General features: G+C 39.5%; 1 protein-coding gene and 2 non-coding genes across 3 annotated transcripts; 1 reads left to right on the top strand and 2 right to left on the bottom strand.

Annotated features, from left to right (window-relative positions):
- Window positions 1–29,346: 29,346 nt before the first annotated feature.
- LOC148545011 (uncharacterized) lies at window positions 29,347–43,027 on the bottom strand. The gene is made up of 4 exons (XM_088499027.1): window positions 41,947–43,027; window positions 30,748–30,956; window positions 30,448–30,499; window positions 29,347–30,077 (listed from the first exon to the last, which is right to left on the bottom strand). The coding sequence occupies exons 1-4, from the start codon at window positions 43,025–43,027 to the stop codon at window positions 29,347–29,349; spliced, it is 2,073 nt and encodes a 690-aa protein (XP_088355153.1).
- A 5,194-nt stretch (window positions 43,028–48,221) lies between these two features.
- On the top strand, window positions 48,222–48,329 carry LOC148545010 (small nucleolar RNA R71). Its single transcript, XR_015900419.1, has one exon. It is a non-coding gene; the product is annotated as a small nucleolar RNA R71 (small nucleolar RNA).
- Window positions 48,330–69,051: 20,722 nt separating this feature from the next.
- LOC148545009 (small nucleolar RNA R71) lies at window positions 69,052–69,158 on the bottom strand. Its single transcript, XR_015900811.1, has one exon. It is a non-coding gene; the product is annotated as a small nucleolar RNA R71 (small nucleolar RNA).
- Between the last annotated feature and the right edge of the window lie 2,931 nt (window positions 69,159–72,089).

Genomic DNA, 72,089 nt, shown 5'->3' with positions numbered 1-72,089 from the left:
TCCGATCCAACCCCTCAAATACATCCCGCTACACACTACCTTGGGGAAGGGAGTCGGGTCCAGGGTGCTAAGAATAGACCACCTCGTGGTCGATGTGAACTCCGCGTACAACGTACTCATAGGCCGAACAACCCTAAACCAACTCACTGTAGTAGTCTCCACTCCACACTTGTGCATGAAATTCCCTACAACGGAGGGCATAGCTTCCATCAAAGGTGACCAGAAACTCGCGCGACGATACTACAATGAAAGCCTGAACTTAAAGGGCGATCCCAGAGGAAAAGAGGCTAACGCCATCGAACTCGGAGAAGCCCGGGTTCGCGAAGAACTCCGTCCTCAGCCGGAAGGCGAGACCGAATAGGTACAAATCGAGACACCTAAGACAAAACAACAAGTATAGGAGCGAACTTGAAGGAGGACCTAAATGAGCTATTAGTCAGGCTTTGAAAGGAAAACTCTAACCTCTTCGCCAGAAAAGCCGCTAATATGCCTGGCATAGATCCCGGCTTAATGTGTCACAAATTAGCAGTATACCCCGGGTCTCGACCAGTACAACAAAAGCGCATCAAGCTCAGCCCGGAGAGATCGCAAATCATGGAGGAACAAGTGCAAGCATTGCTAGAGGCAGGGTTCATAAGGGAGGTTAAGTATCCACTGTGGCTGGCCGACGTCGTGCTGATAAGAAAGCCAAATGAAAAGTGGCGAATGTGCATATACTACACTGACCTCAATAAAGCCTGCCCAAAAGACCCCTACCCTCTCCCAAACATCGACACCCTGGTAGACGCATACTCGAGATACAAATACCTTTCGTTCATGGATGCATACTCAAGGTATAATCAAATACCAATGAATAAACCAGACCAGGAGAAAACCTCGTTCCTAACCCCGAAAATAAACTACTGCCACGTAGTAATGCTGTTCAGACTCAAGTATGTGGGGGCCACATATCAGAGGTTAATGAACAAGGTATTCGCCGATCACATCGGAAAGCTGATGGAAGTCTACGTGGACGATATGCTAATCAAAACACAAAAAGAAGACACACTGCTATCCGACCTAATCGAAGTGTTTGGCACCATAAGGAAGTACGGGATGAGGCTAAACCCCACGAAATGTACTTTCATAGTAGAGGCCTGCAAGTTCCTAGGGTTCATGCTAACCCAGGGAGGCATTGAAGCAAACCCGGACAAGTGTCGAGCTGTACTCAATATGAGAAGCCCGACCCGCGTAAAGGAGGTACAACAACTGAATGGATGACTAGCGTCCTTGTCCAGATTTTTGGCCGGATCGGCCCTAAGATCTGTCCCCTTCTACACAATACTAAGGAAAGGAATGAAGTTCGAATTGACTCCAGAGTGTGAGAAAGCCTTCCAGGACTTCAAATCATTCCTGGGATGACCACCCATCCTGACCCGACCTAAACCAGGAGAAGAACTGATACTATACCTCGCCGTCAAAGTCGGGCAATAGCCTCAGCATTGGTCAGAGAAGATGACAACGACAACAACCCATCTACTTCGTCAGCAAGGCTTTACAAGGGGCCGAACTAAACTATCAAAAGATAGAAAAATTTGCCTACTTCCTCATACTTACGTCCCGAAGACTCCGACCATATTTTCAAACCTACACCATCAGAGTACGCACTAATCAACCCATGAAAGGCATCCTGCAGAAAACAGACCTGGCCGGTAGAATCCTGCAACGGGCAGTCGGGCTGTCTGAGTTCGACCTCAAGTCTGAAGCTTGAACTGCTCTCAAATCCCAGTACTTGGCCGACTATGTCGCGGAGAACACTGACACACCGGGGACTCCCACAGAATGGAACCTCTATGTCGATGGCTCATCGAACAAAGCCAGGAGTGGAGCAGGCGTCCTCTTAGATAGCGACCAAGGAACCCAACTCAAGCTTTCTCTAAGATTTGAATTCCTCGCCTTAAACAATCAAGCATAGTACAAAGCCCTACTGGCCGGATTGAAGCTGGCTAGAGAAGTTAGAGCACAAAAGCTTACCATCTTCAGCGACTCACAAGTAATCACCTCTCAGATAGATGGAAGCTACTAGGCAAAATATTCCACTATGAAGAAGTATCTGGACAAAACTAAAGAATAGCTCGGTAGCTTCAGCGGATATGAGATCCGACACATACCCCGGGAGCAAAATGCCCGAGCTGACGCACTCTCAAAACTAGCCAGCACCAAGCTAGGGGGCAACAATAGAAGCCTCATCCAAGAAACCTTGCAGCACCTATCAACCTTAAGGGAGGAGAAGGTGTTAAGCATATCAGACCAGGACCAAGGGTGGATGACCTCTATAATCAACTACCTCAAGTCCTAAACACTTTCCATAGAAAAGAAAGACGCAAAAAGGCTCAAACGGGAAGCACAATACTATGCTCTGGTACACAATGTCCTGTACAGAAGATGGGGTTCAACACCCCTCTTGAAGTGCGTTTTGACCTCTGCCGCAAGGGAGGTCCTAGAAGACATTCACAGCGGCATGTGTAGCAATCACCTTGGTGCCCGGGCTCTATCCAAAAAGGTGCTCGGAGCCTGCTTCTACTAGCCGACCCTACAGAAGAAAGCGGCCGAGTTCGTCAAAACATGCCTTCCATGCCAGAAACACGCGAACTTCCACATCGCCCCACCTGAAGAGCTCATTTGCATCACCTCACCCTGGCCATTCGCAAAGTGGGGGCTTGACCTCCTCGGACCATTTCCCCAGGGGTCAGGACAAGTCAAATTTCTCATCATAGGAATAGACTACTTCACAAAGTAGATCGAGGCAGAACCGCTGGCCGCCGTCACCTACCAGAGAAGTCAAAAATTCTTATACAGAAATATTTTCATAAGGTTTGGGGTCCTCCGCTCCATCACCATGGATAATGGGATTCAGTTCACCCATACGGACTTCAGAAATCAAGCAAATCTAAAAATCAAGCACCAGTTCACCTCGGTAGAACACCCACAAGCTAACGGACAGGCGGAGGCCGCAAACAAGGTCATATTTTTCGGTTTAAAACGTTGATTACAGGACACAAAAGAAGCCTGGGCCAAGGAGCTCCCCCAAGTCCTATGGGCGTATCAGACAACACCGCACTCCACTACAGGTGAATCCCTCTTCCGACTTGCTTATAGAATGGAGGCAATGATTCCCGTTGAAGTCGATAAATGGATCCCCTAGGGTGATCTTCAACAATGAAGACATCAACTCCCAAGCACAAAAAAAAGAACTCGACCTACTCCCAAAAGTCCGAGAAAGAGCTCGGATTAGAGAGGAAGCCCTGAAGCGTCGAATGGCATCGATGTACAATGATGAATCCATATTTGATGATACATTTTGGTTTGATTTGAGTGGATTTCATCACATAAACCCATATTTATTCATCTAAATAGCATACTTTTGTGTTTTCTCCCTAAATTGTGCCTAATTGTGAAAACATGATATTTTGTGCTTAATTTAACCAATTTTATTCCACTTTTATCCCATTCGATGCCTTGATATATTGTTGAGTGATTTCAAATTCATAAGGCAAGTATTGGATGGAAGAAATAAAGAGAAAAGCATGCAAAGTGGAGAAGTCATGGAAAAGCAAGGATTTGGAATGCTCAGAGCGACGCGCACGCGTGACAGACGCACACGCGTGAGAGGTGCATCGTCGACGGCATCTCGTACGCGTGACATGACGCGTACGCGTGGAAAGAAAATGCCAGACGACGCGTACGTATGACCCATGCGTACGCGTCACAGACAGCACGTGACCTTATTATTGCAAATCGCTGAGGGCGATTTCTGGGCCTCCAAAGCCCAGTTTTGGGACTCTCTGAAGCAGATTCTTACTATATCAAAGGAGGCCTCATTCCATGTGAAGGGGGGGGGAATTAGGGTTAGTTTAGCATTATGTAGGCTATTTTCTAGAGAGAGAAGCTTCCCCTTCTCTCTAGAATTAGGGTTTCTTAGTTTAATTTCTTTGTAATTACTATTTTTAGTTCTTGTTTTCATCTAGTTTCTTCTACCTTTCTTTGTTCTATTGTCTTAATTTCCTTAGTTTACCTTGTTAATTTCTCATTTTGGTTATTTTGTATGTTGATGAATACTGTTGTTATTTTGATTTACATTTAATGCAATTTATGTTTCATGCCCTTTTATTATTTAATTGAGTTGCTATTCTTACTTTACTTGCTTATTAGTTATAGCATTTATTATTCATTGTTATTTTATCATGCTTTTATTTTATGCCCTCCAAGTGTTTGACAAAATGCTTGGTTAGGTTTTTGCCAAGTTTTTCACACTCTTGGTTGAGAAATTGGGTAATTGGGTGAACATGAGTGGTGGATGTCGATTCCACATTGTGTGAGGATTGTTAATTGATTTGGTTTCCACTAACACTAAGCCTTCCATTAATAGAGTTGGTAAGGACATGTGGATTGGGATCAAATATGCCCTTTTGACTAATTCTCGATGTTAGGATTGACTAATTGGGATTAATTCCACACAAGTACCATGTTTGTGGTCCATAACTAGGATAGGAATCCTTAGTTCCCAATTCCTACCAAGAGCTCTTTTTGTGACTTTTGTTCCCTTTTTATTGCTTTAATTGCTTTTTATTTAATTTCTTGCATGCTTGTTTAATTACTTGCAATTTATATTTCTTGCCTCTTTCAACCAAAACCCCAAAAAATCCCTCATCGCCAATAATATGCACATTTCATTGCAACTCCTAAGGAAGACGACCCGGGAGATAAATACTCTCAGTTTATATATTTGTTTTGAATTGTGACTCATCTTTAGATTAAAATTTGATTGAGGTCAATTGTTGGTTCGGAGCTATACTTGCAATGAAAATCTATTTTGTGAAACTCCTAACCTACAAATCTCTCTTTTTTTCAAATTTTGGCGCCGTTGCCGGGAGTTACAATGGTGCTGTATTCTTGGCTATTGTGCATATTGTGAATAGTGTGAATAACTTATTTTTGGTTGATTGTTCATATGTTGCTTGCTTATTTTTTGCTATTGTGAATATGTTGGTATGTGAATATCTTGATTTTTGTTTGCTATTGTGAATATGTTGATATTGTGAATATATTTTTCTTGTTTGCTTTTGTTTTTTCTTTTTTTTTTGTTCGTAGCTCATAGCTTGTTGGACACTCCATCCAAGCTTAGTGCAATCAATTGGAAATTTTGGAGATTCAAGCATTGTTGGAAGTTCTAAGATGAATGTAAGCACAAGTCTCCATTAGAGCTCTCCATAAGTCCAACTTAAGGACATTAAACCAAAGTGCTAGGTGGGAGACACCTCACCATGGGAACATTGTTCTTACCCTTTCCATGTTTATAATTTTGGTTTATTGCATGTTTGCTTGATTTGGTTAGCTTAGAATTAGTTTAATTTTGAGAATTGTTAGGTTAATTTCTGTATGGATAATGAATTTATTGGTTTTTGAATGTTTTGGGGTTGAGCTTTTCTTGGGTTAAGGCTTATAGCCTTAGATTTTGAAGAAATTTTTTTGGGAAAAATAGGGCATGTGCGTGCGCACACCCTTGTGTGCACGCACACAACAACAGAATTTTGCGTCCTGTGCATACGCACCAACCTGTGCATACGCACACAAGCTTTTATGCCCTCTGCTGAGAGTGCCTGCACGCTTTGTCCGTGCGCATTACCCTGTTTCTAGCACTTTGTGCGTGCGCACGTCTTTGTGTGTACGCACGCAACCATCTTTTTGCGCACTTTATGCGTACGCACACCCCCTTACACCCACTCTGTTGGGAGCGCTAGCACAGCTTGTGCGCATGAACCCCACTCCTTTCTGCTTCTGTGCGCGCGCACGGACTTGTGTGCACACGCACACATGATCCATTCCCAAAAAAAAAAATTTTTGCCTTTCTGTGTGTGGGCACACGTCCATTCAAGGCCTCTGCCCATGGCGATCGTACACATAGTCCGAATGCAGAATCTTTGAAATTTTGCTTTCCACGCGTATGCGTCACCTTGCATTGTCTCTATTTCACGCGTACGCGCCATCTTCCATTTTCTGCCTATCAAGCATACGCGTCCTTCACGCGTACGCGTTGATACCCATTTTTGCAAGCACCACGCGCACGCGTCACCCATGCGTACGCGTGGTCCCTCCCCTGTTTCATACTATTCTCTTCTACCCTTCTCTCTATCTCTTCCTTTCTATTTTCTTCCTCTCTCTTCTTCCCCTTTCACTCTATTTTCTGCTTGTTTTTGTTTATTTTGTTTGCATATCACTTTTATTTTAGAAATTATATTAGTTTTTGTTTAGTTATTTGTTAATTGAATAAGTTGCAAGTGTTTGATCGATGTTGATTGGGTTGCTTCATGCTTAAGTTTTGGTTTAATTTTTGATGAATATGTGCACTGAGTATCAAGTCTTTGTTTAATTGCCTAGATGAATTGTGAGTTTGATTCATATATTGTAGCTACCATATGCATTAAACTTTATCCTTGTTTGGCAACTTAATTATGAATTGTGCAATTTTACTTTAGTGAATTGAGTTGAATTTACTTGTTCATCATGATTTTCATATCAAATTCATCACATTACAAGGCACTTGTTTGTTTTTAATGCTTTGCATTTGTTTGAGTGACTTGACTTGATTCTTATCTAGCTTGTCACTTTTTGCAATAAGTACCTTTATTATGTGACTATTGCATTATGTGTCATGATGAACAAGTAGTTTTCTTTTCATCATTGAATTGGTTATTGTTAATTGTGCCATTTTATATTCATCTTGCGCTTTCGCTTGCACAATTTCAATTTCCAATATCAAATACTCAATTCACTTTAGTTGTGGTTACCTAGGTTTGCTTGTTCTTTAATCTCTTGCTTATTCTTTATTTGCAACCTAGACCACTTAATTGAGGAACACATGTTTTTCTTTTGCTTGTGTGGTTTCTATTTTTACCCGGCTGGTGCACGAAATTGTGATCTCTAACAATGACGCCCAAAACTTGGTACGCATGATCGTAATCTCAACTCTTTTTCACAATTCCGCACAACTAACCAGCAAGTGCACTGGGTCGTCCAAGTAATAAACCTTACGTGAGTAAGGGTCGATCCCACAGAGATTGTCGGCTTGAAGCAAGCTATGGTCATCTTGCAAATCTCAGTCTGGCAGATTCAAATGGTTATGAGGTTTCAATAATTAAAAGATAAATAAAATATAAAATAAGATAGAAATACTTATTTAATTTATTTGTGGGACTTCAGATAAGCGTATGAAGATGCTTTGTTCCTTCTGAACCTCTGCTTTCCTACTGTCTTCATTCAATCATTCGTACTCCTTTCCATGGCAAGCTGTATGTTGGGGGATCACTGTTGTCAATGGCTATCATCCGTCCTCTCAGTGAAAATGGTCCAAGTGCGTTGTCACCGCAAGGCTAATCATCTGTCGGTTCTCACTCATGTTGGAATAGGATCCATTGATCCTTTTGCGTCTGTCACAACGCCCAACACTCGCGAGTTTGAAGCTGGTCACAGCCATCCCATCCCGGATCCTACTTGGAATAACACAGACAAGGTTTAGACTTTACGGATCTCAGGAATGGCCACCAATAATTCTAGCCACGAAGACTTTGATCGTGAATCAGGAATCCAAGAGATATGCATTCAAGCTTGTTTTCATGTAGAACGGAAGTGTTTGTCAGGCACGCGCTCATAAGTGAGAATGGTGATGAGTGTCACTTGATCATCACATTCATCATGTTCTTGTGTGTGAATGAATATCTTAGAATAAGAATAAGCTTGAGTTGAATAGAAAAACAATAGTACTTTGCATTAATTCATGAGGAACAGTAGAGCTCCACACCTTAATCTATGGGGTGTAGAAACTCCACCGTTGAAAATACATAAGTGAAAGGTCTAGGCATGGCCGTGAGGCCAGCCACCAAACATGTACAATGATCTATGATAGCATAAAACTAATCAAGGATATAAAATAAATCACTAAAAGTAGTTTTTATACTAAACTAGTAGCTAGGGTTACAGAAAATAAGTAACTAAGTGCAGATAGTGCAGAAATCCACTTTCGGGGCCCACTTGGTGTGTGCTTGGGCTGAGCATTGAAGCTTTCACGTGTAGAGACTCTTCTTGGAGTTAAACGTCAGTTTTGGTGCCAGTTTGGGCATTTAACTCTAGCTTGTAACTCAGTTCTGCCGTTTAACGCCAGAATAAGGCATGAAGTTAGCGTTTAAATGCCAGTTTGTGTTGTCAAAACTCGAACAAAGTGTGGACTATTATATATTGCTGGAAAGCCCAAGATGTCTACTTTCCAACACAATTTAGAGCACGCCAATTGGGTTTCTGTAGCTATAGAAAATCCATCTCGAGTGCAGGGAGGTCAGAATCCAAGAGCATCTGCAGTCCTTTCAGCCTCTGAATCAGATTTTTGCTCAGGTCCCTCAATTTCAGCCAGAAAATACCTGAAATCACAGAAAAATACACAAACTCATATTAAAGTCCAGAAATATGAATTTTTCTTGAAAACTAATAAAAATATACTAAAAAGTAGCTAGATCCTACTAAAAACTACGTAAAAACAATGCCAAAAAGCGTATAAATTATCCGCGCATCACCGGCCAATGTCTGTGTTCTAAACCGTGCACACTTAGAATACACACATTGGCTTTTATCATACCACACGCAACTTACTTTTCCTCATTTCTTGTTTATTTTTTTATACAGCAACGCGGAGCCCCAGTGCCCACCAGCTAAAGGTGGAGCCTCACATCTCTTTTCACCCCCGGATTGAGTGTATGCACAGAGGACCGTGCAACATTTAAGTGTGGGGGAGGATCCGCAATTTTCAGGGCATAAATTCTCTTTTTCTCAACATTTTGCATTAATTTCTAGTTTTAGTAGTTATATTTGTGTGAATATTTGTTTAGTATTTGTTTAGTATTTCACTTTGCTTAGTTGCTTGTATATATCTTACTTGCTTATAGTTTTATTGTTGTAAATATTTGCATTTGCATGTTTCTTAGTATAGGAAATAAGTTTGGGTAAAACAACAAAGAATTTTCAAGAAATCTCTTTTAGGGCGTTCCATTGATTAGATTTTAAAACTTGTTTTTAAACTTGCTTGAAGTATTCTTTTTATAGAACATAGAAAGGAGCTTGAACAAAAGACCTAGTGAGATTTAAGCTTTAATGGATGGTTGCACATCTTCAACGACAAAATTTTGTTCTTGTGTGTTATACTCCTGTTATGATTGTGATCTTAGATTTGCTTGAATCTTTATGTCCTATATTTGTTGTTTTGAATGCATTTAGTATGATTGAGGCCATTTTTGATGTTGAACTCACCTAATCTATATGGCCAACCCTTACATCTACCTTTGTAACCACTTTTGAGCCTTTTAATTCCCCTTTTGTTCTAATATTAAGCACATCTTTTGCCCTAAGTGAAAAACCATTAAATGTCCATGTATTGTATCTTTGATTAGCTTGGGTTGAGGAGTGTGTGTTATTCAAGTGTGGGGGAATTTGTGGGAAACATTGGTAGAAAGTTAGTTTGTGTTTTCATTGTGAAATTTTGGGAAATGGGTAAACACTTATGCATTCATTAATTAAGACATATGCATCTCTTGTAGATGACAGAAGAAAAATTTTGGTGTACATACTTTGTTTATAAAAAAAAAGAAAGAAAGAAAGAAAAGAAAAGAAAAGAAATGACAATAAGAATGTAAATAAAGGAAACATATGTGTGTGAATTGGAAAAACTATGCATGAGTGAATGTGTGAAAGAGGATAAATGGGTAGTTAGGTTGTTTTGTTATGTATATAGGATGATATAGGATTAGGTGGGATATTTGAGCTAATCAAAGATCCAATCTATTAGCCCACTTAACCATATTAATCTTACCCTTACCCTAGCCCCATTACAACCCACAAAAGACCTCATTATATTTGCATTCATACATCAAATGTTAGTTGATTGTTAGATGACTTGCAAATCTTTGAAAAATATGATTAAATGAGAATTAAGTGGTTATGCCCTAAACACCGAGTAACTAGAGTGTAAACACATCCGGTGAGGGATTCGATTGCTCAATTCTATGATTCCATCACTTATCTTGTATCTTCTTGCATGTTGTTTGACGCGTGGCAGGAGTTAACTAATTTAGAAATTTCAATTAAGAGACAACGTTGCACGTATAGCTCTTAACCGGCTAAGATCTGTGATAAACCACTATTTTATAGTTTATATTGTGTTTAATTGTGTGGTTTTATCATGATCCTTACCCACTTATTCATTAAATTAGCATGAAATTATAATCCCTTCCTGAATTTATAACATGTTTGAAAACTGCTTCCTAGAGACTTTAATTATGTATTTTTAATTCTCCTTTATTCGATTCGATGCCGTGATCTGTGTGTTGAGTGTTTCAGACTTTATAGGGCATGAATGAGTTGGAGATCGGAAAGGAAGCTAGCAAAAATGGAAGGAACACAAGAATTTGAGGAGATAACCAGCGAGAAGTGATGTGGTCGCATGGCTCAAACAACCGCGCGAAGGAGAGCAAATTGCAGTGACGCGGCCGCATGGCTCACGCGGCCGCGCGGATTGGAAAAGCTCAGGCGACGCGGTAGCATGGACGACGCGAACGCGTGGCAAGGAAAAGCGCGAATGACGCATCCGCATGGATGACGCGATCGTGTGACATGTGCGATCTGCATAATCTGTAGACTTCGCTGGGGGCGATTTTGGACCTTATTTCGACCCAGTTTTTGGCCCGGAACAGCAGACTAGAGCCAGAGAATATGCAGAAACAAAGGACAGCATTCATTCTACACAGTTAACAGTTTTAGATCTAGTTTTTCCCCCTCTAGGTTTTTTTCCCTAGGTTTAAGAATTTTAATTTTCAATTGGTCTTAGCATTGGAACATTGAGAGGAGTTATTTCCTCATCAAGACTTCGTCATTCTAGTTCGTTCTCTTAACTTGGTTTTATTCTTCCATATTCTTTGCTTTGTTCAATTTTGTTATTTGAATATTTTCATGATTATTTCATACAAGGATTATTTCTCCCATTTTAATTTATTTTCCATTCCAATAATCATGTCTTCTTTTAATTCCCTTTCATGTGTTATGGATTTATTATTTGCAATGAGTGAGTAGTTTCCTCACTTGATGGAGAGTTGATTGAAAGGAACTCTTGAGTTAGAAGGATTGAAAGAAAAATTGTAATTGGGTTAACTGTTGGATTGTTATCTAATCACTAACACCAATCCCTTTGAACTAAGTGGGTTGCAACTCGTGAATAGATCTAGCATTCCAACTTGTTTGACTTTCCTTTACCTAGTAAGGGATAACTAAACAGAGCAACCATTAATTATAAATTAATCTTGAAATCATCCCATCAATAATAGAGATTCCAACTAATCAACTCCCAGTCAAGCCTTTTATTCATATTATTTAAATTTTCTCTTTTTAATTTTCCCTCTACATAACTCAACTTCTTGGAACATCTGATTAATAAAATAGCACACTTTTCTGTAACTCGTTGGGAGACGACCTGGGACTCCAACTCCCAGTAATTTTTAATTTAAACTCTCTGTGACATATTTCTAAATTGATAGGCAGGTTTTCGGTGAGTTAAGAACTATACTTGCAACGTAACTATTTTAATAATTTCTAATTCACCAACTTCTGCGCCTCATCAATTTTTGGCGCCGTTGCCGGGGAGTTGCAATAGAGTGCTAAAGTTATTAATTAGAATTTATTTATTTGCATTTTATTTTATTTTGCTACTATGAGCTGCATGTTTCTTCCGTCAAATGACGCGTTCACTTCCTGATCCGTGCTTGCTAATATTCGATCCTGAAATTGAAAGGACTATTTCACGAATAAGGCGAGAACAGCGTCGGTTAGTCCGTTCTGAGGGCGGATCTGAGAGTGAACTTGAGGAAGAAACCAGCCCCCGTTCTACTGATTCGGTTGTTTTACGTGCAGAAGACATGGCAGCTAGGAGAGTTACCATCCAGGAGGAAGGAGCCCCTGATTTTACAATGCAACCGTTTCAAGCACATCATCCAGCGGTAGCTACAGATTTTGAAATAAAGACCGCACTGCTAAATTTGATGCCCAAGTTTCATGGCCTACCTGCTCAAGAGCCTATCAAGCACTTGAGAGATTTCCAGGCAGCCTGTTCTACTGTCAGGCGTGATGGTACTGATGAAACTTCAATTTTGCTGAAAGCTTTCCCGTTTTCTCTCGAGGGAACAGCAAGAGAGTGGTACTACACTCAACCTCTGGCAAATATATCCAACTGGGATACACTCAGAAAGGAGTTTTTGGAGAAATTCTTTCCATCTGAAGTTACTGATAAACTGAGGAAGGATATTTCCACAATTGTTCAGGATGACAATGAAACTCTCTTTGAATACTGGGAGCGCTTTAATAATCGTCTGGAAGCATGCCCCCACCACAAGATTAACAAGATAGTGTTGCTTAGCTATGTCACACAGGGCATGAGGCCCCAAGATAAGACCACATTGGAAAGTGCTAGCAATAGGTCTATGAAGAAGTACAAGACCACTTATGAGGCTTGGTAATTGATCAGTGATTTAGCTGAATCTACTAGGAATCACAGGCAAAAGCAAGGCTGTTCAAAAGCCATTACAGAAGTATCCTCTAACAGAGAGACTGCTACTCTAGCTCAGAGTATATGTGAGATGACCAACTAGCTGAAGCAGATGCAATTGAATCAACAACAAGCTCAGCAAGCTCAACCTCCTCCGCCACAGCAAAACCAATAACTAGTCCCACAAAGAATTTGCGGAATCTGTGCTGATTATAGCCATTACACTGATGAATGCCCGCAGCTCCAACAAGAAGACAACATGGTGGCATCCACTCATAACTTCTATGACCGCCCCAACCAAGGGTACAATCAAAGTGGAAATAATAACCATGGATGGTAGGACAATTCTAACCAGAATTGGAGGGACAACAATAATAGAGGAGGCAGAGATAATCAGGAAAATCAGAGGTAGAATAATAACAACAACAGGCAGCAGAATCAACCTTACAAAGCACCTCACCTGAGGCAAAACCAAGGACCACAGAACAATCAACAGCAGACATCCCAATTTACTCATTCTTCTTTATCTCCTAATGAAGAGCTACTACAATCTTTTGAGCGAAGACAACAGACCATGGAAAATAACATGAATAGTATTAATGCCAGTCTGAATGGTCTCACCTCTACTTTGCAAGCTCTTATGTCACAGATTGGATCAACGCAAAATTCCAGTAACCAACCTTCAAGCTCCACTGGAATCCCCTCTCAACCATTACCCAATCCAAAGGGAGGCATTAATGCCATCACCTTAAGGTCTGGAACCACACTGCAGGAGAGGAATCAGGAGGAACCAAGCCCATCAGAACACACCTCAGCTGAAGAGGTAGTAGAAATAGAAGATGTTGAAGAGGAAGAGGACATACAGGACATAGCTGAAGAAGAAATAGCTCAACCACAGGAGGAAGCACCAAAAGGCGCAGATACTACAGAAAACACTACTCCCATTCCATTTCCACAACTTGCAAGGAAGCCCAGGAAGAAGCTGGAACCCGACCCCAAAATGGTAGAAATATTCAAAAAGGTTGAGGTAACTGTTCCTCTTTTGGATGTTATTCAGCAGGTACCTAAATATGCAAAGTTTCTAAAAGACTTATGTATCCATAAAGACAAAATTAATGAATTAGAAACTATTCCTTTAGGTAGTTCTATATCTGCTTTAATGGGAGGATTACCTGAAAAATGTAGTGATCCAGGTCCTTGTATAGTTAGCTGTACTATTGGTGGTGTAGTAATTTATGATTGCATGTGTGATTTAGGAGCATGTGTCAGTATAATGCCTTTGTCTATATATGATATTTTGAGGCTCCCTCCCTTAAAAAGGTTGGCAGCTCGTTTTGTGTTAGCAGATAAAAGCATTATTACAGTGGCTGGAGTTGCTGAAGATGTTTTGGTGAACATTAAAGGACTTACATTTCCCACTGATTTTTATATCTTGGAGATGCCCCATAATGATTCAGATAAGCCATCATCAATCCTACTTGGGAGACCATTCCTGAAGACATCAAAATTCAAATTGGATGCCTTTTCAGGAACATACTCCTTTGAAATAGATGGCCGCATAGTAATCTTCAATCTGAATGGAGTCATTGACAAACCCCCAGAAGATCGTTCCATCTTCCAGTGTGATGTCATAGATGAAAGTGTAGTTGAAGTTCACAAGGAAGAGTTTGAAGAGAGGCACACTGGACAAGGTCCAAGTGTGGGGACCCTCTTAACTGACAATGAGGGCACTTCGTCATTTTCACAAGCTCCAGATAATCCAGAGCCTGCCCATGATCAAAAGTTAGAATTGAAACCCCTCCCTCCACATCTCAAATATGCTTATCTTGAAGATGAGCAGAGGTTTCCAGTTATCATTACAAGAGAACTTACTTCTCAACAAGAAGAGCAGTTACTTGATGTGCTGAGGAAGCATAAGAAGGGAATTGGGTGGAGCTTGGCAGACATAGTAGGCATCAATCCTCAAGTATGTGAGCATAGAATATTCTTAGAAGAGGGAGCAAGACCTGTTCGTCAAGCCCAAAGAAGATTGACTCCCACCATCTTGGAAGTTGTCAAAAAGGAAGTGACCAGACTATTGGAAGCAGGTATCATATATCCCATTTCAGATAGTGAATGGGTAAGTTCAGTACAAGTGGTACCCAAGAAGTCTGGGGTCACTACAGTGAAGAATGAGCATGGAGAACTCATAGCAACTAAAGTTCAGAATGCTTGGAGAGTCTACATTAATTACAGGTGTCTCAACCAGGCTACCCGTAAGGATCACTACCCACTTCCATTCATTGATCAAATGCTGGATCGCCTGTCAGGTAAATCACATTATTGCTTTTTAGATGGTTACACAGGTTATTTCCAGATCCATATATCTCCTGAGGATCAGGAAAAGACTACTTTTACATGTCCTTTTGGGACTTATGCTTATAAGAGAATGCCCTTTGGTTTGTGCAATGCACCAGCTACTTTCCAAAGGTGCATGATGAGTCTTTTCTCTGATCTTATTGAGGACTGTATGGAAGTTTTTATGGACGATTTTAGCGTTTATGGTGATTCTTTTAGCCTTTGCTTAGATGGATTATCTAGAGTATTAGATAGATGTGTTAATACAAACCTTGTATTAAATTTCGAAAAATGTCACTTTATGGTAAAACAAGGAATTGTATTAGGACATGTGATATCTAATAATGGCATTTCTGTAGACCCAGCAAAGGTGAATGTTATTTCTAGTTTACCTTACCCCTCTTCTGTGAGGGAAGTCCGTTCGTTCCTTGGCCATGCAGGATTTTACAGGAGATTTATTAAGGACTTTAGTAAGGTCACACTTCCCTTATCCAGATTACTGCAGAAGGATATTGAGTTCGAGTTCAGTGGGGATTGCAAACAAGCGTTTGATAAGTTGAAGACTGCTCTGACTCAAGCTCCAATTGTGAGAGGACCAGACTGGAGCCAGCCATTTGAAATCATGTGCGATGCTTCCAACCATGCAGTAGGAGCAGCGCTGGCTCAGCGTGAAGGTAAGGATCCTTTCGTTATTGCTTATGCGTCTAAGACTTTAGACACTGCCCAGTCCAATTATACTACTACTGAGAAAGAGCTTCTTGCCATTGTTTTTGCTCTGGATAAATTCTGAGCTTATTTACTTGGTACTAGAGTAGTAGTGTATTCGGACCATGCAGCTTTAAAGTATCTATTAGCTAAAAAGGAATCCAAACCAAGACTCATACGTTGGATACTGCTATTACAAGAATTTGATTTAGAAATAAAGGATAGGAGTGGTAATAAGAATTTAGTGGCAGACCACTTGAGTCACCTGGAGCATATTAAGGATGATTCTACTCCTATAGATGATAATTTTCCTTTTGATAACCTGCAAGCAGTATCTGAGGTAGTCTCTTGGTATGAACCTGTTGCTAATTATTTAGTTAGCCGCACATTTCCTCCAAATTTCTCTAAGCATCAAAGAGACAAGCTGAAAAGCAAGTCTAAATATTATATATGGGATGACCCGTATTTATGGAGGTGTGGCGCTGATCAAGTAATTAGACATTGTGTGCCTCAATCAGAATTCCAATCCATTTTAGAGGCCTGTCACTCATCTGAGAGTGGAGGACATTTTGGTCCTCAAAGGACAGCTAGAAAGATCTTAGACTGTGGATTCTGGTGGCCTACCCTTTTTAGAGACGCTGCTGAGTTTTGTAAATCTTGTCTCCCATGCCAGAAATTTGGTAATATATCCAGGAGGGATGAGATGCCTCAACAAATTATGCTTTTCTGTGAAATTTTTGATGTTTGGGGCATTGACTTCATGGGTCCATTTCCAAATTCTAATGGATATTTTTATATATTGTTAGCTGTGGATTATATTTCCAAATGGGTGGAAGCAATTCCCACTCGCACTGATGATGCTAACACTGTTGTTTCCTTTGTGAGAAACCATATTATATGTCGCTTCGGATCACCATGAGCAATCGTGAGCGATCAAGGCACCCATTTTTGTAACAGGAGACTGACGGGATTAATGAAGAAGCATGGGATAATTAATAAAGTTGCAAAAGCTTACCATCCCCAAACTAATGGGCAAGCCGAGGTGTCAAACAGAGAAATTAAGCGTACCTTGCAAAAGATAGTAAAGCCTCATAGAAAAGACTGGAGCACCAGGCTACAAGATGCACTCTGGGCATACAGAACAGCATACAAGACACCCATTGGGATGAGTCCTTTCCGCTTGGTTTATGGAAAAGCTTGTCATCTCCCAGTTGAAGTAGAACACAGAGCCTTATGGGTAGTTAAGGAGTGCAACATGGGAATTGAGAAAGCCGGAGCTGAATGGAAGTTGCAATTGCAGGAACTGGAGAGCCTTCGCCTAGAAGCTTATGAAAATTCCAGAATATACAAGGAAAAGATGAAGGCTGTACATGATCAAAACATCAAGAAGAAAGAGTTCCAACCTGGGGATTTAGTCCTCCTTTACAAATCTCGACTAAGGCTCATGTCAGGCATGTTGAGATCAAGATGGGAAGGTCCATACAGAGTAGAGAAGGCCGAACCGTACGGAGTTTATCACCTAAGCCATCCTTCGAGCTCTGAACTTATTAAGGTTAATGGACAACGCCTGAAGCTATACCATGGCGAGAAGGTACAGAAAAACAAGGAGCTTGAAATCTTCCTCTTGGAAGATCCCCACATAGCAGAAGATTGAGCTAGTGGAGCGTCCAACTTACGGACGTTAAAGCAAAGTGCTAGGTGGGAGACAACCCACCATGGTATGATCGTTCTTCTCTTTATTTTTAGTTTTTTTCCTATTCAATAACTCTTCTCTTTCTTAGTACTTTCATGCATCTGCATTTACATGTTTTTACTTTAATTTTAAAAAAAAAAATTTCACCTACGCAACGCGATCGTATCAGCGACGCGTCCGCGTCACAAGGAGAATAAAGAAAAATAAAAATGAACAGAAAGTTACGCTAGAGTGTGGCTGGAGGCGTGCCAATGGCACAAATCAACACATGCGACCGCGTCACTGACGCGTTCACGTCGCATGGGAATCATGGCCTCCCACGCGACCGCGTGCCCCACGCGGCTGCGTGCCCTGAAGTTTTCAACGTAAAAGGGTGCACAATAAAATATTGTGCGAGAGTGATGCTGGATTGGTGTTGGAAGCACAATCCTTATCACGCGACCGCGTCACTAACGCGGCCGCATCATCCATCTCCTAGCGCACACTCACGCGATCGCGTGACCCAATTTTGGCAAACAATTTAATTTGAACAGAAAGTTGTGCTGGAGCGAGGCTGCACTCGCGCCAGATGCATAATATGGGTCACGCGACCGCGTGACCGACGCGATCGCATCACCTTACTTGAAGCGCATTCACGCGAATGCGTGCCCCACGCGGCCGCGTCGCGTGCGCCGCACAGCTCAACCTAAATTGCCAAATTATCTTATCTTTCTCCCCTCCAAATCCTAGTTTTTCTTTTCCCCCCTTATTTCTTCCTTCCCCCTTCCCCCTTCTATCTTACCTTTCACTCTCTATCCCTCTCACGTCCATTAACAAGGTTTTACCTTCTTTTTCCCTCTTTCTTTTTTCTATCATTCTTATTATTTTATATGTTATTTTCTTCTTCTTTTCTTTTTCCTCTCATTATTCATATTTTCCTTCTTCTTTCTTTCCTTTTTACATGGTGTTAGAAATTTTTTTGAGTCATTATCCCTCATTATATGCTTGTGGATTGTTGCAAATTGTTTGACAATTATTTTTATTCTAATTAAGGGATTGCTTGCATGTTCACCTTCATATTTTCTATACCTTATTCATCATGCATGCTATGTGTTTGTGAAAAAGCTCAAATGGCATTATGCATGTCTCTATGTTGTTATACTATTCAATGCTTGTTTTTCACAACTTTCCTTTACTATTGTATTAATTGAATTTAATTGTCAATACAAATGTGATGGTTTGTTACAAAGTCTTGCTTGGTCTATGCTACTCATGCCCTTTGCCGGCATGCCAATAAACACCTTGCAGTCACTTGTCTTTATATGCACTAGCTATTTTCCATTGTTGGCTTTTCACATGTACTCACGAGCATGTGATAATGTCAGTATATCTTAATGTGCATCCATCACCCTCTTTTCCGTTTCCTTCCTGGCTGTATATCTTTTTGAATTTAATTTACTTTCTCTTCCCTTCTTTCAGGATGGCCACCAAGAAAGGAAAAGAGAAAGCTACTTCAAAACCACCAGCAAGAAGAGGAACTAAAAGAGCATTAGTGGCAGAGCCTTCTTCAACCGCAGTCAAGCCCTCAACAAAAAGAGTTAAGAGGATAATAAGGGTTGATGAAAAGGAGAAAGCCTTTCCAGCAAAGGACACTGCGCGATTTCCCAATCGCTACTGTGAGCAGATGTTCTCTATCCTGGCAGAAAGAAACTATAACAATAAATACCTTCTTATCCTCCCGTCCAATATTGCTACCTTTGTTGAACCGCAAATTGAACAAAGACAATGGGGTTTCCTATGGAGACAGCCAAGGCAGGTCAATCTTTCTTGGGTAGTTGACTTCTACTCTAACTTCTACATGCCAACCCTGCAGTCTGTTTATGTCCGGCAGAAGCAAGTCCCCATCACAGAAGAGGCCATTCAGCAAGCTCTGAGTCTTCCCCCTATTCCAGAAGGAATAGATGCCTTCCAAGAAGCCGCACTTAAGCGCTAGAGGTACCAATTTGACTGGGACTCCGTTCTCGGAGTTATCGCATTACCTGGTAGCTGTTGGATCTACGGATACCACCTTACCTGCCCTAAGGGAATCTTGGCTTCAGCACTTACCTTGGAGGCTCGCGTCTGGGCACAGATCATGTCCCATTACATCTTTCCAAGCACTCATGAGTCCTCCTTCACTGTGGACATGGCCGTTCTACTTTGGTGCATCCTTACGGACTAACATCTGAATCTCTCAAGACACATCCGGAATGCTATGGGACACGTACAAATTGCGGGCAACTTACCTTTCCCCACTTTGGTCTCAGATCTTGTCTCAGCAGCCAGAGTCTCCTACAGAGCTGGGGACACCAAAGCCGTGCTTCCACAGGATGATCAGTATGTCCCTAACGGGAAATACCTCAGACTTCCAGCAGCCACTACAAGTCTTCCTACTGCTCCAATTGAAGATAATCCTTCTTCAACACCACAAGCACCCATAACTGATGAGTTGCTCCAGCAGATAATCAAAAGTTTGGATCGGAAAGAACACAAAGCTAAGTTGAGAGAGCGCCGTAACGAACGCCGATTCAAACACCTCAAGGAGCTACTCAAGGGATACTTTAGGGACTCGGATACCCTGGACTCCACCTCTTTTACCAGCACAGGGAGCCATGATGGTCCCGATTGTGGAGATACTGCCACCAACCCACCCCTGTTCTTGATAGACGGCACCGAGGACGGTGCAAAGCCTTAAGTGTGGGGAGGTCGGTCAGTACCTGACTTTCGGAGGTAATTTCTTTTTCCTAGCACCAATAATTAGGATATTTTAGTTAGATTTTCTTTCTTTTATAAAATAGAATAAATTGCATAGGTTAGGATAGTTGCATGCATGTTCTACTTGATTGAAAAGACAATAAGTTTCTTTTAAAACTCTATCTTTGGAAAAAAATTTCACTAATTTTTCAAAATTTTATGATAAATTTGCTTGAGTTGTATTTGGAACATGACATTTGAGCTAAAGAACACACAACCTGTGAAAGATTTGAGCCTTTATGTATGGTTACATTATTTAACCATAATTATTTCTTTCTTGTGTGTTAACTTCTCTATGATTGTAATCTATATTTTGTTTTATCTTATATGTCCAATATTTATTATATTTGCATGCTTGCATATGATTGAGGCCATTATTTGTTTAAACTCACTTATCCAAATTAAGCCTACCCTTTCCAATTACCCTTGTTAACCACTTTGAGCCTTTAAATCCCATTTGTTCTATATTTTACCACATTACTAACCTTAAGCTAAAAAACAATTGTATATCCCAAATTGAATCTTTGGTTAGCTTAAGATAGAATTGTGTGTACTAGTTAAGTATTGGAGATTGTGGGAACAAAAGTTGTTAAGGGAATATGTCATGAGAATTTAATGGAAATTTGGATACCTACTCATGTGAAACTATAAGAATTAAAAATCTATGTGCATTGATAAGCTATAATTATTTTAATTTAATATATATATATATATATATATATATATATATATATATAATTTCATTTATATAAATAAATAAGGGGACAAAATTACCCCAATGTTAAATTCAGAATTCAAAGATCAATGCACATATGATAAAATCAAATATAAAATTGATACATGAGTATGAATAGGAAAAGGAAATTCTGGGTAGCTAGGTATGAACTTTAAGATTACATTAAAAATATATAGGTTGGGTTGAAGCTTGGATTAATTAAAGATTCAATTTATTAGCTCACTTAACCAAATGTATACCCCTACCTGTACCTTAGCCCCATTACAACCTTGAAAAGACCTCATGATGTTTGCATTGGTATATTAACTGTTGTTGATTGGTTAGGACAAAAACAAAAGTTAGAAAGCATGATTAGAGAAGGATAGAGTGATTACCCAATAGAGATTAGAGCGTACATACATTATCAGTGAGGGTTCAATGCTTGAATTTTCATGTTCCCTACTTTCATGAGCTATCTTCTTGCACCTTTATCTGTTTTATTATATAATGATAGAATTAGTGGAACTTGATTTGTAATTATTTTGAAGAGCTTATTTACTTTTGATCAAGTGGGCAAGAATCATATAGTTGCATTTATTTATATATAGGCTTGCATTGCATTTCATGGGTTTCTACATGTTCATGCTTATTTCCTTATCTCCTTCAATTAAGCATGAGGACATGCTAATGTTTAAGTGTGGGGAGGTTGATAAACCACTATTTTATGGTTTATATTGTGTTTAATTGTGTGGTTTTATCATGATCCTTACCCACTTATTCATTAAATTAGCATGAAATTATAACCCCTTCCTGAATTTATAACATGTTTGAAAACTGCTTCCTAGAAACTTTAATTATGTATTTTTAATTCTCCTTTATTCCATTCGATGCCCTGATCTGTGTGTTGAGTGTTTCAGACTTTATAGGGCATGAATGAGTTGGAGATTGGAAATAAAGCTAGCAAAAATGAAAGGAACACAAGAATTTGAGGAGATAACCAGCGAGAAGTGACGCAGTCGCATGGCTCACGCGACCGCGCGAAGGAGAGCAAATCGCAGTGACGCGGCCGCATGGCTCACGCGGCCGCGCGGATTGGAAAAGCTCAGGCGACGCGGTAGCATGGACGACGCGAACGCGTGGCAAGGAAAAGCGCGAATGACGCGTCCGCATGGATGACGCGATCGCGTGACATGTGCGATCTGCATAATCTGCAGACTTCGCTGGGGGCGATTTTGGACATTATTTCGACCCAGTTTTCGGCCTGGAACAGCAGACTAGAGCCAGAGAATATGCAGAAACAAAGGACAGCATTCATTCTACACAGTTGACCGTTTTAGATCTAGTTTTTCCCCCTCTAGGTTTCTTTCCCTAGGTTTAAGAATTTTAATTTTCAATTGGTCTTAGCATTGGAACATTGAGAGGAGTTATTTCCTCATCAAGACTTTGTCATTCTAGTTCGTTCTCTTAACTTGGTTTTATTCTTCCATGTTCTTTGCTTTGTTCAATTTTGTTATTTGAATATTTTCATGATTATTTCATACAAGGATTATTTCTCCCATTTTAATTTATTTTCCATTCCAATAATCATGTCTTCTTTTAATTCCCTTTCATGTGTTATGGATTTATTATTTGCAATGAGTGAGTAGTTCCCTCACTTGATGGGGAGTTGATTGAAAGGAACTCTTGAGTTGGAAGGATTGAAAGAAAAATTGTAATTGGGTTAACTGTTGGATTGTTATCTAATCACTAACATCAATCCCTTTGAACTAAGTGGGTTGCAACTCGTGAATAGATCTAGCATTCCAACTTGTTTGACTTTCCTTTACCTAGTAAGGGATAACTAAACAGAGCAACCATTAATTATAAATTAATCTTGAAATCATCCCATCAATAATAGAGATTCCAACTAATCAACTCCCAGTCTAGCCTTTTATTCATATTATTTAAATTTCCTCTTTTTAATTTTCCCTCTACTTAACTCAACTTCTTGGAACATCTGATTAATAAAATAGCACACTTTTCTGTAACTCATTGGGAGACGACCTGGGACTCCAACTCCCAGTAATTTTTAATTTAAACTTTCTGTGATATATTTCTAAATTGATAGACAGGTTTTCGGTGAGTTAAGAACTATACTTGCAACGTAACTATTTTAATAATTTCTAATTCACCAACTTCTGCGCCTCATCAATTTGCCTCACCAATTTAAAAAGGATTGTCATAAATTTTAGAAATAAAATACTGGGAGTATGAGTCCTAGGTCATCTCCCAACGAGTTGCAGGGAAGAGTGCTATTTTATTAACTAGGGGGTTTCAAAAAAATTAAGTTTTAATAACGAATAATTAAAATGATTAAAAATTAAAGCAATAAAAATAAACTAAGAATAGTTATTGATACTCTGAATAAAAGGCCTTGACTGGGGGAATAATTAAATAGAACTTCTATCCTTGTTGGGATCTTCTCAAATGTGTTGTAAAAAGGTTGTTGTTCTCGCTCGATTTTTCCTTACTAAATAAGGAAAGGTATGGTGATTAAACTAACTCTTACCCTCAATTCCTAGTCCTCTCCTTTGGGGAGGTCTAGTGCTAGTAGGTATGAAATTAGCTAACAACGTCCTATTCAACCTAGCACTTGAGCATTCCAACTCAATTATCTCCTTTTATCAACCCCCCATTTCAAGTAGAAATTTTACTCCATTGACATGAAAGAAATAATCATAAAAATACGAGAAGACATAATTAAATAAAATAAAATAGAGAATTAAAATTAATTAAAATAAAAATAACTTCGTATATTAATAATTCCAAAACGTAACATAATTATCTGAATAGAGTCAATGAGTAATTAATTAAAAAATAAGGGAGTAAAGAAACAAACTAAAGTAATGTCTTCAACGGAGGTAATGACTCTCAGCATCCAAAAATCCAAGCAAAAGCATAAACTATCAAGGTAATGCAAATCTAAAAACTCAGATCTAAAACTAAGAGTAATCCTAATGTGATGAATCTCAATGTGTGTGAATGCCTCCTTGAGTTTCTACATGTTCCCTAGGTTTAGTCTGTGTTTCTGGGCCAAAAACTGGGTAAAAATGCGGTCCGAAATTGCCCCCAGCGTATTCTGTAATTTTTGCAGATCGCGCAGGTCACGCGTACACGTTGTTCATGCGTTCGCATCATTCAGCGATTTTCCTTGTCACGCGTTCACGTGGTTTACGCGTTCGCGTCATTTGTGCAGACTCCAATCCACGCGTTTACGTCAGGCATGCGTCCGCGTCATTGCGAATTCTCCATTTGCGCGTTCACGTGGGCCATGCGCTCGCGTCATTGCTCGCTGGTCATCTCCTTAGTTTCTTGTGTTCCTTCCATTTTTGCAAGCATCCTCTCCAATTTCCAAGTCATTTATGCCCTATGAAGCCTGAAACACTTAACACACGGATCACGGCATCGAATGGGATAAAGGAGAATTAAAATACATAATTAAAGGTCTCTAGGGAGCAAGTTTTCAACTATGGAGTGATTTTAGGAAGGAATTGTAAATACATGCTAATCATATGAACAAGTGGGTAAAGATTTGATAAAACCACATAATTAAACACAATATAAATCATAAAATAATGGTTTATCATTGTTGAAATGAAATTTCAAAATTTCAAATAAATTCTTTAGACATTGATTATATTGCTATATTTTCCTGTCTTGGCCCTAAGTTCATACTTTGGATTGACTGAGATTCTTTTGTTTGTTTTTTGCCAAACTCAATAGGAACCATAGAGTATATATAGATAGATAGCTTTTAGTATAGTTGCATGTATGTAGGTAGTTGCATTAAATAAATTGCTTGCCCTTTTATCCTTCTCCTTTGATTGTGATTAGCATGAGGACATGCTATTGTTTAAGTGTGGGAGAATTGATGAATCTATATTTGACGATATATTTTGGTTTGATTTGAGTGGATTTCATCATATAAACCCACATTTATTCATCTAAATAGCATACTTTTGTGTTTTCTCCCTAAATTGTGCCTAATTGTGAAAACATGCTATTTTGTACTTAATTTAACCAATTTTATTCCACTTTCATCCCATTCGATGCCTTGATATGTTGTTGAGTGATTTCAGATTCATAAGGCAAGTATTGGATGGAAGAAGTGAAGAGAAAAGCATGCAAAGTGGAGAATTCATGGAAAAGCAAGGATTTGGAATGCTCAGAGCGACGCGCACGTGTGACAGATGCGCACGCGTGAAGTAATGCCAAGGCATCTTAGGCTAGTTTCACTAGGCTTTTTCTTTGTTTTTGATAGGTTTTATGCACTTTCTTGAGCTATAAGTACGCAAATTGGGTAGAAATTCATGTATGCCTATATTCATTCAACCATGAGTAATTTAATGCAATTTCATGATGATTTATGCTATGATCACTTGTATGCTAAAAATGATAAGAATTCTCATGATTTTAGCAAGGCTTTGATGCATTCACTGGTTGATGATAGGTGAAGAAAAACATATTGGAAGGTTGAAGAAGGAGCATGGAAAGGATGAAGATGAAGCAATGTTGGTGGCCAAGTTGGACCACCAACGTTGCCTCAAACGTTGGAAGAGAAAACAGAGCACTTCTCTGCATGGTTGCTGATGCTCACATTTGAGGTAGCGTTGGGCATCCAACGTTACCACCAACATGGTGATAAAAACTTCAATTCTTGAGCTAAATGAATTTTGAGTGGCGCATATGCGTCTATGACGCGTACGCGTAAAAAAGCAAATTTTGATATCCACGCGGAAACGTGCATCACGCGTACATGTAAATAAACATTTTTGACCCTTTTGCGCGAAAGCGTACGGTACGCATACGCGTGAAAAATAAACGTTGGAGTCCAACGTTGCCTCCAACGCTAGCCTCCAACGTGCGCGATGCCAAGCCCAGAAATTGGAGTTGAAAATTTTTACATTGGGATTTTCATTTTTCACTTTCTGGGCACCTTCACAATTTTTGTATTTTCCATTCTCTGTTGGTTAACTTCCAAAATGTATCGTTCAATTCCAATCTCCATTTTGAGAGCTATGAACAACTAAACCCCTTTCATTGGGTTAGGGAGCTCTATGTAATTCAATGGATCAATAGTGATTTTCGTTCATCTTCTTCTTTCTTTTCTCTTGATTTTACGAGAAAGCTTTCATTCTTTATCCAATTGGATAGTTATCTTGGGAAAGAAGCTATTCATAATTGGATCTCCTTGCAACCTTGGAAGAGGAATGAGGAGATCATGCTAGAAATGCTTTCTCACATTGGATTAGATTGGGCTTTGGATGGATATAGTGACATGTAATCCTACCAACACTTTGATATATGAATTTGTGTGGTATAATCAGTGACCAAACTTCATCTCTTCCCATGAGCACTTAAATCAAGGAATTGGGCAATTGTTCATGCTTAGAGAGATTGGTGAGCCAAGGAATTGGGATCCAATCACTTAAGATTGCCAAGGAGATCAATGAATGCATTGATTGTGGAAGAGGTGAAAATGAATTTGATCTGGAGAATTGTGCATCTCCTGAACCCAATGAATTCCCCATTCTCTGATCTACCCATTCTATTTACGTTTTGCTCTTTAATTTCATGCTACTTCCCCCGTCCCATTTATCTTCTTATAATTTAAGCTTCTGCACCTTAATTCCCTGCAATTTAACTTTCTACTTCTTTAATTTCTTGCAATTTAAGTTTCCCGCCAATTTTACTTTCTGCAATTCTCAACAAAATCTAATTTCGCTCAACTAGCAAAATTCTCCGATTAACATTGATCAATCTACCAATCCCTGTGGGATTCGACCTCACTCTACAGTGAGTTTTTACTTGACAACAATCTGGTGCACTTGCCGGAAGGAAATTGTTGAGAGACAGTTTTCGCTCATCATGAAGAGGTGCATCGTTGACGGAGACGCGTACGCGTGGAAAGAAAATGCCAGATGACGCGTACGCGTGACCCATGCTACGTGTCATAGCCAGCACGTGACCTCATTAATGCAAATCGCTAGGGGTGATTTCTGGGACTCTAGAGCCCAGTTCTGGGACTCTCTGAAGCTGATTCTTGCTATATCAAAGGAGGCCTCATTCCATGTGAAGGGGGGGAGAAATTAGCGTTAGTTTAGCATTATGTAGGTTATTTTCTAGAGAGAGAAGCTCCCCATTCTCTCTAGAATTAGGGTTTCTTAGTTTAATTTCTTTGTAATTTTTGTTTTTAATTCTTGTTTTCATCTAGTTTCTTCTACCTTTCTTTGTTCTATTGTCTTAATTTCCTTAGTTTACCTTGTTAATTTCTCAGTTTGCTTATTTTGTATGTTGATGAATACTCTTGTTATTTTGATTTACATTTAATGCAATTTATGTTTCATGCCCTTTTATTGTTTAATTGAGTTGCTATTCTTACTTTCCTTACTTAGTAGTTGTAGCATTTATCATTCATTGTTATTTTTTCATGCTTTCCTTTTATGCCCTCCAAGTGTTTGACAAAATGCTTGGTTCGATTTTTGCCATGTTTTTCACACTCTTGGTTAAGAAATTGGGTAATTGGGTGAACATGAGTGGTGGATGTCGATTCCACATTGTGTGAAGATTGTTAATTGATTTGGTTTCCACTAACACTAAGCCTTCCATTAATAGAGTTGGTCAGGACTTGTGGATTGGGATCAATTATGCCCTTTTGTCTAATTCTCGATGTCAGGATTGACTAATTGGGATTAATTCGACACAATTACCATGTTTGTGGTCCATAACTAGGATAGGAATCCTTAGTTCCCCAATTCCTACCAAGAGCTCTTTTTGTCACTTTAATTTCCTTTTTATTGCTTTAATTGTTTTTCATTTATTTTCTTGCTTGCTTGTTTAATTACTTGCAATTTACATTTCTTGCCTCTTTCAACCAAAACCCCAAAAAATCCCTCATAGCTAAGAATATGCACATTTCATTGCAACTCCTAGGGAAGACGACCCAGGAGTTAAATACTCTCAGTGTATATATTTGTTTTGAATTGTGACTCATCCTTAGATTAAAATCTGATAGAGGTCAATTGTTGGTTCGGAGCTATACTTGCAACGAAAATCTATTTTGTAAAACTCCTAAGCTACAATTCTCTCTCTTTTTCATACAACCAAAAGGTAATCCAGCGAAGCTTCGCCACCAACGACCTCATCCTAATCCAAAATGACAACGGAGCAGGTAGGTCAGGAAAAGGAAAGCTAGTCGCCAACTGGAAAGGGCCATACCGGATCGCAGAAGTACTAGGAAAAGGTTACTATAAGGTGGCCGACCTCCAAGGGCAGGAGTTCCCGAGGTCTTGGTACGCCTGTAACTTGAGAAGGTACTATAGCTAAGAAAGGTCTTGAGCCAAGGTGTACTCTTTTTCCCTGTAAAGGGTTTTTTAACGAGACATCAGACCAAGGACTAAGGGCAGCACGACTTGAAGGATAACCACACATGTATAGAAACTTATTTACATTATTTTTCAATTCACTGCATTTTATTCCTTAAAAAGTTTCCTACCAAGGCACATTAATTTATGCTCGAAAAAATGAAAAAATCACCACCCGTCCTGGAAAGGTCGACAAGGTGAAGCGACAAGGGTCAAATTAATGTGAGAAGTTATAAAAGCAACTTGTATAAAGCGACCGAACAACGTCGGATAAAAAATGTAGTTGCAGAAATAACTTGAAAAGGCCCGACAGATATGTCAGACCACCAAAAGGATCACTAAAAAGGAATCGTGCCACCCGACCACACCAAGGTCGGTCTCCAAGAGAAGTTCAAAACTTAGTCCCAAAAAGTTGCTAGACTGAAAGGTAGATGTTCGAAAGGAATACTACCTAAAAAGCAAAGCAACTACAAGCTCATTTACAAAAAGGCTCAAGGGTCGTCCAAAGCAAACAACTAAAAGGTAAAAAGTTCCAAGAAAGGTTTGTTGGAACCCAAGCCCTATAACGCTAACTCTTACTGAAAGTCATCAAGGATGACCAAATGGCCAACGCAGAATAAAACAAATCGGATCACCAAGCAAAGGTAGAAGTTCGCAAAAGAACACTACCTCAAGATCAGCTGAAGCGTGATAACCAGAAAGGCTCAAGCAAGACAACCAAAAGGTAAGCGTTAACTACCCAGGAAACAGCCACTGGCCTACCAGAACAATCAACTAGAAGTTTAAAAAAAGTTAAGCATTAAAACTCAAAGGTTGCTAAAAAATAACCAAAGATTAAAAATGTTTTAACTGAAAAACAAAAGGTTGCTAAGGAGCAACCAAGAGTTTCAAAATAACCTAAGCCACAAACTATTACAATAAAAATGTTCAAAAGGTCCACAGGTCAAAAGATGCACATGACTTAAAAGCAAAATAACAGAGGTCCTAAAGGGTCCAGCTTCGCTCTTGTCGCTGCGTCCTAAGGAGGTGGGGGAATAACTGAAATTGGGACAACCCCAACAACACCATCTGGGCCATTTAAGATCTCCATGTTAAGGTCGGCCTTAGATCAGGTAGCCTCAGCAGAGGGGGTTGCAGAAGCCTTGGTCTTGGGATCAGGCACAGGGATCTCATCTTCGTCAGGGGCCAGCACAATCTTACCATCCTCCATAACATTATCCATACTAAATAGAGATAGGTCGGCATCAGGAGCAAGAACACGGGCTTGCGCTTTCAGATTCTCATACAGGGCAGTCATACCATTCACCACGTGACCCTGCAGCTTAGCATAATCATCATAAGAAGATCGAGGCTTTTCCATAACCTCAAGGAGCTCGGCATAAGTCCGAGCATAGCTCTCCTTGGCTTTCTTCGCCATCTCCTCCGCCAAGTTAGTAGCTGCTTCCGCTGTAGTAGCACGGGCATTCTCCTTCTCCAAAGAAAGCTCCAACCCCACATTTTTTGCCTCCAGCTCAGCCCTCATCCCTTCCACCTTCTCAAAATGAGTTTTGGCGCTCCCAAGGAAAGCACTGGTAGTATTAATAGGGGATTTCTTAAACTCCCTCGCCAACGCAGCACTAAGGTTGGCCATCCGGATGCTGTTGCTGGACATAAAATGAAGGTGCCTGAGGATGGACACATTATCAGTTGAGACGAAACCATACGGAGCAATATGCTCCTCAATGAAGGCCACACCATCAAAATTATTGTCATTAAGGACATAAGCACCAGACGTTTTCTGCTCCTCAATCTTTTTGGTCTTGCAGAGGAACATCATTGAGTCAGAGCTCGAAGCCATCTCTGAAAAAGAAAAACCACAGAACAGTTACATAACTAAAACCGTAAATAAAGGAAATAAAATCCAGGAAGGTCGGGCACTACCTAGCTCGGCACGGAGAAGAGCAGGATCCCATAAAAACCTCTTCGTATCCAAATGAGGAGGCTGCTCCCAATGCTCCTCTAAAACACCCACAAAGGCCCTCTCTACCTCGTCAAGACTCTCTAAAGGTTACTTAAGCACTACGGGGTTCTCTTGCCACCAAAGGGGGAAAGTGGGCTCCTTATTCTCATCCAGGAAAAAAGGGATGAACCTCATCCACAACCCGAACCTTGAAATAGAAACTTTTAAAATCGTGGAAAGAGTCTTCATAAATGGCGAAAACTTATCTACCTTGGGTAGCCCAGAAGGAGATCCAAGAATCCTTCTTCCTGGCGGCCCCTGGCTTCGTCAGCACAAACAGGTAAAGAAATAGATAGAGAGAAGGTCGGACACCCAACTCCTGACACAACAGCTGAAAACTTCTCATGAAAGCCCAAGAGTTGGGATGAAGCTGAGTAGGGCAAGGTTACAATTCCAAGAAATTTTAGTCTCAAACTCGGTAAATGGAATGGTGAGACCTAACTTGGTGAAAAAACAATCATACGAATAAAAGAACGGACGCTCTGTCCGACCTAAGGTAGGAAAGCTGACCCTCTCCTCGGGGTCAGGAGACACTAATTCGTAATCCTTCTCATCCTCTCTATTCCCATAAACCCTATGATATCTCCTAAATTTCTCACAGTACTCCCAATCTGCTACAGTCACACAACCCAACACTATAGAATCTAGCCAGTCAGCCATACCAGGAGGAACCTCTGTAGACATTTCAACAATATTTCTACGAGACATATACACTATACCTACAACAAGAAAATACAAAGGCGTCACTACCAGCAACTAGGCCAAAATGCAAGAATGAAGAGATAACCAGCAAATAACAACAAGACAGTGAAAGGGCACCCCAAGGTTCACAAAAACAATCACCACGCAACCTATGGTCACCCTTTGGAGGCAGTATAAGCACAGACAGGAAAGTGAAAAGTCGAAAGATGAAAAACCCTAACCATTCAAAGAATCAAAACCTTAAAGAAAGTAATAGACATGCAATGCCACCAAAAGCAAATGCGAAAACAGGGAAGAAGGATCGCAATTTCCATCAAACAAAAAAGCACAAAACATAGGAGGCAAATACCAACCAGAAAAGAAGAAGCTAGAGTGGTGATGAACAGATGAAAAAATCACGAACGATCCCCACCAAGACAATGACGAAAGCCTTGAAAATCTTGAGGAAAAGGAAAGCTAAGGTAGCCAAAGGATGAGGGAAAGAAAACTTCTTTCTCCAAAAACAAATATGAAGCAGACGAAAGCAAAAGAGGAAATGAGCTAAGTCCCTCTGAATTTAAACTAAGTAAAAGAGAGGGAAAGCAAAACTGCAAAGAAATAAAAGCCCAATTAATGAAGCCTTAAAAGCACTCGCTCGTACCCAAGAATCTGCTGCCGTATTTAAAGTAAACGCTTTACGTTCCGAAAGAGAAATAAAAGCGTAGAATAACCCGATCACCTGAGGCGCAGCCAACTGAAAGGCGATACTTGAGCACAATCTCTCAAAAAGAGATCGAAGCTTAGACCGATCATGACCTCCAAGAGAGATCGAAGCTCAAGCAGGGGCACTGTTCATACCCTGGCCCGAGCACGAGGTCCGGGCCGAGTACGCCAAAGTACCGATCTCTTAGAACAGACCTAGCCCACAACCCAACTTCTCCCAAAAGAAGTCGGAAACCCGCGACGAAGGCCCAGAGAGGCCCAATTCGATAGAATGTCATCACCTGCTAGAAGGCGGTGGCCAAAAGATAAGACCTAACCAACAGATGGAAAGATAAGATAAGATAAAAGTCTTATCTCCCCAAAGGAGGTCACCTAATTCCACTATAAATACACTAGAACACCTAGGTATAACTCATATTCCAATTCTACTACAAACCTGCCTAAAGTCCGTACTGACTTAAGTATCGAAGTGTCTTGTAGTTACCACCACCCCTCTTCCCAAGAGATCAAGGATTGGCGGCACCTCAGCTCCAACAAGTCGGACACGGAAAACTCAACCGAATCAGGACATCTCATCCGAGATGGACCTCAACGTTTCAAGTAACCCTCAGAACAGTGTCTTTTGGTTGTTTTTCTCTTTCTTCATTAATTCAAAAAATAAAAAAATATCTTTTCTATCTTTATTTTTAAAACATTTTTGAAAATTTCAAAAGATTTTCAAATTTTAATTTCAAAATCACTATCTTATCTTATCTTAATTTCAAATCTTTTCAAAAATCATATCTTTTTCAAATCACTATCTTATCATTTTATCTTTCTTTGAATTTCAAAAAGATCGTATCTTATCTTATTTTAAATTCAAATTTTAAAATTCAAATTTCAAAATCTTTATCTTATCTTAAATCAATTTCAAATTTCAAAACCAATCATTTTTTTTCAAAATACAAATTCAAAATTTTCAAAATCAAATCTTTTCAATTCTTTTCAAATCTTATCTTTCTAGATTCTTTTTCTTTAAAATTTCAAATTTAAATTTTAAATCTTTAAATTTTAATTTTCAAAATCTCAAATTTTAATTTCAAACCTTTTAAATTTTTAAATCTTATCTTATTTTACTTTGACTCTTTCTTTTAAATTTTAAATTTCAAATCTTTCTTTCTTTTCAAATTCAAATTTCAAATCTTTTTGTTTGACTTTCACTTTTTGAATTTTAAAACTTTCAAAATGAAATCTGTATCTTTCTTTTCAAATCTTGTTAGTTAATTGTTTGTCTTTCTTTTTTGCATTTCAAAAAATTTTTAAGTCCCTTTCTTTCTAATTTTTTATTTTATTTTCGAATTTTATATTTATTTTCCCATTTTTTTATTGTTTTCGAATTTTTTCAAAATAATTTTAGTTTTAAATTCCTTTTTCCTCTTTAATTTTCAAAATGTCCCTATTTATTATTTTCTATTTCTTTTTGGATATCTCACTGGGAGCTCCCTATACTCTGACATAGGTACTTCTATTTTTCTTTGTCTCTTATTTATGTATACAGGAACACCGAAGTCACTATGGATCAAGAGGAGAATACCCGAATTAGGAGACCTCTGGGTTCCTATACATTTGACACTCCTGTTGACTCAAATGACTTTATGGTCAATGATAAACCCCAATTTTGCGGTTTATCTTGTGTTGATTTTAGGGGATTTTATGATATTTTCTCACATTTATTTAATAACATAGCATGGTTTTGTAATTCTCCCTTAATTTGTGCTTAAGTGTAAAAACATGCTTTTTAGGCTTTTAATTTGCTAATTTTAATTCACCTTTGATTCCACTAGATGCCTTGATGTGTTTGTTAGTGAATTAAGGTTTAGAAGGCAAAGATTTGGTTGAAGGAATCAAGAAAAAGCATGCAAAAATGGAGAATTCATAAAGAAATGAGGATTTGCTAAACTGAATGCCAGGCACACGCGTACGCGTCATCCACGCGTACGTGTGACCAGAGAATCAGCAAGCGGCACGCACGCGTCATCCATGCGCACGCGTGATGTTGGTCACGTGACTCACTTAAAGGCAAAACGCTGGGGGCGATTTCTAAGCTCAAGAAGGCCCAAATCCAACTCATTTCTGATGCTTTCGAACCCAAGGATGGCAAAAGAATGGGGGGAGAAGTCATAGTGTAGTTTTCATCATGTTGTAGGTAGAATTCTAGAGAGAGAATCTCCCCTTTCTCTCTAGAATTTAGGGTAGTTTAGGTTAATTTTCCTTAGATCCAACCTTCAATTGTTGTTTTGATTTAGTTTTCTCTTTTGATTTCTTGTTGTTATATCTTTACTCTTATAGTTCTTGTTGTTAATTTCCCTTTCATGTCACTTGTATGTTAATGTACTCTTGTTGATTTTAATTTCCTTTTAATGCAATTTTATGTTTCCATGTCTTCTTATGTTTATCTTCATTGTTATTGTTGATTTATTGCTTATGTTAGTTATGGGTTTCTTTAATTCTTGCATTTGGTGATGCTTACTTTTCTTGCACTCTAGGTGTTTGATAGAATGCTTTCTCTAGTTTTGGAGTAGTTTTCTTTACTCTTGGCCTAGGCTAAGGGAATTGGGTGACTTTGAGTCATTGGGTCTAATTGATTTGGTGATTTGAGAAGCCTATGTGGTCAAGTTGATACCCATTGCACCAATCTACTACTAAGTCAATTAGTAGTTGGATTGGGACTTATGAGTTGATGTTGATCAAGCCTATTTGACGTACTTAATGCTTTGAGGTAGATATTGTACTTACTTCAAGCATAGAAGTAGACTTAATGGGTTGGTCCCTCATAATTGTCAATATTTGGTTTGTAGACAAGGATGGTGATCTTAATTCCTATGTCTAGCCAAGTGTTCTTTTCCTTTCTTTTATTAGTTCTTGTTGTTTGCTTTCTTGCTATTATATTTTCTTGCAATTATAAAATCAAATCACTTGTTCTTCATAGCCAATAATTGAGCACTTCATTGCAATTCCTTGTGAGACAACCCGAGGTTTAAATACTTCATTTATTTTTTATTGGGGTTTGTACTTGTGACAACCAAAATCTATTAAAATTTAAATTGAGCATTACTAGTTGGTTGGGAACTATACTATCAACGGAATTATTTCCTCTAACCGAGAAGAAATTCTTAGCTGACGGTTTTGTTCTTTCAAATTTTTGGCACCGTTGCCAGGGAATTACAATGGTGTTATATTATTGGTTATTGTGAATATGTGAATATGTCTGTCTTTTGCTTGTTTGTTAGTTTTTGTTAGGTTTAGGACTTGTTGCTTATTTTTTTTAGCCTTTGTTTTTTATTTTCCATCATGAATTCTCACCTTTTTGGCTATGAGTGTGGTTACAACTATGTTGTAGAAGATGGAAGCTACAATAACAACATGCATCAAAGATGGAACAATCAAAGATGAGAGGAGCCTCAAGGAATTGATCAACCATCTTGGCAACAACCTCCTCCAGTATCTTATGGGTACAATCCAACTCCTAATGCATACCAATCTAATGTATGTTATGACCCTCATTGTGTTTGTCAACCACAACCACGACATACACATGACCCCTTTCCTCAAGATAGCCCTCAACAACCATACTCACAAGCCCCATATCACCAAACACCTCCATACGACCCTAATCCGTATCCACCATACCAACCACCTTATGAGCCATATGAACCATACATGGAGCCACTGTAATTCCAACACAACTACTCCAAAGAACCACCTCCATATACACTATCTCCATACCCTTACCAAGGAGAACCACCTTCTAATGATGAACCCTTTCCCCTAAACAATGAACCCTCTCTTACACTACCTCCAATGGATGAGTCTCTCCATGCCTTCAAGCTAGCACAACAAGGAGATATTAGCTCTTACCTCCAAAGGCAAGAAGAGACACAAAAGGAGTTCAAGAAGATAGAAGCCGTGCTTGCCACCGTAGCGGAAGCCGTTCGCAACATGGTCTCCTCCCGCCTAAGCCGATCAAGGTGGAGAAGCAATCAAAGAGCATAGTGAGGGAGTGAGTTTGGTGTTTCAAGATGGAGAAGAGGAGTTGAAGCAAGTAGTACAACAAGAGGGGGAGGTAGAGATGATTGAAATGGAAGGAGTGGTTGAAGACCTAAGAGATGTTGAAAGTCCATGGGAATGTAGAATCATAGAGCCCTCTTCTAAGAAGCTTGATATTGATGTTGAGGAGGGTGTACAACCTCCAAGGCATATCATGGTGGAAAACTTTGAAGAGGTTGATCAAGAGATGGATTCAAGCATTGATGAATTCTTATGTACAATTAAATCTTCTCCCATTGGACATGAAATTGAGGTCATAGAAGAATATGCACAACCTTCCATACACTTGGTGAGCAAAAAGATGAGATGGAATTGGAAGCAAGCCACTGAGAAGAAGGTTTGGAAGAAGTTGGGCAAGAGACAAGTTCCATCATTGAAGACAACTCCACACTAAGTGACATTGATGACTGATAAACTACTATTTTATGGTTTATCTTGTGCTAAATTGAGTGGTTTTTATCAATTTTTTGCATACTTATTCATACAATTTGCATGGTTTTACAAATCCTTCCAAATTTTGTTCTATGGTTGAAAACTTGCTTCCTGAGCCTTTAAATTGTGTATTTTTAATTCCCCTTTATACCATTCGATGCCGTGATCTATGCGTTAAGTGTTTTCAGGCTATATAGGGCAGGAATGGCTTAAAGGATGGAGAGGAAGCTTGCAAAAATGGAAAAAACACAAGAAATGAAGGAGATGACTAGCGAGGATCGACGCGCACACATGGCTCATGCGTGCGCGTGACTTGGAGCTTTTCACAGCAACGCGTACGCGTGACTGACGCGTACGCATGACCAGTGAAGTCGCATATCGACGCGTACGCGTGACTGACGTCGCACGCGTGACATGCGCAGAAGACCATCGACAGGTACGTGTGACTTACGCGTACGCATGAGGTGTGCCACGTGCAGAAATTGTAGAAGACACTGGGGGCGATTTGGGGCTGGTTTTGGACCCAGTTTTTGGCCTAGAAACACATACTAGAGTCAGGGGACAAGCAGAGACTCAACACACATTCACTTTTACACAGTTTTTAGTTTTAGTTTTGAATCTTGGAGAAAAAACTACTACTTCCTCTATGGTTCTTCATATTAATAGATTTCCATTTTTTTGGATTGGATATTGAGAAGTGTTACTACCTCCGTTCGAAGTCTCTATCATTACGGTTTGCTTTCTTATTTCCTTGCTCTTTTACTTTTCATTCACTTTGTTTAGAGTTACATATGGATATCTTCGATTTTGGAATTTATTAATGCAAAGAATTATTTTTACCTTTAATTAATTTTCTGTTCTTACTTGGTTTGAATTACCATGTCATCTTTTCATTCCCTTTATATATTTATGAAAATTCCATTCATGTCAATAGAGTAGACTCCCAACTTGACTTGGGAGTTGATTAATAGGAGACCCTTGAGTTGGAATACTCAAGTGTTAATTGGTAATTAGAAGTTGTTGGCTGACTCTCTAGTCACAAATGTTAATCCTTCCATAGGAGAGGATTAAGACTTGTGAATCGGAGTTGGTTCAGTTACTTGACTTTTCTTTATTCGGTAAGGGATAACTAAGTAGAAACAACAACCTCTTACCATTACACTTGGGAAAATTCAACAAGGGTAGAACTTCCAATTAATCTTCTCCCAGTCAAGGCTTTTTATTTCAAATATATAAAACCTCTTGTTAATTTTCATTGCTTTAATTAATAATCATTTTATTCTTCCGTACTCCAACTCTAAAATTTTTCAGAAAATTCCTGACCAATAACTTCCACTCTTTTGTTAAACTCGTTGGGAGACGACCTGGGAATTTTACTCCTAGTATTTTATTCTTAAATTGTGACAACTCTTTTTAAATTAATAAGCAAAATTTTTGTTTGTTAAGAACTGTACTTGCAACGCTATCTTTATTATAAATTCTTAATCGGCAATTTTTTGCCCGTCAATGACCTTGTTGAAGATTCTCCCAATGGATGTGAAGTTGATGTTGAAGTGGACTTCACACAACCTCCCAAATTTGACTTTATTGATGATGAGAAGGAGTTGGAAGAATTTGACAAGCAAGGAGAAGTTGAAGAAAGTTGTCAAGAGGTGGATGTCTGAAAGAAGAGCACAAGGGAGTGGAACTTGCAAGATCATTGGAACCACCCCTTCCTAAGTCACCATCTAACACAACATTCAGGTGGGTAAAATTCCTATCCCTAAGCTTTATTATCCCACTTGAATATGGTTTACTTGAGACAGATGGGCAACTTAGAGCTCTTTGTGACTTTAAGAGCAAAAAGAAGATAGTTAGTAGTTGGAAATATCACTCTAGGTTCATTATGGTTGGAGGCTTAAGGGTCAGGAGCAATGGTTGGTGTAGTACTAGATTGCTTGGGTCTAGAAGAATGTTTGGGTGCTAAAATGAGAATTCGGCTTGCCTACTGGCCAAATGGAATCATGATGATCAATCAGGTTAGTTTAAGTTAATTTTCCTTAGGTCCAACCTTCAATTGTTGTTTTGATTTACTTTTCCTATTTAATTTCTTGTTATTACATCTTTACTCTTCTAGTTCTTGTTGTTAATTTCCCTTTTATGTCACTTGTATGTTAATGCACTCTTTTTAATTTTAATTTCCTTTTAATTCAATTTTATGTTTCCATGTCTTCTTATGTTTATCTTCATTGTTATTGTTGATTTCTTGCTTATGTTAGTTATGGGTTTCTTTAATTCTTGCATTTGGTGATGCTTACTTTTCTTGCACTCTAGGTGTTTGAAAGAATGCTTTCTCTAGTTTTAGAGTAGTTTTCTTTACTCTTGGCCTAGGCTAAGAGAATTGGGTGACCTTGAGTCATTGGGTCTAATTTATTTGGTGATTTAAGAAGCCTATGTGGTCAAGTTGATACCCATTGACACCAATCTACTACTAAGTCAATTAGTAGTTGGATTGGGACTTATGAGTTGATGTTGATCAAGCCTATTTGACGTACTTAATGCTTTGAGGTAGATATTGTACTTACTTCAAGCATAGAAGTAGACTTAATGAGTTGGTCCCTCATAATTGTCAATATTTGGTTTGTAGACAAGGATGGTGATCTCAATTTCTATGTCTAGCCAAGAGTTATTTTCCTTTCTTTTATTAGTTCTTGTTGCTTGCTTTCTTGCTATTACATTTTCTTGCAATTATAAAATCAAAACCCTTGTTCTTCATTGCCAATAATTGAGCACTTCATTGCAATTCCTTGTGAGATGACCTGAGGTTTAAATACTTTGGTTATTTTTCATTGGCGTTTGTACTTGTGACAAGCAAAATCTGTTAAAATTTGAATTGAGCATTACTAGTTGGTTGGGAACTATACTATCAACGGAATTATTTTGTGTGAAATTCCCAACCATATGAAAATGCACTTTCAGTTAACCTAGACCAGATCCTACTATTACGAAGATAGTATATCACTTTGCAGGCGGTTCTCTGTACTTTATAGAGACACACAAAGAGGCAGATGAGCTCATTGAGATAGCTGCCGACAACCAGCACTTATACTCCTGTGAGGAGTCCCCAGTTAGGACAGAAGTTCTAGACATTGAGCCTGTAGCCGCACCCCCTGCTGAGATTTATAATGCTCCTAGTGATATAAGTGGTAACTACCCTGAAGGAGACATTTACATCCATGAACAGTGGACACCTGAGCAGGGTAATATTCCTCTTACTGAGTTGTTTGACGAGGCACATTGACGTGGCAAAAATTGGCGAGTTAAGAATTGTTATAAGATATGCGTTGCAAGTATAGTTCTTAACCAACTAAAAATCCACCTATCAATTTAGAAGGGTTGTCACAAAAATTAAAATTAAAATACTGGGAGTATGAATCCCAAGTCATCTCCCAACGAGTTGCAGAAAGGTGTGCTATTTTATTAATCAGATGTTTTCAAAAATGAATTGAGTTAATGAATAGGAAATTAAATTAGAGAATTTATGTGATTTAAATAAAAGCCTTGACTGGGAGTAGATTAGCTGGAAGCCCTATTCTTGTTGGAGTACTCTCAAGATTAATTGACAATTGAAGGTTGTTCTGTTTAGTTATCCCTTACTAGGTAAGGGAAAGTCAAACAAGTTGGAATGCTATTTCTATTCACAAGTTCTAATCCGCTTAATTAAAAGGGATTGGTGTCATTGACTAGAGGGCAATCCAACAATAAACCCAATTACAATTTTTCTTTTAAGCATTCCAACTCAAGGTCTTCCTTTCAATCAACACCCAATCAAGTTATGACTACTCGCTCATCGTGAATGTATAATTCATAACACAGGAAAGGGAATTAAAGAAAGACATGATAAATAATAATAAAAGAAATCAATTAAAAATAAAAGTAATTCTTGTATTAATAAATTCTAAAATAATCCAATAGTGAAATTGAGTAAATTAAGGACATGGAATAGTAAGAGACAAGTAAAGAGAACGAACTAGAATGACGAAGTCTTGCTGAGGTAATAACTCTTCTCAATATCCCAATGCAAAAACAATAATAATTGAAATCCTAAGAACTATGAATGTGTAGAGAGAAAAACCTAGAGGAGGAGTAAAACTAGATCTAAAAACTAAAACTGTGTAGAATGAATGTTCTCTCCCGTTTTTGCATGTTCTCTGGCTCTAGTCTGCTTTTCTGGGCCGAAAACTGGGTCAAAACAGGGCCCAAAATTGCCCCAGCGAATTCTGCAGATTATGCAGATCGCGCATGTCACGCGATCGCGTCATTCATGCGGACGCGTTATTGATGCAGTTTCCAATCCGCACGGTTGCGTGAGCCATGCGTCCGCGTCACTGCAATTTCCTCTATATCGCGGGGCCGCGTGAGCCATGCGTCCGCGTCACTTCTCGCTGGTCATCTCCTCAATTTCTTGTATTCCTTCCATTTTTGCAAGCTTCCTTTCCAATCTCCAACTCATTCATGCCCTATAAAGCCTGAAATACTTAACACACAGATCACGGCATCGAAGGGAATAAAGGAGAATTAAAATACATAATTAAAAGTCTCTAGAAAGCAAGTTTTCAACCATAAAGCATTTTTAGGAAGGAATTATTAATGCATGCTTTTTTTTAATGAATAAGTGGGTAAAGAGTTGATAAAACCACACAAGTAAACACAATATAAACCATAAATTAATGGTTTATCAACCTTCCATACTCATGTATCAACTTTTTATTTTAATTTTATCATATATGCATTGATTCTTGAATTTAAATTTAGCATTGGGGTAATTTTGTCCCCTTATTTATTTATTGAATATTTTTGGATTTTTTTTTCAACATAAACATAAAAAATAAACATAGCTTATCAATGCACATAGATTTTTAATTCTTATAGTTTCACATGAGTAGGTATCCAAATTCCCTTTGTATTATCATGACACATTCCCTTATTATCTTTTGTTCCCACAATTTCCCATACTTAATTTAGCACACATAATTCTTTCTTAAGCTAACCAAAGATTCAATTTGGGATATATAATTGTTTTTCCGCTTAAGGCTAGTAATGTGGTAAAATATAGAACAAATGGGATTTAAAGGGTCAAAGTGGCTAACAAAGGTAATTGAAAGGGTAGGTTTAATTTGGATAAGTGAGTTTAAACAAATAATGGCCTCAATCATATGCAAGCATATAAATATAATAAACATTGGACATATAGGATGAAACAAAATATAGATTACAATCATAGAGAAGTAAACACCCAAGAATAAAATAATTATGGTTAAATAATGTAACCATGCATAAAGGCTCAAATCTCACAGGTTGTGTGTTCTTTAGCTCAAAAATCATGTTCCAAATACAATTTCAAGCAAATTTAACATAAAAGTTTTAATTAAAATTAGTGAAATTTTGTTCCAAATATAAGGTCTTAGAAGAAACTTATTGTCTTTTCAATCAAGTAGAACATGCATGCAACTAATCTATTACTGTGCAATTTATCCTATTCTACAAAAAAAAAAATCTAACTAAATATCCTAATTTATTGGTGTTAAGGAAGAGAAATTACCTCCGGAAGTCAGGTATTGACCGACCTCCCCACACTTAAGGCTTTGTACCGTCCTCAGTGCCATCTGTCAGGAACAAAGGTGGGCTGGTAGCAGTATCTCCACAGTCAGGACCATCATGGCTCCCTGTGCTGGTAAAGAAAGTGGAGTCCGGGGTATCTGAGTCTGTAGTTTCCCTTTAGTAGCTCTTTGAGGTGTTTGAATCGGCGCTCGTTACGGCGCTCTCTTAGCTTTGCTTTGTGTTCCTGCCGATCCAACATTTCAAGTATTTGACGGAGCAGTTGATTGGTTGTAGGTGCTTGTGGTGTTGAAGAAGGAATATCTTCAACTGGTTCAGTAGGTTGGCTAGTAGTGGCTGCTGGAGGTATGATATACTTCCCGTTAGGGACGTATTGATCATCCTGTGGGAGCATGGCTTTGGTGTCCCCAGCTCTGTAGGAGACTCCGGCGGCTGAGACAAGATCTGAGACCAAGGCGGGGAAAGGTAAGTTGCCCGTAATTTGTACATGTCCCATGGCATTCCGGATATGTCTTGGTAGATTCAGAGGATGGTCTGTAAGGATGCACCATAGTAGAACAGCCATGTCCGCAGTGAAGGAGGACTCGTGAGTGCTCGGAAAGACATAATGGGACATGATCTGTGCCCATACGCGAGCCTCCAAGGTAAGTGCTGAAGCCGATATTCCCTTAGGGCGGGTACGATGGTATCCGTAGATCCATCGGCTGCCAGGTAGTGCGATAACTCTGAGAACGGCGTCCCAGTCAAATTGGTATATCTGGCGCTTGAGTACGACTTCTTGAAAGGCGTCCAATCCTTTTGGAACACGGGGAAGATCTAAAGCTCGTTGAATGGCCTCTTCGGTAATGGGGACTTGCTTTTGACGGACATAGACAGACTGCAGGGTTGGCAGGTGGAAGTTAGAGTAGAACTCGACTACCCAAGAAAGATTGACCGGCCTTGGCTGTCTCTGTAGGAAACCCCATTGTCTTCGTTCAATTTGCGGCTCAACAAAGGTAGCAATATGGTTTGGAAGGAGAAGAAGGTATTCGTTGTTGTAACTCCTTTCTGCCAGGATAGGGAACATCTGCTCACAGTAGCGATTGGAAAATCGCGCAGTTTCCTTTGTAGGGAAAGCTTTCTCTTTATCATAAACCTTTATAATCCTACTAATTCTTTTTATTGAGGGCTTTACTGCAGTTGAAGAAGGCTCTGCCACTAATGCTCTTTTTGTTCCTCTTCTTGCTGGTGGTTTGGGAGTAGCTTTCTCTTTTCCTTTCTTGGTGGCCATCCTGAAAAGGGGAAGAGAAGGTAACTTAAATTCAAAGAGATCGAGCAAGGAAGAGGATGGTATAAGTGATAAACAATGCACGGTAAAGAAGATGTCGTTAACAAATGGTCATGACTACATGTGAAAAGTTCACCAATGGAAATATGGCAAGTGCATTTGAGGACAATTAAATGCAAGGTGTTTATTGGCATGCAGGAAAAGGCATGAGTAGCATAGATCAAGCATTGGATAGTAGAATAGAATAACGTAGAAAGATGCATAATGCCATATGGGAGTTTTCACAAACACATAGCATGCATGGTAAATAAGCTATTAAAAATAATAATTTGAACATGCAAGCAACCCATTAAAAAAATAATATATAATTGCCAAACAATTTGAACACCAAGTAATGAGAAATAATGAGTCAAAGAAATTTCTACCACCAAGTAAAAAAGAAAAAGAAAAAAAATAAAATATGGATAATGAAAGTAAAAAGAAAAGAAAAGAAGATAACATAAAAATAAGAAGAATAATAGAAAAGTAAGGAGGGAAGAAGAAAAAGAAGAAAAAAAACCTTGTTAATGGGGGTGAGAGAGAGAGAGAGAGAGAGAGAAGAAAGTGAGAAAGAAGGAAGAAGAAGAAAGAAGAAAGAAAGAAAGAAGAAGGGAAAAGAAAATATAGGATTTGGTGAAAAGAAAGATAAGATATGTTGGCAAATCAGGAAAGCTATGCAGCGCAAGCGACGCGGCCGCATGGGGCACGCGGTCGCGCGAATTGTGCTTATTCAGATTAACGCGGTCGCATCGGTCACGCGGTCACGTGACCCGTTTTATGCTACTGGCGCGAGGGCAGCCTCGCACTCGCACAACTCTCTGTTCGAAATCTTATTTTGCCAAATTTTGGGGGTCGCGGTCGCGTGGTCGACGCGATCGCATGAGTGGCCATTATAGGGGTATGACGCGGACGCGTGAGCCATGCGTCCGCGTGGTAAGAATTGTGCGTTCAGCACCAATCTAGCATCACGTTAGCACAACTTTCGGTCGTGCACCCTTTTTCACGTTGATTTCCAGGGCACGCGGCCGCGTGAGTGACGCGGTCACGTGGAAGGCCAATGTTCCCACATGACGCGGACGCGTCAGCGACGCAGTTGCATGGGGTGATTTGTGCCAAAGGCACGCCTCCAGCCACGTTCTCGCGTGACTTTCTGTTCGCTTTCTTATTCTTTCTAAGCCACCTGCAACGCAGACGCGTCAATGGTGCGGTCGCGTCGCGTAAAAAATATTTTTTTTTTATAATAATGCAGTATGCAGAATGTAATGCTAATATGAATGTTATGCAAAACTCCAGGTTCAATACAATAAAATAAAATAAGACTCGAAAACAAATAAAACTAAATAAAAAATGAAAAAGGAACGATCATACCATGGTGGGTTGTCTCCCACCTAGCACTTTGCTTTAACATCCGTAAGTTGGACGCTCCACTAGCTCAGTCTTCGGCTATGTGTGGATCTTTCAAGAGGAAGATCTCGAGCTCCTTGTTTTTCTTCATCTTCTCGCCATGGTACAGCTTTAAACGATGTCCATTAACTTTGATGAGTTCAGAGCTTGAAGGATGACTTAGGTGAAAAACTCCGTACGATTCGGCCTTCTCTACTCTGTATGGACCTTCCCATCTTGATCTCAACTTGCCTGGCATGAGCCTCAGTCGAGATTTGTAAAGGAGGACTAAGTCCCCAGGTTGGAACTCTTTCCTCTTGATGTGCTGATCATGTACAGCTTTCATCTTCTCCTTGTATAGCCTTGAGTTCTCATACGCCTCTAGGCGAAGGCTTTCTAATTCTTGCAGTTGTAATTTCCTTTCAGCTCCGGCTTTCTCAAATCCCATGTTGCACTCCTTTACTGCCCAAAAGGCTTTGTGCTCTACTTCAACTAGAAGATGACAAGCTTTTCCATAAACTAAGCGGAAAGGACTCATCCCAATGGGTGTCTTGTATGCTGTTCTGTATGCCCAGAGTGCATCTTTTAGCCTGGTGCTCCAGTCTCTTCTATGAGGTTTGACTATCTTCTGCAAGATACGCTTTATCTCTCTATTTGACACCTCGGCTTGCCCATTAGTCTGAGGATGGTAGGCTGTTGCAACCTTATGAATTATCCCATACTTCTTCATTAATCCTGTTAGTCTCCTGTTACAAAAATGGGTGCCTTGATCGCTCACGATTGCTCGTGGTGATACAAAGCGACAGATAATGTGGTTTCTCACAAAGGAAACAACAGTGTTAGCATCATCAGTACGGGTAGGAATTGCTTTCACCCATTTGGAAACGTAATCCACAGCTAACAATATATAAAAATAACCATTAGAATTTGGAAATAGACCTATGAAGTCAATGCCCCAAACATAAAAAATTTCACAGAAAAGCACAATTTGTTGAGGCATCTCATCCTTCTTGGATATATTACCAAATTTTTGGCATGGGAAACAAGATCTACAAAATTCAGCAGCATCTCTAAAAAGAGTAGGCCACCAGAATCCACAGTCTAAGATTTGTCTAGCCGTTCTTTGAGGGCCAAAATGTCCTCCACTCTCAGATGAGTGACAGGCCTTTAAGATGGACTGGAATTCTGAGTAAGGCACACACCGTCTAATTACCTGGTCAGCACCACATCTCCATAAATATGGGTCATCCCATATATAATATTTAGACTCGCTTTTCAGCTTGTCTCTTTGATGCTTAGTAAAGTTTGGAGGAAAGGTGCGGCTAACTAGATAATTAGCTACAGGTGCATACCAAGGGACTACCTCGAATATTGCTTGCAGGTTATCAAATGGGAAATTATCAGCTATAGGAGTGGAGTCATCTTTAATGTGCTCAAGGCGACTCAAGTGGTCTGCCACTAAATTCTGGTTACCACTCCTATCCTTAATTTCTAAATCAAATTCTTGTAGTAGCAGTATCCAACATATAAGCCTTGGTTTGGATTCCTTTTTAGCTAATAAATACTTTAGAGTTGCGTGGTCTGAATACACTACTACTTTCGTACCAAGTAAATAGGCTCGGAATTTATCCAGAGCAAAAACAATAGCAAGAAGCTCTTTCTCAGTAGTAGTGTAATTAGACTGAGCGGCATCTAAAGTTTTAGACGCATAAGCTATAACAACGGGGTCCTTACCTTTACACTGAGCCAGTGCTGCTCTTACTGCATGGTTGGAAGCATCGCACATTATTTCAAATGGTTGGCTTCATTCTGGTCCTCTCACAATTGGAGCTTGAGTTAGGGCGGTTTTCAGCTTATCGAACGCTTGTTTGCAATCCTCACTGAACTCGAACTCAATATCTTTCTGTAGTAGTCTGGATAAGGGAAGTGCTACCTTACTGAAGTCCTTAATGAATCTCCTGTAAAAACCTGTATGGCCAAGGAATGAACGGACTTCCCTCACAGAGGAGGGGTAAGGTAAACTAGAAATAACATCCACATTTGCTGGATCTACATAAATGCTAGTATTAGACACAACATGTCCTAGTACAATCCCTTGTTTAACCATAAAGTGACATTTTTCAAAATTCAATACAAGGTTTGTACTGACACATCTATCTAATACTCTAGATAATCCATCTAAGAAAAGGCTAAAGGAATCGCCGTATACACTAAAATCATCCAAAAAAACCTCCATACAGTCCTCAATAAGAACAGAGAAAAGACTCATCATGCACCTTTGGAAAGTAGCTGGTGTATTGCACAAGCCAAAGGGCATTCTCTTGTAAGCATAAGTCCCAAAAGGACATGTGAAAGTGGTCTTTTCCTGATCTTCAGGAGCTATATGAATTTGGAAATAACCTGTGTAACCATCTAAAAAACAATAATATGATTTACCTGACAGGCGATCCAGCAGTTGATCAATGAATGGAAGAGGATAGTGATCCTTACGAGTGGCCTGGTTGAGGCGCCTGTAGTCAATGCAGACTCTCCAGGCGTTCTGAACTCTGGTTGCCATGAGCTCTCCATGCTCATTCTTCACTGTAGTGACTCCAGACTTCTTGGGCACCACTTGTACTGGGGCGACTCCAGACTTCTTGCACCACTTCCAGCTGCTTCATGGGGTTCCTTGCAAGTTGTGGAAATGGAATAGGAGTGGCATTTTTTGCAGTGTCTGCGCCCTTTGGTTCTTCTTCCTATGATTGAGCTTCTTCTTTTTCAGCCATGTCCTGTATGCCTCTTCCTCTTCAACATCTTCTATTTCCACTACCTCTTCAGCTGAGGCGTGTTCTGGTGGGCTTGGCTCCTCCTGATTCCTCTCCTGCAGTGTGGTTTCGGACCTTAGGGTGATGGCATTGATGCCACCCTTTGGATTGGGTATTGGTTGAGAGGAGATTCCACTGGAGCTCAAAGGCTGGTTATTGGAGTTATTCATTAATCCAATATGTGAGAAAAGAGCTTGCAAGGTAGAGTTCAGACCATTTAGTGTAGCATAAAGGTTATTTTCCATGGCCTGTTGTCTCCGATCAATAGATTGTAGTAACTCATCATTAGCAGATGAAGAAGGATAAGTAATTTGAGAGGTCTGCTGTTGGGTATTCTGTGGTCCTTAGGATTGCCTCAGGTGAGGTGCTCTATAAGGTTGGTTCTGGTTCTACTGCCTGTTGTTGTTATTATTCCACCTCTGATTTCCCTGATTGTCTCTGCCTCCTCTGTTATTGTTGTCCCTCAAATTCTGGTTAGAATTGTCCAGCCATCCATGGCTGTAACTGCCACCTTGATTGTACCCTTGGTTGGGGCGGTCATAGAAGTTATGAGTGGCTGCCACGGTGTTGTCTTCCTGCTGGAGCTGCGGACATTCATCAGTACAATGGCTATAATCAGCACAGACTCCGCAAACTCTCTGTGGGACTAACTGTTGGCTTTGCTGTGGTGGAGAAGGTTGAGCTTGCTGAACTTGTTGATTCACTTGCATCTGCTTTAGTAAGTTGGTCATTTCACAGATACTCTGAGTTAGAGCAGCAGTCTCTTTGCTAGAGGATATTTCTGCAACAGCTTTTGAACGGCCTTGTTTCTGCCTGTGATTCCGAGTAGATTCAGCTAAGTCGCTGATCAATTTCCATGCCTCATCAGTGGTCTTGTACTTTTTCATAGACCCATTGCTAGCACTTTCCAATGTGGTCTTATCTTAGGGCCTCATGCCCTGTGTGACATAACCGAGCAACACTATCTTGTCAATCATATGGTGGGGGCATGCTTCCAGAAGATTATTGAAGCACTCCCAGTATTCATAGAGAGTCTCAGATTCATCCTGAACAATCATGGAAATGTCTTTTCTTAGTTTATCAGTAACTTCAGCTGGAAAGAACTTTTCTAAAAATTCTCTTCTAAATGTATTCCAGTCGGATACAGTTGCTGCGGGTTGAGTGTAGTACCACTCTCTTGCCTTTCCCTCAAGAGAGAATGGGAAGGCTTTTAACAAGATTGAAGTTTCATCTGCACCATCACGCCTGACAGTAGAACAGGCTGCTTGGAAATCTCTCAGGTGCTTAATAGGCTCTTGAGTAGGTAAGCCAGGAAACTTGGGCATCAAATTGAGCAGTGCAGTCTTTATTTCAAAATCTGTAGCCACCTCTGGGTGATGCGCTTGAAACGGATGCATTGAAAAATCAGGGGCTCCAGCCTCCTGGATAGTAACTCTTCTAGGTGCTGCCATGTCACCTGCACGTAAATCAACTGAATCAGTAGAATGGGAGCTGGTTTCTTCCTCAAGTGACGTTTCAGATCCGCCCTCAGAGAGGGCTAACCGACGCCGAGCTTGCCTTATTCGTGAAATAGATCTTTCAATCTCAGGATCGAATGCTGGCAAGCTTGGATCAGGAAGTGAACGTGTTATCTAACGAAAGAAACATGCAGCTCATAGTAGCAAAATAAAATAAAATGCAAATAAATAAAATCCAATCAATAACTTAGCACTCTATTGGAACTCCCCGGCAACGGCGCCAAAAATTGACGTGACGAAAATTGGCGAGTTAAGAATTGTTATAAGATATGCGTTGCATGTATAGTTCTCAACCAACTAGAAATCCGCCTATCAATTTAGAAGGGTTGTCACAAAATTAAAATGAAAATACTGGGAGTATGAATCCCAGGTCGTCTCCCAACGAGTTGCAGAAAGGTGTGCTATTTTATTAATCAGATATTTTCAAAAATGAATTGAGTTGATGAACAGGAAATTAAATTAGAGAATTTATGTGATTTAAATAAAAGCCTTGACTGGGACTAGATTAGCTGGAAGCCCTATTCTTGTTGGAGTACTCTCAAGATTAATTGACAATTGAAGGTTGTTCTGTTTAGTTATCCCTTACTAGGTAAGGGAAAGTCAAACAAGTTGGAATGCTATTTCTATTCACAAGTTCCAATCCGCTTAATTAAAAGGGATTGGTGTCAGTAACTAGAGGGCAATCCAACAATAAACCCAATTACAATTTTTCTTTTAAGCATTCCAACTCAAGGTCTTCATTTCAATCAACTCCCAATCAAGTTATAGAACTACTCGCTCATCGTGAATGTATAATTCATAACATAGGAAAGGGAATTAAAGAAAGACATGATAAATAATAATCAAAGAAATCAATTAAAAATAAAAGTAATTCTTGTATTAATAAATTCTAAAATAATCCAATAGTGAAATTGAGTAAATTAAGAACATGGAAGAGTAAGAGACAAGTAAAGAGAACAAACTAGAATGACGAAGTCTTGCTGAGGCAATAACTCTTCTCAATATCCCAATGCAAAAACAATAATAATTGAAATCCTAAGAACTATGAATGTGTAGAGAGAAAAACCTAGAGGAGGAGTAAAACTAGATCTAAAAACTAAAACTGTGCAGAATGAATATTTTCTCCTTTTTTGCATGTTCCCTGGCTCTAGTCTGCTTTTCTGGGCCGAAAAACTGGGTCAAAACAGGGCCCAAAATTGCCCCCAGCGAATTCTGCAGATTATGCAAATCGCGCATGTCACGCAATCGTGTCATTCATGCGGACGCATTATTGATGCAGTTTTCAATCCGCGCGGTCGGGTGAGCCATGCGTCCGCGTCACTACAATTTCCACTATATCGCGCGGCCGCGTGAGCCATGCGTCCGCGTCACTTATCGCTGGTCATCTCCTTAATTTCTTTTGTTCCTTCCAATCTCCAACTCATTCATGCCCTATAAAGCCTGAAACACTTAACACACAGATCACGGCATCGAATGGAATAAAGGAGAATTAAAATACATAATTAAAAGTCTCTAGAAAGAAAGTTTTCAACCATAAAGCATTTTTAGGAAGGAATTATAAATGCATGCTTTTTTTAATGAATAAGTGGGTAAAGAGTTGATAAAACGACACAATTAAACACAATATAAACCATAAATTAATGGTTTATCACACATCCCTATAGGGCCTTCACAGAAAGCTTGATGCTCTCTAGGAAGGAGACCTTAAAAGAAGGTGGAACAGTAGTCTTCACCAAGGAGGCCGAACCTCAGGAGCCTACTACTGAGGGACTTAAGGCAATCAAGGACTAGGAGGATCCTGAAAATGCCGTTAAGCACGCCCTTACAGGAAAGAGGAACCTGAAGTTGATTCTTCTCTGGGCGTACAAGAGGAGCTTGTGACTCCTACAAAGTATGCCCTTGCAGAGGTGAAAGAGTCTCAAGAGCTACCTTTCCTAGGCGTGCAAAAAGAACCAGAAGATGAGCAATTGGCTCATTTCATGGTGTTCACGGTTTATAACCCTCCATTACACCCGAACAAGGGAGGCACTTGCATAAAGGATTCAGCATTCAAGCCCCCTTGATTGAAACCAATTCAATCCCTCCTAAGACTAAACGTAAGTTTGGTGTTGGATGTACACTATCCACCATGTAGGAAGGCCCCAAAAGGGAGATGCCTAGGGGCTGGAAAAACAAAAATATTTCTACTAAAGGCTTTTCACCATGGAAGATGGTAATATTCACTTATCTCATCATAATATTCACTATGGATGAGGGAAATGGCACTAAGGGACACTAGCATATTGCTGCAAGCCCAACCCTGCCTCATGCTGTAAACAAGAGCCTGTCTCTTGAGCGTATTAAGCTAATCCATGAGAGCACAGAAAGGACACTCCTAGTATGGAGTAAGAGTTTGATCCTCTATGACTACCTCCCTCCTTGAAAGGATCAGTCCATTAAGCGGGATTTATAATTCATATGATGAGAGGTTGGCTTACTGGTGAAGCAAGAATAAAAATTTTAAGGAGACAAGTATGGTTTGGGACATACGGAACACAGTTACTACAACTTTTCTTCAAGGAAACTGAAATAGATTTCTTTTTCAATGCACGAAGTGTGAAAGCTTGAGTTGTGAAGCCTGGTCCAGGTGGAGCTATTTATAGCAAGCTTCACTGAAGATTGGATGGTCCAGATGCCTTTTGAAAGAATTGGAATGAACGGTGTGCATGTAAGGAAGGATCATGACATGTCATCATGTCATGTTTTTCTATGCTTTTTCATACAAGAAATTGATGATTTGTGCTTAAATATTGAATGCTTCTGTGTGGTGTATTTTTTTGATCTTTTGATTTTATAAATTTTGTAGGAAATAAGTGAAAAAAAGAAGAAAAGAGGAATTTTGGGGCACACTTTGAAGTTTGAGCACGCTTTGGAACTTTAGGCCATGCTTTTAAAAGCATGGCCCATGACCATGAAACCTTGGCCTCATACAAACAAACAAGGAATTTAAGAAGAACTTAGCATGTGCATACAAGTAGTGGAAGGCTAGTATGATTAATTGTTGCTCAATTGCATTAGATTTTATTTAATTGAAGCTTTCATCTAGGACATTTTGTGAAATCTTTTGAAATCATGAAAATCTTGAAGAAGCAATTGTAAATTAAGACAAGAAAAGCAAAAGGGAAAGAATGAGAAAGCTGAAGGCTCTGAGTACCAATGACAATTTCATTGTTAAGTACTTGTGGTGTTTATGTATCAAGCAAAAAGCTTGAAAACAAAACACTTAGAAGTCAAGGCTAGGCTCAAGTGCAAAAGCACTCCCTCAAAGCTCAAGGTTCTGAGCATCAATGATTAGAGAATCAAGAAAAGAAATAAATGAGCTTAACGAAGTCCTCTAATTAAATGCTTGTGATGCTTATGTATCAAGTGGTAATACTTGAAAACAAAGCATTTAGAATCGTAGCTTTGTTATCAACTCATGGGGTAAAACACCCAAAAAGAGAAGCTAATAAGAAAATTAAAAGTTTGTTTCAAGGAAGAAATATAAGGAAAAGATTTCATAAAATGAGCTCGATAGAAGCATCAATCATTTACATTTCTTTTGTGATTGTAGCATGCATAGAAAACTAGCCTACCATGAATATTAACTGCTATTCTTCTCACCTTGGATTGTCAATCTTTATTGCATGATTCTTTTCTTGATTAGGGACTAGCAAGGTTTAACTTTGGTGTTTTGATGACATGTCATCATGTCATATTTTTCTATGCTTTTTCATACAAGAAATTGATGATTTGTGCTTAAATATTGAATGCTTTTGTGCTTAAATGGTGTATTTCCTTGATCTTTTGATTTTATAAATTTTGTAGGAAATAAGTGGAAAAAAGAAGCAAAATGGCACAAAATAAGCTAAAAAGAAGAAAAGAGGAATTTTGGGACACACTTTGAAGTTTGAGCACGCTTTGGAACTTTAGGCCACGCTTTTAAAAGCGTGGCCCATGACCATGAAACCTTGGCCTCATACACATGCATTAATGCTTATGCATGCATGCATTTAAGTATAAATGGCCGAATGAATGAAATGTTGCATGAAACATTAATTAATTATGCCAATGAGAATGAATGAACGCTACGTTGAAATAAATGAACGTTACGTTGGCATTATTAATAAAGTTCAAGAAAGAATGCATGTAATATTATTAATACCATTAAGGCATTAATAAAAGCATGCATGAAAAACTTTGATTTCTAATCCAATTGGAAATGAAACCAAATGAGAATGAATGCTACGGCATTATTAGTTAAGCCTATGAAAGCACTTATTAAATCAATGCCAAGGTGTTAAAGTTAAATTGCATGCATGTAACGTTCATTGAATTAACGAAGCGCTCATCCAAGGAAGAAAGGGAGCGCTACGTTGAATTCTTTTCACTTTCTCAAGCATTCACAAGGCAAGGAAGCAATGCGCGAGAAAGGCAAAACAAGGCCAGCGTTCACCAAAGCAACGGAGCGCTCTTGCCAAGCAAAGCAACGCGCACCAAGGGAAGCCCATTAAGCCAAGGAGGTAGCATTTAAAAATTGAGCGCTACGTTAACTATTTCAACGTATTCGTGGCCCAATTGAAGAAAAACAAGGCGCGACACTCCCAAAATGAAGCAGCCAAGGTTCGAAGAGGGAACCAAGGGAAGCTAAGTGGAGCTCTACATTTTGAATCTTCACTGAGCGCTATGTATGATGCTTGGTAGGAAGGCTTGGCATGAGCCTGGGACAAGGTAGTGAGTGATGAACGTACTTTTGTGTGGTCTAGAATTCACAATTGAAATCTCGTTGTAAGTATAGTTTCTAATCCAACAATAGTCCTTTCATACAAAAGATTGTTTGTCACAAGTAACAAACCCCTAAATTTATAAACTGAAGTATTAAACCTCAGGTCGTTCTCCCTAGGAATTACAATGAAGTGTCTTGTTATTGGTTATGAGTTATGTTTGGGGTTTTTGATAAGAAACATGAAAAGTAAATGACAATGAAAATAAACTAACAACTAGAAAGCTCTTGGCAAGGTTGTGAGAATTAGAAGTCATATCCTAGTTATCCTCCTCAATTGTGACCACAATTATCCATTGCTACCACTTAGTTAACCTCTAACTGTGAAGGAAAGTCAAGCAGATGAATCAACTTGATTCCACAAGTCTTAGCCAACTCCTAAGGGAAAGACTAGTTTTAGTGGTAACCAAATCAATTAGCAACTTCTAATTATCAATCTACAAAGGAATTAGATAACTCAAGCATCACTAATTACTCTACCAAAGCCAAGAGGAATAAAATCTACACTAAAATCCAACCAAGCATTTTATCAAACACTTGGAAGGCAAAAGAATAAAGCATAGTAAATCAATAACAAGAGTAAAATCTAACAATAACTAATTGCAAAGAATTAACAACAACAACTAAAAGAAGCACAATTATTATGAATTACCCCAAATTGAATTCGAAGAAAATAGAAGGTACAAGAGTAGATCTACAATAAAGCATAGAAACAACATAAAGGAAATTACAACAAAAGAATAGAAGAAGATGAATGTAACAACAAAGAATTGAAAGGTAGAAGAAGATGAAAGCATGAATTAAAACCTAGATCTAAGAACTAAACCTAATCCTAATCCTAATTCTAGAGAGAAGTGAGAGCTTCTCTCTCTAAAAACTAACTTTCCCTCCAAAACTAATCTAAACTAAACTAATGATCAAAAGTATCTAAAGTATGTAAAAGTATGTTGATTCCCCATCAATCCTTGGCTTAAATAGCATCAGAAATGAGTTGGATTGGGCCCACAAGGCTTCTAAAATCGCTGGCCACGGGTTGCATTAAGTGAAGCATGTGCCACCATCGGCGCGTCCGCGCACCATGCGCGTGCGCGCCCCTACGCACGAATGCAACTATAACAAATCTTATATCATTTCGAAGCCCCGGATGTTAGCTTTCCAACGCAACTAGAACCGCATCATTTGGACCTTGTAGCTCAAGTTATGGTTGTTTAAGTGCAAAGAGGTCGGCTTGACAGCTTTTGCGATTCCTTCATTTCTTCATGAGTTCTCCATTTATACATGCTTTTCCTTTATTTCCTTGATCCAATCTTTGCCTCCTAAATTTTAAATCACTTAACAAACATATCAAGGCATCTAATTGAATCAAGGTGAATTAAATTTAGCTATTCTAAGTCCTAAAAAGCATGTGTTCACTCTTAGGCACAATTAAAGGAGAATTTACAAAACCATGCTATTTCATTGAATAAATGTGGGTAAAAGGTGATAAAATCCCTTAAATGAAGCATAAGATAAACCCTGAAAATGGGGTTTATCAACCTCCCCACACTTAAACCAAGCATGTCCTCATGCTTAAACCAAGAGAGAGCTAAGGATATCAATCATTTATTCAATGAAATCTAACTAAATGCACCCTACTTATATGCAACTATCTACATGAATGCAATTGCTTGGTCAAAATAAATCAATTCCTAAGGATACATATATGCACAAGGGCCAAAGGTATTAACAACCATGCCAAACCACAATTGAATTGAGCTATTAAATATTTTTACAAACTTGCATGAAGAATGATGATCATAGGTGAAAACATGTAATTGAGCATCAAACCCTCACCGGATGTGTTTGCACTCTATTCGCTCAAGTGTTTAAGGTTGATTCACTCAATTCTCCCCTATTTTATGCTTTCTAAGATTTGTTTTTCTTCTAACAATCAACATTTATTTCATGCATGCATACAAGTATCATGAGATCTTTTCATAGGTTGTAATGGGGCTAGGGTCAAGGTAGGATGCATATATGGTCAAGTGAGCTTAAAATTTGAATCTTTGATAAACTTAAACTTTCCACCTAACCTATGACATCCTATACAATTCAAAACTAACCTAACTACCCATTTTCACTTTTTAACATACTCATGCATTTTCTTTTTCATTTCACAACACTTATGCATTGATTTTATTGAGCTTCACTTTGGGGCATTTTGTCCCCTTTTTATTTCTTTTTTTCTTCTTTTTTCTTTCTTTTTTTCTATATATATATTTTTTCTTTTCTTTTATTTTTCTCCTTTTTTTTATTCAAGAACCTCAATGCATAAGGTCTATACATTTAATTAACACATGAGCATGTATCCAATTCCCAATATTTACAATAAAAATACAAAACTACCCTTTTATTCACCCAATGTCCCAAGTTTTCCCACACTTGAATGACACACACACACTAGCCTAAGCTAATCAAAGATCCAAATTAGGACTTTTATTGTTTTTCGCTTTAAGGCTTATAATGTGCTAAAATTAAGAACAAAGTGGGTTAATCATAGGCTCAAATTGGCTAACAATGGAAGATAAATGGTAAGGCTATTTGGGTAAGTGAGCTAAATGAAATGATGGCCTCAATCATATAAATGCATGAATACACAAAATAATGGACATAAAGAATCAAACAAATCAAACCCACACTTAAAAGTTTGCACCGTCTTTGGTATACTCAAAGATGAGCAATGGGGTACGGCGACTCTCCGGATGGCCACCTTCAGCTGGTAGGTCAACCAGTTGCTGTGTGTTCTTTCTCTCGCTTCCTTTTTTTGCTTGTGGTGCATCAATCATGAAAAACAGAAAAGAACACCATAAGATAAGAAAACACAAAAGCAAGGAAGCATACATTGTTGGAGTGAGGTAATTCACTAGAATTGAGTGAGTGAATTAATGTGACATTAATGACAAATAAGTGTGTGAATTCTAAATTGCGCACGGTTTAGAACACACATTAGCATAAAAACCTATGTCACAAAAGAAGCATGCACACCACTCATCCTAGTGTGCTTGAGATGCTTTAAGTAAACTTGTAAGGTAAAACAAGTATTAAAGAAGCATGAAAGCATTCAAGCCATAATATATGGATGCATATAATAATGAAACACAATGCATTAAGGTAAATGTTCAACATCATCCATCAAGAAATTGCCTAGTCAAAGAATAAGGTTCAAATCACATGGTTGCCAAATCATGCAATTCAAAAGTATTTAAGAGCTTGAAGGCAATGTCATGTACTTGGTATTCACAAAAGTGAAGCATGAAGAACTTAAAACCAAGTAGCAAAATATAACCTCAATCATAGAATCCAACAAAGATTATAAACATAATGATGTTGAGATAACATCCCCTTTTAGCACTGATGAACGAACTTTTGTGTGGTCTAGAATTCCACTAATGAATTCTCGTTGTAAAGTATAGTTTCTAAACCAAACAATAGTCCTTTCATACAAAAATTTAGGTTGTCACAAGTAACAAACCCAATGAATTTTAACCAGAGTATTTGGACTCCGGGTTGTCTCCCTAGGAAACAATGTAATGCATGCGTATTGGCTATGATGGGGTAGAAAAAAAAAGGGGGTTTTGTTTATGAGATGGCAAGGAAGTAAACTGATTGAGTAAGTAAAGAAAGCAAAATAAAGAACTCTTGGCTAAGACTTGGGTACTTGAGATCACTATCCTAGTAAACAAACCAATTATTCACAATTATGAGAGGCCAACCCATTAAGTCTACTTCTCGAAGCCTTAAGTACGTAACATTTACTCCTAGACTTGAAGTATGTCAAATAGGCTTGATCACATCCACCCCTAAGTCCTAACATACCTACTAATTGGCTTAGTAGTGGGTTAACGTCAATGGGCTTCAAATTGATCACCCAGGGTTCTCAAATCACCAAACCCATTATGCCCAAAAACTCAAGATCGCTCAAGTCCATTGGCTTAAGCCAAAAGTTGACAAAACTACTCAAAAACTAAAGAGAGCATTCCATCAAACACTTAGAATGCAATAAAAGTCAACATCATAAATTGCAAGGATACTAAAATCTACCACAATTAATTGCAAGAAAGGGAGATCACAACTCAATTCATCAATCAAAGAAACATCAACATCAAAATTGCATTAAATGTAAACAAATCCAACATGAGTCATCATCACAAAAGAGAGAAAAATGAGAAATTAACATAAAAACTAAGAGAGTCAAGATGTAGAGATGAGAAATTATCAAAGAAGCAAGATGAGATCAAGTAATCAAACATGAAATTAAAATAATCTAACCTAATCCTAACCTAATTCTAGAGAGAAGAGGGAGCTTCTCTCTCTAGAAAACTAAATAAAGGCTCATGTTGGCTAAACTAATTGCTCTCTCTTTGCTTGGACTTCAATTCTGCATGAAATACACTCAGAAACAAGTTAGATTTGGGCCTGTGCAGCTCAGAAATCGCCCCCAGCGTTTTTCCTTCAAGTGGGCCACGTGAGAGTATCGGCGCGTGCGCGCCATGTGCGCGTGCGCGTCGATTAGCAAATTCTCAACCCGCGCAGACGCGGCGTGTACGCATGTGCGTCTATAGGTGAAACCGCTTATGCGCGTGCGCGCCTGGTGCGCGTGCACGTCCTTTAGTGCATTTCCAATCTTTGTTTCTTCATACATTCTCCCTTTTTGTATGCTTTTCTCCTCATTTCTTCCATCCAATACTTGCCTTATGGACCTGAATTCACTCATCAAACACATCAAGGCATCAAATGGAATTAAAGTTAATTAAAATCACCAATTTAGGGCCTAAAAAGTACGTTTTTATACTTAAGCAAAATTCAAGGGAGAATTACAAAACCATACTATTTCATTGAATAAATGCGAGAAAAGGTGACATAATCCCCCAAAATAAGCACAAGATAAATTACGAAATCGGGGTTTATCAAATCTCCCCACACTTAAACTAAGCATGTCCTCCTGCTAAAATCAAGAAGAAGCAAAAGGGTATTTAACATTTATTCAATGCAACTACTAAATGCAGTCTATCTACATGCAATCTATTTACATGATGCAATGGCATAGTCAAAATAAATCAATCTTCGAGAATACGCATACAAGCACAAGGGCCAAGGTATTAGCAATCAAGCAAACCGCAATTGGATTGGATTATTGAAAGAGTTCACAAACTTGCAAGAAAAGATGATCATGGGTGGAAACATGTAATTGAGCGATCGAACCCTTGCCGGATGTGTATCTACTCTATGCACTCAAGTGTATGGGGTCAATTCACTTATTCCTCCCCAAATCATGCTTTCCAAGATTTGTTTTTCATCTGACAAACAATAATTACTTTATGCATGCATACAAATATCATGAGGTTTTTCCCATAGGTTGTAATGGGGCTAGGGTCAAGGTAGGATGCATGTAGTCAAGTGAGTTTGAGATTTGTATCTTTGATTAACTTAAACTTCCCACCTAACCTATGACAACCTATACAATTCTAAACAAACCTAACTACCCATTCTTCACTTTTTTCACACACTCATGTATTCTCTTTTGATCATCACACATACGCATTGACTCTTATTGAACTTCACTTTGGGGCATTTTGTCCCCTTTTTATTGCTTTTCTTTTCTTTTTTTCTTTTTTTTTTGTAGCTAAAATATATATAAGAACATCAATGCATATGGTTTACACATGATTAATACATGAGTATGTACCCAATTCCCAAGATTTTTCAACAAACACACTTTTATCTTTACCCAATGTTCCTAACTTTTCTAAAATCAAATGATAAACACTCTCACTAGTCTAAGCTAATCAAAGATCCAAATTAAGGGATATTTATTATTTTTCACTTAGGCTTGTAATGTGCTACAATTAAGGACAAATGGGTTAAGCATAGGCTCGAAATTGGCTAACAATGGAAGATAAAAGGTAGGCTTATTTGGGTAAGTGAGCTATTTGAACAATGGCCTCAATCATATAAATGCATGTATACACAAAATAATGGACATAAAAGAATCAAACAAATTAAGGATTACAATCATAGGAGGAGAATAATGCACACAAGAATGGAAGTAAGTGGTTATGTATGATGTAACCACACAATTAAGCTCAAATCTCACATGCTTGTGTTCTTAGCTCAAAACATGATCCACAAGTATATAGTTCAAGCAAGTTCTAAAAATTTTTTTTTCAACCAATTGGGGTGGTGCCGTAAGAATGAATTTCTTGGAAATTTTCATCATATTGACTACGTTTATTCTAATACAATATTGTGATTTAGAAAATTTAAAAAAAAAATTTGCTAGTTTACCCCTTTTCAATCAAAACACATTTCTTATATAAAAAGGGTTGACTAGATTTTTAGCAATCCAGAAATTTCCTTTCTAATCACAATCAACAACTAAGATACAAAACACAACTAAGATGCAAAACATATATATACTGAGAGTGTGCAACAACCAAAACAAGAGTATCCACAATAGCAAATATGTACAGTAATCCCAAAATGATCCAAAACATAAAGTGCGGAATAAAACAAAATAAAGTAGTAGCGAATAGAAATAGAAGTCTGAAAGTTCACCACATAAATGTAAACACTGGTCACAAACGGTGACCTCCCCACACTTTAGAATCAAGCATCGTCCTCGATGCTACTACTGAAGCTCGGGATGGGGGTCAACAATCGCACCAGGATGTGGCTCATGCTCAGGCTGTAGGACTGGAGGTGGTACTGGCTATGGCTCAGATACTGGTTGTGGCTCTGGAATGTCATGCTAGACCTCAGAAGGCTGCTGGACCTCAGTGATGGCCTGCGTCTCTGGTGGTGCCTCCTGCTGTGTCGGCTCCTTACTATGCTCCTCTTCCTGATCCTACTCTTCAGAAGCGGGAGACTCTGGAAGTGGAGGGAGCTCAATGCCCTGCGATGCAAACACCTGGTCTATGCAGTCAAGACGTCGCATGACACGACACTCAAAGCTCACCATGAAGCGAAGAAGGTGCTGCACTAACAGATAAGTCGGCTCAGATGCTGGTGGTGGCGATGGTAAGGATGTTGCGGCTGCTGTGTATGAAGAGGGTTCTGCTGCTGTGGAGGAAAAGGGTCTGGTTGCATCAACTACCGCTCTAGCCCGAGAACGACGTCTGGTCGGGGGCTTCTTGTGCACCCATCCACCCCATGGAATAGTAACTTCCTTGTCGTCGTCATCTGGGGGTGGTGGTGTCACGTCGTCGTCCTCCCACGGGACATCAGCTAGCTCAGCTAAACTAGTAACCAGTGTAGAAAATGGTAGCAAGCCACAGATATGAGCTCTCCACATGCTATGCCTAATCAGTTGGGTGAAATACACCTCTTTCCCTTCCATGACACACCCAATCAGAAGTAGCATATCCATCGGAATCTCTGAGAAGTGAGTGGTAAACAAGACGTAGTGGGCAAATATCTGCTGCCAGGTCCTAGCCTCCTTAGACAGATATGCAGATAGCATCCCCTTAGGCTTCTTGTTGTTCGAATCCATCACCCAGGGAGCGTCTGGTGTAGCAATCATGTGCTTAAGCACCTCATAGTCAAAAGTCATGGAGAGGAGGGCTACCTCTGCCTGCTGGTAGGCACAAGTGTCAGGAGTACTAACTCTGCAAAGCAGTGCATCCCCTATAGCCTCCTCAGTGATCATAATCTCTCTACCCCTTACGTGCACTGAATCCAAGTTCATTCGGAAGAAGTTACAGTAGAACTCCTTAACCCATGAGATGTTAATCCTTCCTAAGTTCCTATCAATGAAATCTAATCCTAACTCCAAAATACGGGTATTTATGGCACGCCTCACTTCATTAGGAAGATTCAGCTTCTTCTCAATATTCAGGTTCTTCTTTGTATAATGGGAGAAGCGTAGCTCGCAGTAGAGGTTGGAGAATTTGGTTGAATCAGTGGATGGGAGTAGCTGATTTTCTATGTCTTCTTCATTTAGCGGATTCTTGGCATAGTTAACATATGGTGAGGGGGTAGAGGTCTTGGAGCGCTTCCTCTTTTTGGAAGTAGTGCCTATAGCTTTTCCTCTATCTGACATCCTGAAAAATAGAGATGATACAATATAAGCAGATTGCTAAATAGGTATAAAGCGTTCAAAGCAAAGCATACTCATGAAGTGAATAAAGAAATGAGATTTCTTGGAATGCAAGCAAACATAATTCAAAATGCAAACCAACTTCAAACCAAGAATTCAATTCATGCATGTTTTGCATATTACTTGTTCACTATGCTTAGGAAGCACCATATCCAAAAGAATGATCTAAAGAGTTAAGTTGAAAACCAAAAGAGGTTAGTCGGTTAAACAGGTTAAAGTTAGAAATCAGTTTGAAAATTAATGATATGGCGGTTACCAGCTAAGTTCCAAAGGAATGCACGAATTAGGAGTGTAAGCACATTCACAATCATGAAATGGAACAAGTCATCGATGATGAAATATGACATAGCTAGAAAATAACTAATATGGAACAACCATCAATCAATGCAAGGATCAATAGTAGTGTTGGTGAAATCAAGATCTTGAGAAACAAGTAAATCAAGCACATTTAACACCAATTCTAACAATGCATACAAGTCACAAGTTCAAATATGAATTGGAAACCTCATGGTCCATGTGACTTAATGAGACTATGTATGAACATAATGAACTATTTGGTCACATAGGCTAGAACATTCAAACTTGTGTGTCTAAGCAAAAGAGGCACAAAATTTTAAGGAAGTTTTAAGTTATGGTCAATTTGAAAACTTACTCAACCATGTAACGCACATATGCAAGTTAGCATTGAAAGCAAAGAGTATTAGAAGCATGACCAAAAACCTTTAAACATACCCTTGAGGATTTTCAAAACCATTTAAGCAACAAAATTCTAATTGAATAGAAATCATTAACTAGAAGTTGCTACACCCATCAAACAAGGTCAGTTCAAGGACTATGGTTGAGAAAAATCCGGTAGTATTTCAGCAGCAAATTGGCTATTTTCCAAATTCAAACAGTCAAATTAGATTCCATATGATTTCATCAACAATTAGAAACACAAAATCATATATATGAGCTCACATGGATGTAACATACAGCCAATAGTTCAGCAACAAAGCGAATCAAACAGCACAGAGAACAGGGGCAGTTGCTTCAATCAGCATTCCCTTCACCAATCCATTACAAGTAAGCAGCACCAACAGATTAAATGAACACGGAGTAATGCAAAAAAACAGAGCAATTTCACATAGCAACAGAAATTCAAACAAGCCTAAATCCACTACTCAGCTCAGATTCACTAACCACCTAAATCAAACTAAACTAACTAACTAAGCTAATCTAACTAAACTAATGTAATTAACAGTAAGCGATAAAAAGGATGCAGAACAGGGGGGTATGGAACCTGGAATGCAGAAACTGAACGGGGAAAATGAAAAGAAGGTGAAGTGGAGTGGTAGTTTGACGTCATTGTGAAGCTCGCGCCGGTGACACTGGTGGTCATGGCGGTGCTTGGGGCGGCGCCGAGGCTGGCTATGAGAGAGAGAGCAGAGACAGAGAGGTTCGAGTGAAGGAGAGAAAGGGAGAGAGAAAGAGGGGGTCGGGTGGTAACAGCGGCGGTGATGGTTGTGGACCGCTCGCCGGAGGGCCGCCGGTGGTTGGTTGCTCAGAGGTGAGCTTGAAGATGGAGGGAAATGAACATTGGGGATGAAGGGAACGAATGGGGGTTGCGCGAATGCGCTAGGGCTTCGCGTCTCTGGTTAAATGGAATTTTTAAATCCACACGAGCGCGCACCGTGCGCATCCGCGTGGGTGATAGAAATAGGGAAGTGGCGCGGAGGCGCCATACGCACCTACGCATGGATGGAAGAGTTAGGGGTTGGCACGGATGCGTACGGTGCGGGTCCGCGCAGGTATGCTAGGCCAGAGGCACTAAAGAGGCCCAGAGTTGGCATAACTCTCGGGTCCTTTAGCCTGGGTGATGCTGAAACGCATCGACGCGCGCACGCATTGTGCGCGTTCGCGTGGATGGGTTGAGCTTATGGAATGGACGCAGAGGCGCGGAGCACGCCAGCGCGTAAGCGAAGAAACAGGGAGTGGCGCGGACGCGTACAATGTGCGTCCGCGTGGGTCGAGACACTGAGTTGGCCCAAAAGTGGCACAACTCTCGGGTTCTTGGCCCAGATAGTTGAAATGAGTAGCCGCCGCGCACGCGCGCTATGCGCTTGCGCGTGGCTTGGGGTTTTTTTTTTCAAAGAGCATCAAAAGACCTCATAACTTTTCATCCTTCTCCAAAACTCCAGAACTAGCTAAGAAATTAAGCGCATTTTGAAACATAGGGGATTTTTCAAACAACTTGAGAAAACTTGCAATTCAAGCAAAAACTCAAATTCAAAGAATTATCCCTAATTAAAGCATAGGACGTACAGATACCTTAGCAATCAAAGCAAATACACTACAAAGTAAAGAAACTCTATACAATGGAACTCAATTCATTCATCATTATATCTACAAGAGGATGAAAAGAGTTCACCATGGTGGGATATCTCCTACCAAGCACTTTTAGTTTAAGTCCTTAAGTTGGACATTGGGAGGCTTCTTGTCAAGGTGGCTTATGCTTGTATCCATCCTTGAACCTCCAAGAGTGCTTGTCCTTCAATCGGTTGTCAGAAGTTCCAACCTTCTTTATTAAGCTTCGGTGAGGTCCTCTCCAAGACGTGAGCTCCTGAAATTGACTATCATAGGATAATCCAGGATCCCATATCTTGTCCTCGCACCCATCTTCTAGTTGATTGCCTTGACTTTGTCCGGGTGACAAGAAAGCAAAATTCTCATGGGAGCACCAAACTACTCTCCTAGGCCCATTTAATTGAGCATTACACCAATCCATGCTCTTCAATATCGAGCTTCCCACCATAATGAGTCTAGATTTAGAACGCCAACCAATAAACATCCTCCTCTTTCGCTTAATTCCACAAAGCGCCCTAAGTTGGCCATCCGTTTCAAGCAAACCATACTCAAGTGGGATAATAAAGCTGAGAGTTAGAAGGTTTACCCACTCAAGTGAAGGATTGGATGACGAATTAGGTGGAGGAGTTCCCAAAGATCTTGATAAAGCATGCTCTACTCCCGTCCATCCTCTTCTAGAGGTTTCCACCACTTGGCAAGGTTCTCCAAGTTCCTCCTCATGCCAAGCTTCCTCAAGATCACATTTTTCTTCCCCATCACTCTCATCATAGATAGGAGGTATAGTGAAATCTACCCCACTATCAAGTCTAGAAAATTTGGGGAAGGACTCTTCAAACTTGAAAGGATCATATGTTGATTCGGAATCATCATAGATAGGAGCGCATGTTGCTTGGAATACTTCTCCCAGTTCTTCACCCTCAGTAGGCTTTGGAGGTTTCAAGTCTTCCTCAACCTTACTTTCTGATCAATTGGGGGAAGGTTCAACAAGATCGTCAAGGGAATTGATCAACATGGGCAAAAAATTACTAGTGATGGAATCCACTTCTTGATCAATTTCCTTCAACTCTCTGTTTACTTCCGCAACATTACTCTTCTCTTCAATATCACCTTCAAACTTCTTGGAAGAGGGTTCTTCAATTCGAGATTCCTTTATGTGCTCAACGTATCCTAAACATCCATTCACTACTTCCTTTTGTTCGCTAATCTCTCTCTTCTCCTCTTGTTGCCCTTCTTGCTTCAATTCTTCTTCCTCACCATGGAGCTTCAAGTTCCTATCCTCACTAAGCTCCTTGATTGTTTCTCCACATTCAACAATGGGGGTACTTATGGTGCATGAACTTAGGTGGGACGTTAAGTGATTCACGGCTTCTACCATACTAGCTATCCTTGCTCTTAGCTCCTTAAACTTAGTTTCATCCTCCTCTTGCTGCCTTAAGATGCGAGATTCAAAGTCTCTCAGTTCTAATATGAAGGCTTCGTCAGAAGGTGGTGTTGGAAGAGAGAATTCATTGGTTAAGGGAAGATTGTCATAATCAGAAGGTGGTTCATATTGGTGGAGTTCTTGAGGTGGTGTATGTGGAATTTGTGGTTCTTGGGAATATTGGTATTGGGATGGTGGTTGTTCTATATGTGATTCGAATGGTGGTTGATATGGTGTGTATGAGTTATGGTCATGTAGAGTTGAATGGTGATGTGAGGCTTGTGAGTATGATGTGTGGCTATATCGAGGAATGGGGTCACATGCATATGAAGATTGTGGTTGACAACCACAATAAGGGTCATCACACACATTGGACTGGTGATGCCAGGGCATTTTGGCCAGTTTCACTGACCTTTTCTTTATTGTTTTAGGGTAGTTTCATGCATTTTCTTAGGAATTAAGCAAGTTTTGGGTAGATAATCACTTACATCTTGATTCAAGAAAACATCATGAATTTGTACATCATTTTATGAGAATTATGCAGGAATTGAATGATAAAATAGATGATGCATGATATCATAACTTGGATTAGAGCTTTGATGCATTGTATTTGCTTGATTTCAGGACAAAGGAAGCAAGGAAGAACCACGTTAGCAGCCACGTTAATCTAATTAACGTGACCACTAACGTTGAATGGGCATACACTTGCAACGTTAGTGAGAAAAGTGATCCCCAATAACGCCTTCGAAACCATCATGGCCCACGTTAATTTCCACGTTAACTATATTAACGTGGTAGTTAACGTGGAGAAAAAGGAAGCTCCAGCGTTAGTGGTAAAAGTGAATACCACTAACACTCCCAATTGGCAATTTGCTACGTTAAGAGTCACGTTAACTCAGTTAACGAGAACTCTAACGTGGAGAGGGAAGACAATGCCAACGTTAGTAACACTCACCTTTGTCACTAACGTTGGACTAAGCCCAATTGGCTACATTAAGAGTCACGTTAACTACATTAACATAAACTCTAACGTGGGAAGAGCAAGGAATCGCCAACATTAGTGACACTCACCTTTGTCACTAACGTTGGAACAAGCCACTATGAGCCACGTTAGTTTCCACGTTAATTACATTAACGTGGAAGCTAACGTGGAGGAAAGAATTGATGAGCCAACGTTAGTGACACTCACCTTTGTCGCTAACGTTGGAGAAGGCAATCACCACCACGTTAGTGGCCACGTCAAGATAATTAACGTGGGACACTAACGTGAGAAGGGGTGTTTGGAGAGTTAGTGACAAAGGTAAGTGTCACTAACGCTCTCGAAATTGAGGCATACCCATGTTAAGAGTCACGTTAGCTACACTAACGTGGACTCTAACGTAGGGAAGAAGGGGCTAAGGGCAACGTTATTGGCAAAGGTAAACGCCAATAACGTTCGTGATGGATCAAGAGGCAACATTAGTGGTCACGTTAGTGCCACTAATGTTGAAGTTAACGTAAGTCATCTTGGGCTAGGAACGTTAGTGCAAAAGGTGATTGTCACTAATGTTCTTGAACCTAGATTTTCACTTAACGTTAACGCCACTAACGTCCTAGCCAAAGTCCATGCCTACTTCACACTTTCTCTGGAAGTAAAGTTGAGCCCACTGAAGATTCAAAACTGCTTCAACTCAAGATCCAAAGGCCTATATCCAAGACTTGAAGAGCCAACTGGAAGATCAGAAGAGTAGTATATATAGGAGTAGTTTTGAACTAGAGAGGAGCTTTTGGATTGAGAGGACTACTCTCCGTATAATTTTACTTTCTCTGCAACTTCTAGTTTTACTTCAGAATGTACTCTCCATCTTTGCTTTCCATTCCCAGAGCCATGAACAACTAAATCCCTTTCATTGGGTTAGGGAGCTCTATTGTAATTTGATGGATCAATAATAGCTTTCATTATTCTTCTTCTTTCTTTTCTCTTGATTTTACTTGAAAGCTTTCAATCTTCATCCAATTGGATAGTTGTCTTGGAAAAGAAACTATTCATACTTGGATCTCTTCTGAACTTTGGAAGAGGAATGAAAAGATCATGCTAGAAATGCTTTCTCATGTTGGACCAAATTGGGGTTTGGGCGGATATGGTGACATATAATTCTTCCAATACTTTGATTTGGAAATACATGTGGTATAATCAGTGACCACACTTCATCTCTTCTCATGAGAAATTAGACCAAGGAATTGGCTATTGATCAAGATTTGAGAGATTGAGTTACCAAGGAATTGGAATTCAATCACTTAAGATTGCCAAGGAGATCAATGAATGCATTGATTGAGGAAGAGATGAAAATGAACTTGATCCGGAGAATGCAACATCTCCTAAGCCCAATGAATTTTCCATTTCTGATCTTACCCATTCTCTTTAGTTTTTGCCATTTACTTTCATGCTGAACTCCCTTTCCCCGTTTAAGATTCTGTAATTTACTTTCCGTCATTTATTTTCAGCTCTTTATTTCCAGCATTTACATTTTCTGCTATTTACTTTTCCGCCATTTAATTTCCTGCGATTCTCAAACCAAATTCTGCTTAGCTCAACTAGAACATTCCTCCAATTAAAGTTGCTTGACCAATCAATCCTTGTGGGATTCGACCTCACTCTATTGTGAGTTTTTACTTGACGACAATTCGGTATACTTGCCGAGGGAGATTTGTTAAGAGACAAGTTTCCGTGCATCAAGTTTATGGCGCCGTTGCCGGGGATTGATTTTGCATCAACAATGATTAAATTGGTGGATAACTAGATTTAGCATTTTTTTTTTATTTTTTTTATTTCATTTGAGTAATTCACTTTCAGTTTAGCTGTTTTCTTGCTTTTCCCCCTACTTTTTTTAGTTGTTTACAATTCAGTTCACTAACCCACTAACTTTTTGATATATTGCACCACTCACACTAACAACATTTCTAACAAGAATACTCTCTGCATCTACCCCCTTCTTGCTTTTGCCTTGTTGGTTGTATGACAGGTAGAAGAAGCGGGGCTTCAACTTCCTTTGATTCTGAACCTGAGAGGACTTTCCTTAGATTAAGAAGGGAAGCAAGAGAAAAGAGAGTAGTTGGTACGGAGGAAGAAGAGGAGTATTTTGAACCAGACATGGATGAGAATATGGAGAACCATCATGAAGAAGAGGCTCACAACCATGGTAGAGAAGGCCCAATGCATCATGCTGGGCAAGAGAGAAGATTTCCAGGATCCTACATCAATCCAAACCCAGGAAACTGTGGAAGTAGCATCCAAAAGCCAACCATACATGCCAACAACTTTCAACTAAAGCCACAACTCATCACCCTTGTTCAGAACAAGTGTTCATTCGGAGGAAGTGTTCAAGAAGATCCCAATCAATATCTAACCACCTTCCTGAGGATATGTGACACTGTGAAGTCTAATGGTGTTCATCCTGACACTTACAGACTACTTCTATTCCCCTTCTCACTCAAGGACAAGGCATCTAAATGGCTGGAATCCTTCCCGAAGGAGAGCTTAACAACCTGGGAAGATGTGGTAAACAAATTCTTGGCGAAATTCTATCCTCCTCAAAGAATCAACAGGTTGAGAGCTGAGGTTCAAACTTTCAGACAGCAAGATGGTGAGACTCTATATGAAGCATGAGAGAGTTTTAAATACTTGACAAGAAGGTGCCCGCCAGATATGTTCAATGAATGGGTGCAGTTACACATTTTCTATGAAGGTCTTTCTTATGAATCAAAGAAGGCAGTAGACCACTCATCCAGGGGATCTCTGAACAAGAAGAAGACTATTGAAGAAGCCATAGATGTCATTGAGACTATAGCTGAGAATGACTACTTCTATGCTTCTGAAAGAGGCAACACTAGAGGAGTGATAGATCTAAATAATGTGGATGCACTGCTAGCTCAAAACAAGATGATTACCAAGCAATTGGCTGACCTCACCAAGAAGATGGAGAGGAATTAAGTAGCTGCAATCACCTCTTCAGCAGCAACTCAAGAAGGAGTGAATGAAGAAGCAAAGGATAGTCAGGAGCAAGCCAACTACATTGGAAATTTACCTAGGCAGAACCATGACCCATACTCCAAAACGTATAATCCTGGCTGGAGGAACCACCCAAACTTTGGGTGGGGAAATCAACAAGACCAAGGCCAAGATCAGAGACACTACAACCCCAACAACAATGCAGCTCACCAACATCCCACACAGAGATCATATCAGCACTCACCTAACAACACATCTCAACATCCATACCAAAGCCAAAATAGCCTTTCTCATCCCTCCAATCTCAACTCTCCATCATCGGAAGAAAGGCTATCAAGGATTGAGACTCTACTTGAAGGCATATGTAAGGAAATCCAAGATAACAAGGTGTTCAAGGAGGAGGTGCGAGCCAATATCAAGAACCAGGGAGACACCATCAAGAGGCTGGAGTTTCAGGTGGGATACCTCTCTGAGAAGATTCCCAAACCTACTGATAGCTTCCCAAGTGACACAGAGAAGAACCTGAGAGGTGAAGCAAAGAAGGTCAGATGGGAAGATTGCAAGATGGTCACTATAAGTGATAAGGGTACTGAGGAAGAGTTGAACAAACATTTAAAACAACCTGGAGATACCTCAGTAGAGACACAAGAAGAGGATCACCAAGAACCCACACTTACACAGAAGGAGCTGCTGAAACTCTATGTACCTTTTTCCCAAAGACTCAAGGGTGGTGTAGAAAAAAGAATATACTCAAAGTTCCTTGATATGTTTGCATCTATCCATGTAAACATACCATTCATCAAGGCTCTCCAACAAATGCCCTCATACATTAAGTATATGAAAGAGCTGCTGACCAGGAAGAGCTCACTCAAATGAGGGCAAACAATAGTGATGAATAAGGAGTGCAGTACTCTCATTCAACCTGAGTTGCCCACAAAAAAAAGGACCCATGGAGTTTTCACATCCCCTGTGCCATAGGAGACACACTGATTGATAAGGGACTCTGCGATCTAGGAGCAAGCATCAACTTAATGCCTCTATCTCTCATGAAGAAGCTGCAGATCAATGAGCTAATGCCCACAGACGTAGTCATCAGGCTGGCTGACAAAACTCAAAAACAAGCAGTGGGAGTGGTTGAAAATGTGTTGGTGAAAGTGGAAAACTACTTCCTCCCCACAGATTTTGTCCTATTGGAAATGGAAGAGAGTCCCATCCACCCAATCATATTGGGAAGACCGTTTCTAGCTACAGCCAGAGTGCTCATAGATGTGGAGCGAGGAGAGCTAATACTGAGGATACATGATAAACAACTCGCATTCAATGTCTTCAAACCCTCACAAGAAGCAGATCAGGAAAACAAGGAACCAAGGGAAAATCACAACAAAGCACTGGTGGGAGAAACCATCACTGAAGCACAAAATGTACACCTGGAAATCTCCTTGGTTGTTAAGCAAAATAGCCAGAAGGTATCACAGCTAAAGGAAACTCAAGTGGAGCCAAAACCACCAGAATCATATGAGACCAGCAGCAAAGTCTCCCTAGGAAAAGAGACCACAAAGAGCAGGGCAACAACAAAAGAAACAAAGAAGAAGGCACCAAGGAGATGGAGGAACAAGAAGATCCCTACATAGGATTTCTCTCCAGGGGATAAAGTGATCTCAGCCTACTTCCTATATATCCCACCTCATCTCCCCACCATCCCATCTCAGTTACCTAAGGTTTTCACCATCAACAAAGTTCTCTCCCTAGAACATGTGGAGATCCTTGATGAAGCCGATGGATATAGGTTTACTGCAAGAGGGGAAGATCTGAAGCATTACAAACCACCCTGACAAAGGCAGAACGTCAAGCTAGTGACGCTAAAGAAGCGCTTCATGGGAGGCAACCCATGTTTTACATGCTTTTAAAAGTAGTTAATAAAGCAAAGTTCATGAATTTCAAATCAACTTTGACATGCACTTGAATGAATCCTTTTATGCAACATATAGTGAAGAACAAGTTTGGTGTTCATGGCACACTAAGAGAACATAAATGTAACTCATATCATGTCACTCTTAGAGCCTTGAACAAGTCATTTACACCACATAGCCCCAAACTAAGTTTGGTGTCACCAATGTTGCATACGTGGACATTTAGTTGGTTAGTTGGTTTGCACTCATGAATAGCACTTAAAAATTAGAAACAAAAAAATTTTAAAAAGTAGTTACCCCACTTTTTAAATTTTGCCGCCACTTTCCACAATTTTATTAATCACATTTCTTTTATTTTGTAGGAGAATTGATGGGACAATTGAAGGAGGGTTCAGCCACCACAAAAAGAGAGGACTATACACGTGTCTTCAAGGGGATTGCATTGGGAATTGTTGCCATGCAACATTGGAAGAAGAACACACTTGGAAACTGAACCAACCCCATCATAAAGTTGATGATCCTTGTGCTCATCCCATGCTAAACCCCATCCATTCATCACACACCCACTCCATCAATCCACACCTTCCATTCACTTACCACCTCTCTATATAAGTGGTTCTTATTCCATAACCCCTTCACATTCCAATTCCCACTCTTTGTGCTTCACCTCATCCAAAAACACTCTCCTTCACTCCCTTCACTACACCCTATCTTAACCGGCCA

The sequence above is a fragment of the Arachis ipaensis genome, chromosome B9, assembly GCF_059453495.1.
Source record: "Arachis ipaensis isolate K30076 ecotype BB chromosome B9, ASM5945349v1, whole genome shotgun sequence".
Taxonomy (NCBI): Eukaryota; Viridiplantae; Streptophyta; class Magnoliopsida; order Fabales; family Fabaceae; genus Arachis; species Arachis ipaensis.
The sequence above is the reverse complement of the archived record's forward strand: the minus strand, read 5'-3'. Positions and strand labels throughout refer to the sequence as shown.

Bases quoted from the DNA above. Each gene is read 5' to 3' on its own strand.
- LOC148545011 (XM_088499027.1), bottom strand. From the start codon at position 43,027: ATGGCCACCAAGAAAGGAAAAGAGAAAGCTACTCCCAAACCACCAGCA. The intron at 30,957-41,946 runs GCCGATTCAAAC...TTCTTGTTGTAG, and splicing joins AAGAGAGCGCCGTAACGAGC to GTATAGTGTATATGTCTCGT. The intron at 30,500-30,747 runs GTCAGCTTTCCT...GTGCTGACGAAG, and splicing joins CTCCTGACCCCGAGGAGAGG to CCAGGGGCCGCCAGGAAGAA.